At 45.9% G+C, this 72,089-nt stretch overlaps 2 long non-coding RNA genes across 2 annotated transcripts; both read right to left on the reverse strand.

Annotated features, from left to right (window-relative positions):
- Window positions 1–12,947: 12,947 nt before the first annotated feature.
- Window positions 12,948–15,821, reverse strand: LOC142740570 (uncharacterized). Its single transcript, XR_012880788.1, has 4 exons — window positions 15,771–15,821; window positions 14,401–14,467; window positions 13,520–13,584; window positions 12,948–13,073 (listed from the first exon to the last, which is right to left on the reverse strand). It is a non-coding gene; the product is annotated as an uncharacterized LOC142740570 (long non-coding RNA).
- An 18,494-nt stretch (window positions 15,822–34,315) lies between these two features.
- Window positions 34,316–35,852, reverse strand: LOC142740571 (uncharacterized). Its single transcript, XR_012880789.1, has 3 exons — window positions 35,788–35,852; window positions 35,210–35,341; window positions 34,316–34,374 (listed from the first exon to the last, which is right to left on the reverse strand). It is a non-coding gene; the product is annotated as an uncharacterized LOC142740571 (long non-coding RNA).
- Window positions 35,853–72,089: the final 36,237 nt, after the last annotated feature.

Genomic DNA, 72,089 nt, shown 5'->3' on the forward strand with positions numbered 1-72,089 from the left:
AGCTTCGATCCCCGCCATTAACCCCTTAAGTGCAGCGCTCAAACGCGATCGCTGCACTTAAGGTGTTTGCAGCTCATCGGAGCCCCAGCAATGAAATTGCCGGGGTTCCGGTGGCTGCAATGGCAACCGGAGGCCTAATACTGGCCTCCCGGTCTGCCTAGCACCGAAGCCGGTCAAGATCCGCCCGGCGGCGGAGCCTGATCGGCTTCCGTAGCTGCCGGCAAGATGGCGCCGGGTCAGGAGCTGATCCGGCGTCATCAGCGGTGGAAGTCAGCTGTACTGTACAGCTGACATCCACCTGTAACAGCAGGAACCGGAGCTAGCTCCGATCCCTGCCATTAACCCCTTCGATGCAGCAATCGAAAGCGATTGCTGCATCGTAGCGGTTACTAGCAGATCGCCAGCCCTGACAGGCAATCGGGACTGGCGACTGCTGTTATGGCAACAGGAGACACAATGGTCTCCTGCTCTGCCATTACGGAAGCCGATTTAGGCCCCGCCGGGAGGCGAAGCCTAATCGGCTTGCTGTCAGTGAATGACTGACAGATCTAATACATTGCACTACATAGGTAGTGCAATGTATTAGAAAAAAAAAAATCTGACCGTTGGACCTTCAAGTCCCCTAGTGGGACTTGAAGAAAAGTGTAAAAAAAGTATAAAAAAGTGTAAAAAAAAGTGCAAAAAATAAAAGTTTGAAAACAATAACAGTTTCAAGTAGTCAAATAAAACACAATCCCCCTTTTACTCTTATCAAGTCCTTTATTATTGAAAAATAATAATAAACCATATGTATTTGGTATCGCCACGACTGTAACGACCTGAGGTATCAAAATATTGTATTATTTATTGCACGCGGTGAACAGCGTAAAAAAAAAAGTAAAAAACGTTACCAGAGTTTCTGTTTTTTAGTCACTTTGCCCTACAAATATTAGAATAAAAAGTGATCAAAAAGTCGCACGTATCCAAAAATGGTACCTATAAAAACTATAGCTCGTCCCGCAAAAAACAAGCCCTCATACACCTCCGTCGACAAAAAAATTAAAACGTTATGGTTCTCACAACTTGGCGACAGAAAAAAAATACATTCTTTTTACAAAAGTAATTTTATTGTGAAAAAAGTTGTAAAACATAAAAAAATGCTATAAATTAGGTATCGCCGGAATCGTACTGACCCGCAGAATAAAGTTAACATGTAATTTACAACGCATCGTGAACGCTGTATAAAAAAAACGAAAAAAGCTGTGCCAGAATTGCATTTTTTTGTTTACCTGGCATCCCAAAAAATAGGATAAAAGGTGATCAAAAAGTCACATGTACCCCAAAATGGTACCAATAATAACTACAGCTCGTCCCGCAACAAACCAGCCCTCATACCGCTACGTCTATGAAAAATAAAATTAGTTATGGCTCCAATAAGTCAGGAAATAAAAAAATATGCAGTTGTGCCCGAGGGGAACATTTCTTCAGTTTGAAGAGGCGATTTATCAAGGACCTAAAATTAGGGAACCAGGAAAGGGAGGGCCCAAACATATCCGCTGGAAGCGACGGTGCCCGTATTATACCAGGACAACACTTTCCCAGCAAAATTCCTCAAACTACAAAGGTGCAGAGTGTGGACCAAAAGGGGGATAAGAAATTACACCATTTATCCGTGCGACACTGGCCTGTGCGGAAAGGATTGCTTCACAGCGTAACACACATCTATGGATTATTTTTATTTTTTTATACCACCTGACTATGCCCCTTATATACTCCGCCCCGCTTACATGTACCCCCACATTATAAAACACCAGCAATACTCAAACAAATTTAGTACCAAGCAAAATCCGCTCTCCAAATGCCAAATGGTGCTCCCTCGGCTCTGAACCCTACAGCGTGCCCAAACAGCAGTTTCCTTCAACATATATGTCATCGTCATACCCGGGAGAACCCTTTTAACAATTTTTGGGGTGTGTGTCTCCAGTGTCATAAGCTTGGCATGACATATTTGCCACTGAATGGCATATCTAGGGAAAAATATAAATTTTTAATTTGCACCATCCGCAGTGCATTCATTTATGGAAAAGACCTGTGGGGTGAAAATGCTCACTACACCTCTTAATAAATGCCTTGAGGGGTGCAGTTTCCATAATGGGGTCACTTCTCAGGGGTTTCTTTTTATTATTTCACATCTGAGCCTCTGCAGTTCTGAACCAATACATTGTAAATCGCCAAATTAGGCCTCCACTCCGCATGGTACTCTTCACTCCTGAGCCCTGTCATATGTCCAGGCAAAAGATTAGGGCCACATGTAGGGTGTTTCTAAAACCGGGAAACACCGCATAATAATTAGAGGGCTGTCTTGTTATGGTGGCACAAGCCGGGCACCACATATTGGCATATCTATGGAAGAAATCCCATTTTCACTCTGCAACATCGAGTGAACACTAATTTCTACAAAACACCTGCAGGGTTAAAATGCTTACTACACCCCTTGGTAAATGCATTGAGGGGTGTCGTTTCCAAAATGGGGTCACTTCTGGGGGGTTTCCACTGTTTTGGGCCCACAGGCGCCCAGAAACCAATCCAGCAACATCTGCACTCCAAATGGCGGTCCTTTCCTTCTGAGCCCTGCCGTTTGCCCAAACAGCAGTTTATGACCACATATGGGGTATTGCCGTACTCGGGAGAAATTGCTTTACGAATTTTGGGTTCTTTTTTTCCTTTATTTGTTGAGAAAATGAAAAAATTTGCGCTAAAGCTACGTCTTATTGAAGAAAAAGGACTGTTTTTATTTTCACTGCCTAATTCTAATAAATTCTATGAAACATCTGTGGGGTCAAAATGCTTACTACACCCCTAGATGAATTCCTCAAGAGGTGTAGTTTCCTAAATGGAGTCCCTTTTTGGGCGTTTTCATTGTTTTGTCCCCTCAGGGGCTTTGCAAATGTGTCCTGGCCTCCGCAAACCATTCCTGCTAAATGTGATCTCAAAAAGCCAAATAGTGCTCTTTCCCTTCTAAGCCCTGCCGTGTGTCCAAACAGCCGTTTATTACCACATGTGGGGTATTGTTTTACTCGGAAGAAATTGCTTTACAAATTTTGTGGTGCTTTTTCTCCTTCAGTCCTTCTGGAAATGAGAAAAAATTAGCTAAACCTAGATTTTTTTTGAAAAAAATGTAGATTATTATTTTCAGGGCCTACTTCCAATATTTTCTGCAAAAAAACTGTGGGGTCAAATCGCTCACTATACCCCTAGATAATTTCCTCAATGGGTGTAGTCTCCAAAATGGGGTCACCTGTGGGGGGTTTCCAATGTTTTGTCACCTCAGGGGCTTCGTAAATGTGACATGGCCTCCGCAAACCATTCCTGCTAAATGTGGACTCCAAAAGCCAAATGGCGCTCTTTCCCTTCTAAGCCCTGCCGTGTGTCCAAACAGCCGTTTATTACCACATGTGGGGTATTGTTTTACTCGGGAGAAATTGCTTTACAAATTTTACGGTGCTTTTTCTCCTTCAGTCCTTGTGGAAATGAGAATAAATTAGCTAAACCTACATTTTCTTTGAAAAAATTTAGATTGTCATTTTCACAGCCTACTTCCAATAATTTATGCAAAAAACCTGTGGGGTCAAAACGCTCACTATACCCCTAGATAATTTCCTCAATGGGTGTAGTTTCCGAAATGGGGTCACTTGTGGGGGGTTTCCACTGTTTTGTCTCCTCAGGGGCTTTGTAAATGTGACATGGCCTCTCAAACCATTCCTGCTAAATTTGAGCTCCAAAAGCCAAACGGCGCTCTTTCCCTTCTAAGCCCTGCCGTGTGTCCAAATATCCATTTATTACCACATGTGGGGTAGTGTTTTACTCGGGAGAAATTGCTTTACAAATTTTGCGATGCTTTTTCTCCTTTAGTCCTTGTGGAAATGAGAAAAAAAATCGCTAAACCTACATTTTCTTTGAAGAAATGTTGATTTTAATTTTCACGGCCTACTTCCAATAATTTCTGTAAAAAACCTGTGTGGTCAAAATGCTCACTACACCCCTAGATAATTTCCTTGAGGTGTCTAGTTTCCCAGATGGGGTCACTTTTGGGGGATTTTCACTGTTTTGGCACCGCAAGAGCCCTTCAAACCTGACATGATGCCTAAAATATATTCTAACAAAAATAAGGCCCCAAAATCCACTAGGTGCTCCTTTGCTTCTGTGGCCGGTGCTTCAGTCCAGTAGTACGCTACGGCCACATGTGGGATATTTCCTAAAACTGCAGAAACTGGGCAACAAATATTGAGTTGCATTTCTCTGGTAAAACCTTCTGTGTTATAAAAAAAATTGTATTCAAAATTTATTTCTACAAAAAAATATGAAATTTGTAAATTTCACCTCTACTTTGCTTTAATTCCTGTGAAATGTGTAAAGGGTTAAGACATTTTCTAAATGCTGTTTTGAATACTTTGAGGGGTGAAGTTTTTAAAATGGGGTGACTTTTTGGGGGTTTCTAATATATAAGGCCCTCAAAACCACTTCACAACTGAACTGGCCCCTGTAAAATTAGCCTTTTGAAATTTTCTTAAAAATGTGAGAAATTGCTGCTAAAGTTCTAAGCCTTGTGAGGTCATAGAAAAATAAAAGGATGTTCAAAAAACGATGCCAATCTAAAGTAGACATATGGGGGATGTTAATTAGCAACAATTTTGTGTGGTATAACTGCCTGTCTTACAAGCAGATACATTTAAATTGAGAAAAATGCTAATTTTTGCAATTTTTCACTATATTTTCGTGTTTTTCACAATTAAATACTGAATGTATCGACCAAATTTTACCACTATCTTAAAGTCCAATGTGTCACGAGAAAACAATCTCAGAATCGCCCGGATAGGTGAAAGCATTTCAACGTTATTACCACATAAAGTGAAACATGTCAGATTTGAAAAATGAGGCTCTGTCAGGAAGGTCAAAAGTGGCTAAAGAGGGAAGGGGTTAATAAAATTTGTTATTCTTTTCATATATACTTGGCTCTATACTCTGTTTCTTGTGTGTGTATAGGGTTTAAGTAGAGTATAACAGAGAGAGTTCCCAGCAATATCATTCCCTTACCCCCCTACAACATTATGAATTATATTCACTTGGGACTGGTGTTGTTTTATTAAATTTCTTTTGATTCTCTTGATTTTTTTTGCTGTTTTTGACATTCCACTATGTTCTGCATAAAGCTTAGTGTCAGCTGTACTGTGACTTCTTTATCATAACGGAGCCATACCAGGCCCTTATACACCCTCTATGCTTCCCCAATAGAATCCATAAAAAATAAAAGGGCCGAGCCGTGCTCCAGGGTCTTTTCGCAAATCACTCTAGCTAGAATCGCAAATGAAAACATTCACCATATTAACCAATTGGTAAACATTTGCGGAATCAGGAGATAACGCCTTTTCTCCTCCTCCTTCTTTTATGCTCTAGCCCCTCTTCCCCTGATCCAGATAGAACTTCTCCAAGGGGAGGAGGGAGAACATCTCCACATACTCATCCTTCCCTATTTGTTTCCTGACCTCCTGCTTAAGATGGGCACCGATCCCTCGAAGCAGACATACACAGCCAAGTTATCCCTGTTTACCTAATTAGGTGTCTCAGTCTGGACTGAGACCGCAACCGCCTCATAACTCACCGGAAGAGGGTTAACAAGGGAAAATGTTTTACAGGACCGCCCACGCGAAAACCTGGGATGGACCCGCACCCTTCACCAGGGAACTGCCCACCATGTTCAGCAGGCACACCACTGAGTCCCTCAGGCATCTGCACACGCCTCCTGCTGTGTTACCCCACAGCCCCTAGCGGCAGGGGGCAAACCTGACCTAAACAATAATGGCACCAAGCACCAATAGTGATGCTTTTGAAAAGTATCAAAAAACGTTATTAAATATAGAGGACAAATTAATAAAAAGTGTCACACAATAGATATAGATATAGATATTTCCAGAGTGAAATACACAGGGTGAACACATGCCCATAACAATACGGATACATCTTATTTATAAAGTGTATAGTGCTAAGCAATATATATGAAATAAGGATATATATACCATATATAATATAAATTTTCTTTACAATACTGCAGGATGGACAAGGACATGGACAAGAAGCTAAATACAAGTAGTGATGGTCCTAGGATAGGTGCAACACATGTTCAAAAGAGTACAGCATATGAAATAACATGCCTCAATATATACCCATCTATATGACACAACCGGGATGGCGCCAACCACGACGCACGTTTCGGCACAGCCTTCATCTGGGGGTGACATCATCTCCTAACAGGTATAATATAATAATATATATATTATATAATATATTATTATATTATATTATATAATATAAATTTAGGTATAATAATGATACAACAGTAAACTGGAGATGACCGTCCAACACTGCAAATTTAACCCCTTAATGACAATACGCCTTTTCACGGTGGTCATTAAAGGGGTTCTCTGGAAAAAACTTTATGGTCTCATGTTTACTTGATAAAGTGGTTCTGTTTCCACTAAACGCGTTGTACCTCAAAAGACCCTCTATCTCTCTTTTTTATGTATGTTTTATTATGATCTATTGTTTTAGACAATTAATTATATATATATTTTTTCTCAAAAAAGTATTGTGCCTGGATGGTGTCTCTTTTTTACAGTGGATCCCACCAGGTTCCCACTGTTTTTATCTACCTGCTCTTACTGAAGATGTCCTCAAAACTGGCTTAATGAGATGGTAGATCGGAGAGTGACTGAGGCAGTGGAGGCAAAACAGGGCGGACCTGTTGCAGGCAGCGGCTAAGGCATCTTGGCCCCCATTGGGGGACCTCTCCAGAACTCCAGTGAAGGACCTGGGCGTGTAGACGAAGCCAAGGCAGACCCAGCAGAACCGGGTTGATGGCTTTAGGCAAGACGAGGAAGTTGATCTATTCTGAGTGAAGGACTCCGATTTGTAACGTAAGTGGTTTCATGATAGCCACAATAGGATCGGGCAATGGTAGTCAATTTTCAGAAGCAACAGCAAGAGATCTCTCTAGAAGAACTGTGGGTAGATGTAGTCGGTCTTCTAAATCCTGCTGGATGAAATCTGCAGCTGCCCTGGAGTCAAAATAGGCAGAGGAGAAGTGTGATGTCTCTCCCGAGATGATGGTCACAGGAATAGATAATTTGGAAGAGGATTTGATGTTTGGCATCGTCCCACCTAGAGTTGCCTCTCTAGGAGCTGGAGTTTCCCGGCTTTTGTGGACATTGGCGCACGAAAGGGCCTTTAAGGCCGCAATACAAACACAGACCTGAAGAGCGTCAGCGCTGTTTCTCCTGCTCGGACAACTTGACTCTGTCTACCTGCATTGGTTCCTCAAGTAGAGCAACAAGAGGGGGCAGTAGTGGTCTCTGGAACGAGGGTGCTAATCTGTGAAAACGTCTCTCCACCGAACTTCCTCATCGCGTTCCTGGATCCTCATGTTGACCCGGGTAGCCAACAGGATATGGGCATCCAAGGTAGGTGGGAGGTCGCGGGCTGCCAGCTCGTCCATGGTGTGTGAGGACAGTCCATGCCATAGGTCGCCACCAATGCTTCATTGTTCCATGCCAACTCTGCTGCCAGGGTACGGAAGGAGATGGCATACTCTCCTGCTGTGGACCCCCTTGCTTGAGGGTTAGCAGAGTGGCTGCTGCTAAGGATGTTCGACCCGGCTTCTTGAACACGTCACAAAAAGTCTGTAAGAACAGGGCTAAGTCCGAAAATTTGGCCCCCTGTCATTCCAGGATCGGGTTCGCCCATGCGAGGGACTTGCCAGCGAGGAGGGAAATAATGAACGCTATGTAATGACCGGGGGGTAGGGAAACGGACAAGTGAGCCCTAATCTACCCGCCACTCTGTCCCTGCCTACTTGCAACGACCCGCCCTAGGCGACGGGGTACAACTGGGCGGCGGTCCCTGCACTCAGTAAGTGCACGACAAACATACAAGGGAATACAAGCAAGGGAAAGGGGCAGTTGCCCACGGCAACACCGTGAGCAACAAGAGTGGTGAACGAGCCGAGTCAAGCCAGGAGTGTGCGAGGTACCAAACGTAGAGCAGAAGAGTAGTCAGTAAGCCAGGGTCTGTATGGAGCAGGAACAAAAAAGAAGGAGCTGTAGCTGGGCCAGGAAACCACACGAAAAAGAATAACAAGCAAGGAGGAACAGGAAATGCAGGTATAAATAGACAGAGGGCGGGAGCTAGCTGAGTCTGGCCAGGCTGCGATAGGCTCTCCCACTCCTAAGCCTGCCAGCCTGAGTGGTTGAAGCTGGAGTCAGTCTCAGGGATGTAGATTCAGGTGCTGACTGATTAATTAAGGGAGTTAACCCCGAAGCTGTGCCTGGCAGATCCTTTACACGCTACCTTGGCCTCATCAGAGGAGAAATGGTGAGCACGCAGTCATAGCGAGGAAAAAGAGGCAGTGCAACTGTGGATCCGGAAAACAGACAGTAGGAGTATTAGGCAGTGGAACGGCAGCAGTCTCTGGGGAAGGATCAGGGAGTTGATCCAGTCGGGCGATGATGGAGTTTACAGCCACGAGGAGTTGATCCTGACGTGCATATAGATACAATATATACTATTGGGGTCCACCCCTTAGTAATTGCTGACGTGCATATAGGTCATGCATATCCGTCTGTATGACCTGAACTGTGGTCTTAGGCTGGCCAGCGGGTTCCATGGCCTGAGCGTACTGTCACAATCTAGGGAACATATGTAGCTACTTTAGCTTGACTAATAACGCATTAAATACACAGTGGAAAGATCCCTTATCTTGACCTTTTCAATGACTTCTCAATGGTTATTTTTGTTTGATATCACGCTGCAACAAGTTATTAGAGTCAAGTTAAAGATGGCTACATCCGTATGTGGACCCACTAGGCCGTGGGCTCCGGCTCAGATAGGGCTAGGTTTGGCAGGTTGCGCCAGACGAAGCGGATGGCAGCAGGAATGGTAGATGACACACAGACGTGGCAATCTAGCCGGCGGTACCACACGACTCTGATAAAAGGCAGCCACAGTTAGGAAACAGCAAGGGATACAGGAAATAGGATGCAGGGAACGGGAACTCTGGGATCAAGCAGGAAAATACTAAGGGACCCTTTGCAATACAAACATGGGAAAAGTACAAACAACGCTCAAGCAAGGAGTGGAAGGGCAGAGACCTTTTTATAATCCAGGGTGCACTGGGGTAGGATAGAAAACTTTTAGGAAGTGCGCACGCTGGCCCTTTAAGGCACTCCTCGCACACTCCAGGAAGGGAAGGCCGCGCCAGCCGTAGTCTCTGGGGATGTGGCCAGGTAGTTGCGGTCGCGGCCGTTCATCACAGGGTGAGCGACAGAGGTCCGCAGTCATAACACTGAGATTTTTTTTGGTGTTGTATATATGTACTGAGTAGTGGCGTAACTACCGCCGTAGCAGCTGTAGCGGCTGCTACGGGGCCCGCGGCATGAGGGGGCCCGTGTCGCCCGCCGACACGGGCCCCCACCATGGCCGGAGGCTCCGCTGGCAGCCGCTATGGCTGCTACAGCGGGACGCCACTGAACACTACGGCAGAGCAGGGAGGTATCTCCCCGCTCTGCCATTAACTGGTTCCCGACCGCTGGCTGTATTTTTACGGCCAGCGGTCAGGGTCCTTAAAACCCGAGCCATAGACTTTTTACGACTCCGGTTTTAACTTACTGCCCGCGCGATCGGGCTGCTGAATGTCGGGTCTCCGGCTGTCAGTGACTGCCGGGGACCCTGAGGAGAGGATAGAAGCAGCTTTCGCTGCCAGCGATCACACATGTATCCCCTATCCTGTGGATAGGGGATACATGTATTTTGTAGGACACACTGTAGGTCGCATTTTTTTGGGAGGGGGGACGCTGTATGGTGTTCCCTACAGGGGGGGGGAACGCTGTATGGCGTTCCCTACAGGGGGGCTGTATGGCGTTCCCTATAGGGGGGGCTATATGGCGTTCCCTACAGGGGGGGGGCTCTATGGCGTTCTCTACAGGGGGGGATGTATGGCATTCCCTACAGGGGGGGGCTGTATGGCGTTCTCTACAGGGGGGGCTGTATGGCGTTCTCTACAGGGGGGGCTGTATGGCGTTCTCTGCAGGGGGACTGTATGGCGTTCTCTACAGGAGGGCTGTATGGCGTTCTCTACAGGGAGGGCTGTATGGCGTTAGCACTGTCCAATAAATATACAGTAAACAGAAGAAAATACGGTCCAGCAATCCTCATGACAATGTGATGACTTTATTAGAAAAACATTTTATAAACCACACGGCATGTTGAAGTGATGATACAAGACTGCTTACGCGCTTCGAAAGCCAACTACATTCTTCGCAAATGTACGCCATCTCCTCCAAACAGTCAGTTACATCAGAAGTCCAGTTCCTTGTGCTGCATGACTCGTGGACGCCCTATCCGTGGCGATATCCGTGTCCTTTCCACTGCTTCTCACTTGAGTCCTGTAGGCACAAAAAACATTCTGCAAGTATCCATTGTCATCCGTGCCTGCAGATTCTGCTTTAATGATGCAACTCACTCAACTCCTTGTCTATTTCATCGTTTACTGATGCCTCTTTTAGATGCGACAGATGTATTTTTTTTTATACTTACCAGCCTGCTTCACATGCACCATCCCTTTTTATTGGCACCTGATCAATAAGGGGGTCCTGCTCCACCACCATAACACTGCAATACTAAACAAAATCTTCCATAGACATCACAAAAACTAGACAAGCCTTTCCTCCCTTATGTTTCCCAACATTTCCTGGGACAAGTGTGTGTAGGTAGAAATCAACAAACATGTTTCCTGGCCCCAAACTTTACCCCCTCTTTCCAGTAAAGGATTGGCTTTCGGTATCACGCCTCCTCGCTTTTACATTTTTACTTTATCCTGCGTAAACATTTTTTTCAGCATCTTAAACGTCTTGCCCATTAGCCCATCTATCCCCAACATCAGACCACTTATTATCATCTGACAGATCAGAATCAGACTCAACCAGCTACTGTTGCCTTCTTCTGCTTCTCTTTAGATCCAGATGCGCTGCTCCTGTAATTCCAAACATTGTGCCAGTACCCCGTGTTCTAAACATTTTGGCAACCCCAAGGTGTCCCTCTCCCATGTTGAGATTATGAGGCCCTACTGGGATATTGCTGCCTTCATCGACCCTGGATCCCTGCGCAAGGATCCTGGCACTTGGCCCATCATCGTGCCATGTTCCCTCAAATTTTTGCTAGAATGATACCATTGAGGATACCTGCCTTGCTTCCTTGATGCCATTTGCTCCAAACAATCCAGTACACCCCAAGTCCAGGTCCTTGTGCTGCATGACTTGTGGGGGCTCTATACGTGGCAATATCATGGCACCTTCCATTGCTTTCCGCTTGAGTGCTGTAAATATAAAAACATTCTGCCAGTGTCCATTATCACCTATGCCTGCAGATTATGACTGTGTAATGAAACTCACTTAAGTCCTTGTCTATTTCATCCAGGCCTTGACACATCGCAAATGTTCTTGGCAGACCAAAGCTGTCTAAAATCCCCCTACACTCCCTCACCCAATTACCTTACACCTACGTTCAGTCCCAAACCGAGCCATGTGGCCAGCATTTTGGACAAAGATACCCCTAACTTACATTATGCCTATTCCTACCAACTATCCAAGGTTCCCCACTGCTACGCCTTTCTTGGCATTTTGCCCGCTCATTACTTTTTCAATGTACAGAGCTACTGGTGGATACTGTATATAGTAACTAATGATGGACATACCGCATATAGATGAAATATTACTTCAGAGAGTCCCCCTGGCAGCAGGCAGCCGATCTCAAGAAATTCTGGAACAAAAAGTATAAACTGTGAAGATATTATGACGTGCGCTTAGTATGGTTCATCATATCAACAAATATATGTTCAGCCTATTGAAAACATCAGGGAGATTGTTCCCACAGTCTTGTCATGTGTCTCTATAGGAACATTCTGGATGACATCACATTATAGAATTTCTATAGGTTGTTATTTGCTATAATACTTACATATATACAGTGGATCTCCTAGCATGTCGGCTGTCACTGGTGCCACATATTCAGATGTTAGAAATGTCTGTAAATTACATAATGGGTTTAATGCACATACATAAAATAACCCCATATCTATAATGAATAATAATATATTTACTTTCACACATTTCATTTTCTATCACAGGGCGAGTCCAATGCCCCTCTGCCACACAAATAACACCAGCAGTATAATGGCATATAATAGTTGGAGGACCCTGGTATAGATTTTGTATCAGGGACCAGGAGCTTATTGTTATTCTTCTATATAATCTTATCCTTAATGGAAAACTTCTAATTTGTCTTTTGTGGAGTCTTTTGGACTGGAGTAGAGAGAGTAGAAAATGGTAAATTGGATTTCTGGATTCAACAGACAAAATAATTATTAAAGGGGTTCTCTGACAGTTTCATAAACCTTAGTCTAAGCCGCATATGGCTAAAAATAACAAATTGTCCCTACTCATTTGTTAAATTCCCTGTGGCTCCTGCGCTGGTGGTTCTGTTGTCTTTAGTTGCTAGGCCACAGCGGTCATGTCCGTGTGGATGGCATGTCACGTGGCAGCTATTGTGTCACATCCAGGGCCGGCCTTAGGTTTATTGGTGACATGTGCAGTATCTGTGACGTCCTCCCCCTTATGATGCACCATGTAGTGTCCAAATAATTTAATCATACAGTGCCCAAATAACATCACCCAGTCAATAAACTAGGGATTGTATCTTTCTGTTTTTTTATATTATAGGTTTGGGCCCTAAATGCCGGATCGGCAGTGTAAGTTGAGGGTGCCCAGGCCATCTATGGTGGTAGTGCCCTCTTCAGTATTGACCAGTAATACACACTATGTGATCATTTAGAGATGCAGTTAATAAAATACACTGACCTTGGACTCTCCTACTGAATACATCCGACTGAATGTAGAACGTTATGTGATGTGAGGTGGAGGGCTCTGCTTAATCTTTGATCTGCCCTCCTGGGACGTGTGGTTATCATTAACTCTTATGAGGAATTAATTCTAGGAGAAAGAAAGACAATGTATTAGGACAAATCTCAATCAATGGCAACATTTCTATCTAGAACAGAGTCCAGTCCCCAACCAGTGTAAAATTACCAAAGGGGTAAATAGGATGACCGGCTGGGGTCCAGGGATTTGGGGTGGCCCACAGCTCTGGGGCTCCGTACACCCCTGAAATTGGACAAACAATAACGGCGCAGGGAGGAAGCGAAATGTCTGACCCGGTTGGTCGTCTATTAGGTGAGTATAATTTTTTATTTTATAGGAGCAAAGGGGGCACTATTAATATGGGGGATAAAAGGACTGAGTCGGGGCTTAGAAAAGGGGGCTTCATTACTGTGGGGCCATTAAAAAGGGGCATTCTGACCCAGGACATACAAAAAGTGTCATTCTAACTGTGGAGGGTATTGGTGGATACTGCATATAGTAACCAATAAGAGACGCACCTTGCATAGATGAAATATTGCTTCAGTGAGTCCCCCTGGCAGCAGGCAGCCGATCTTAAGGTGTTCTGGAAAAAACAATAATTGTGTAGTTTTATTTCTCCAGACAGACGTGTGCTCAGTATAGACCACCCAACAATGAAGGAAATGTACATTAGGGCTCATGTACACAGCAACTTCATGTGGACGGACCTGTATGGTGGCGCACAGACTGCAGTACTGGTAATGTAGACACTCTGTGTGCGCTGTGTGCTCCCCCATAAGCCAAATGTGTATTAGGAAATTACATAAATAACAAGTCCCTTATATATTACTAATACCATAATATCTTCTTTATGGAGCATTTCTATAATAATAATAATATAAAGCTGCAGCAAAATTCCCAGCGTTTACTTTTGCTACATGTGGATGAGTTTTTGAGACTGTAACTATTCACCTGTAACACTTGTGAATTTTGCCGCGCAGCAAATCTGCAGCGTCTGAATTCAGCTTTATGGCGTAGAATATAGTACTCAAATACTGCAATCATACAGTGCCCAAATAACACTGCCAGACAAGTATTGTCTGTCACACTGTAATGTAATCCATTATCAAGGAATTGTATCTGCATCCTGAGCAGTGCCCTTTACTTTTTTTACATGAAGAGTGGGATTGAGTGTTCAAGCAATGGGTGCCCCAGACATCAAGACCAGTGGCATCCCATTCATTAGTGACAGGTGATGCACCCAGTGTAACCGCACAGGTCGCACACCCCTAAGACAGGCCCTGGATGAACAACATTGGGGAATTTATTCCCACAGTCTTGTCATGTGTCTCTATAGGAACATTCTGGATGACATCAGATTATAGAATTTCTATAGGTTGTCATTTGCTATAATACTTACATATATACAGTGTATGTCCTAGCATGTCGGCTGTCACTGGTGCCACATATTCAGATGTCATAAATGTCTGTAAAATACATAATGGAATAAACATAAAATAACCCCATATCTAGAATGAATAATAATATATTTACTTTCACACCTTTCATTTTCTATCACAGGACGAGTCAGACATTGAAAACATTTTGTAATCTTAGTGTAAACCTAGGGAACATAACTATAGGGGTGAAGAGGTTGCAGTCACACCCAGGCCCAGGTGTCCATGACTGACATTAGGGGGGGGTCACAATGTGGGCAATTTACAAATGCCAATCCCCAATGCCCCCATCTCCTAGAGGAATCCCGATTTTCGCTGCTAGAAATGCGGTCAGTGAGAGAAAAGCACCCGAGCGGAAAGGCAGCTGCTGAGTTGCCCGGCCGCTTCTAAAACACAAGCAGTGGAAGGGAGCCAGCGCAGCGCCCCGTTCCACCTGCTGGAGGGATGCGCCCTATGTAATGGCACAGGTCGCACACCCCTAAGGCCGGCCCTGGCTACTGCTGAGCCTTATTAGGATAATATACGGTAGCTTTTTAAGACTATTTAATTAAATTAAATTAGACATCATATTGAAAACGACTGAGAAGTCACATTCCACATTACTGACAGCTGCAATTCTCAGACAATGGTAAGGGTATGTTCACACACTTAACTAAAAAACGTCTCTAAAATACAGAGCTCTTTTCAAGGGAAAACAGCCTCTGATTTTCAGCCATTTTTTATACCACAAACATTTTTTGAGGCGTTTTTACCAACGTTCTCGGAGCTGTTTTTCTATTGAGACAATGAAAAACGGCTCCAAAAATGGCCGAAGGAGTGAAATGCACTTCTTTTTACAGGGTGTTTTTTATGCGCCGCTTTATCAAACGCCCACGTAAAATGCACCATCGGAAAAAAAAACAGTTTTTCCCATTGAAATCAATGGGCAGATGTTTGGAGGCGTCCAGCCTCCGTATTTTCGGCTGTTTTTCGGGGTGTTTACGGCCAGGAAAACGGCTGAAAATAGGCTGTGTGAACATACTCTTTTGTACTGAGTTGTAACTTTAATGAGAAAATATGAAACATTGAAATCTGAATGTAAAATGTTCAGTTGTTACTTGCATTAATAGAAACATTTTACTGGAACTTGAACTGTTTGTCTAAAAAAAAAAAACAACCCCTGACAATCACCAGAAAAAAATCCTTCTACAATCATATAGTTGTGGTGAGGTGTTGGTGTGGTTAGAAATTGCTGCAGTAATGTCCAGTGTGAATCTTATATGAGAATTCTAGAGCGTATATATTTCATGTGTCCAGTAACATGTAGAATTAATGATAAAATGCTGCATCTTACCTGTCAATCACACAGTCAATCACAGTCCCGGTCCAGACGTCATTGGCAGAAATTGTAAAAAATATGTAATCCAGCTGCACATAGAACCTAACGGCTAGTACTGTCTATGACATCATCAGTGACATCATAAGCGGCTGCAGTATCTGTTACATCATCTAATTATCTCCTACTGCCTGGATAGACTGTCTGTGCATACACTGGATATAGGCGTTACATGGGACTGCTGTTTATAAACATGGAAGAAAGATACATGTGTGGTTATAGGGGCTACGACTAAGAACATGTAATGTATGAAACGTGTAATCTGTTACTAGATGGATTTTATACTGTAAGACAGATGTAGCCATCTTTAACTTGACTCTGATAACTTGTTGCAGCGTGATACTTTCTTGATCCCGCAGCACTCCGTGTTTCAAGTTTGCGTGAGTAGGCTTCCACGCCAATGTATAAAAAATGGGAACTCAGCACTCCAAGGTATTATGCAATAAGTGATATTTGATTTCACATATAGCGAAAAGTAGTAATCCAAAAATAATGGCGCCATTACCCAACAGCGACCGAGGTCACAAGCGCCGCATATCCGTGTCTAAAGAAGGTTGAATGTATAGACCGAAACGTTAAAAACCTATTTTTGGATTACTACTTTTCGCTATATGTGAAATAAAATATCATTTGTTGCAGCGTGATATCACACAACAAAAGCCATTGAAAAAGTCAAGATAAGGGATTGTTTATTTAATGCGTTAAAAGTCAAGGTAAAGACGGCAACATCTGAACTAATAAAGGATACATTTTATTGCATTTCGTTTTAGGCTACATTCACACAACAGTAAAAAACGTCCGCTTTCAGAACAATGATGTTCTATGGGTATATTCACACGGCCTTTTTTTAACCACCCGTGAATATTGGGCGTCAAAAAATAGAACATGTCCTATTTTTGGCCGCTTTCACGGCCAGACGGCCCCCGTAGAAGTCAATGGATCAATTTTTAACGGCCGTCAATACATGTAACAGCCGTTAAAAACGGTTCTGTGATTTGGGGATTCAAGAGCCAAGGGAACTATTGGCTCCCTTGCTGGTAATCGGCGGCACAATGACACATACTCACCGATGCAGCGCCGTCCTCTACAGGTGTGGTCTCTAGTCTCATGGGTTCTGCGAAGGTGACGAGTTGACGTCCTCGCGTCGCCTTCGCAGAACCAGTGAGACTAGAGATCACTCGTGACGTAGACGGTCATGCATCGGTGAGTATGTAGGGCATTCAGTCGGACAAAAATTACGGATATTGTTGCGCTCACTACTATGGTAGCGTGGCGCTAGTACAGGGGACATTGTTGTCTACTGTAGCAAATTTTTCGGCACGGTCCTGAATTTACAGAGAGAGTCCCGGAAGATTACCACAGGGAGGGGGGGTGTGGTGCTTTCTCCGGAGAGGTGTCTGTGTCATCATCTACAGGGGGGCTGTGTGCCATCGTCTACAGGGGGCTGTGTGCCATCGTCTACAAGGGGGCTGTGTGCCATCATCTACATGGGGCGGTGTGCCATCATCTACAGGGGGGCTGTGTGCCATCATCTACAGGGGGTCTGTGTGCCATCATCTACAGGGGGTCTGTGTGCCATCATCTACAGGGGGTCTGTGTGCCATCATCTACAGGGGGTCTGTGTTTCATCATCTACAGGGGGTCTGTGTGGCATCATATACAGGGGGTCCGGTCCGTGTGCCATCATCTACAGGGGGGCTGTGTGGCATCATCTACAGGGGGGCTGTGAAACAATCATGACAATGACCTTTGTTTGGGTGTTTTCAGGGGGTTGGGACAAAAGAAGCCAGACAAATGAAATTCATCAGTTTTTTAACGGCCATGAAAAACGGATGAAAAATGGATGTCAAACGGTCATTAAAAACGGACAGAAGGACTGGAAGTGTATAAAAATTTGCAGACACAATGATGCAAAACGGCCATGAAAAACTGACAGTTGATCAGTTTTTAATGGCCATTTTTTTTCACTGTCGTGTGAATGTAGCCTAAGTTCTGGATCGTCTCCATTTTAATGGATAAAGTTACCAGACAATTATCCGCCCACCGAGAGTTTATTGGACACATGGACGGCCTGGTGAGCAGATGAACTTCTTGTTTCTTTGTTTGGAGTCATGTACAGATATAGCAATCCTTATCCTGACTCTGATAACTTGCTGCAGCGTGATAATTTATCACTTAAGTCACTTGTAAGGGGTGCACTTACCTGTCCTCTTGGAGGGGGAACCCCGCAGGAAATCATCGCTGGTCTTTGGCACAGAAGTCGGGCGGAGGAGCGTCCTGGTCGCCATGGAAACGGCCGCGGTGCCGACGGCCATCGCAGACGATTCAGCAGAGAGAGAGAAGGAAAGCAGGAGGAGGAGGGGCCGTGACGGGAGCAAGAGGGAGGACAGAGGAGGAGAGTGTGTGCGCGCGGGAAGGAGAAAGCAAGTGAGAGAGCGCGCCAGAAAGGAGGGGGCGGAGCAAGCGAGTGGCGCGAAGAAGAGGGAGGGAGAGAGCAGTAGTGAGGGGGTGAAGAAGGAGCAGTACGGAGAGGGAACAAGAGAGAAGAGGTGTACTGCGAAGTGAGAGGTGCAGGAAGGCACCGGAATAGAGAAGGCAGGAGCCTGACAGCACGTGGGCTCTCAGCTGCAGCCTCAGAATAGAGGAAGAAGGACAGCACGGGTGTCTGAGGAAATCCAGGAGGAGGACAGAGGACCGGCCAAAGCACAAGGAGTGTGTCAACAGCCACAGGTACCGTGCCCAGACCTTAAGACCCCTGACCAAGAACTAGATTCCCGCCATGACCAAAGTGCCCGTGTCCTAGTCCGTGACCGTTTCTGGCGTGACGTCCCTCGCTAACTACCACCAATTTACTCCCACCTTACTCCAAAAAGAATAGTCTCAAAAGGGACAAACAACACTTTCTGAGAAAGGCCCAAAGGCAGAGGACTTGCTATCTCATTCACCGCGTGTCACTTTTGCATGGAACTGTTATAGATAAAGCACCGCGTGTCACTCTTGCATGAAACTGTTATAGATTAAGCACCGCGTGTCACTCTTGCATGGAACTGTTATAGATAAAGCACCGCGTGTCACTCTTGCATGGAGCTGTTATAGATAAAGCACCGCATGTAACCCTTGCATGGAACTGTTATAGCTAGAGCACCGCATGTAATACTTGCATGGAACTGTTGTTTATGAATCTTTTTGGAATAGGAGCAGACAGAAGGAACGGTCGGGTTGACGGGACTTTGTTGGACTATTAGCTGGACTTCGTGTAACCCTTAGCGTCAGCCCGCCAGTTCAGTTGCATCCTAGGGGGTCCACCGTTCGGACTACCGACTGAGGAGAGAGAGGGTTGTCATGAAAGGTAGCGGATAGATCTGCAAGGACCCGTGACGGTGCTAGTAGGTACGTTAGTCGCTGGTTCCCACGACGCGATCCGTGGGCCGAGAGTGTGACTCTTACCCTAGGATAGGCTGTCAGTAGTGGGTAGCTCCCGCCGTGACTGACAGCGGCGTATACTTAGCTAAGCCGGCAACGTGGGGTCAGGCACAACCTCTCTCCGGGGGACTTCCAGCGGGATCGAAGTCCTCAACCTCAGGATTCCTGTCTGCTCCATAAAGAAGAAGTTGTTGTTATTTGCTCGCTACAGTAAAGAAGTTACCCAAAAGGCGGTGTGTCTTGTTCATTTAATTCCTATCGCGGTAGTCCCTCCTACATAAATTGGTGTAGTCGGCAGGATCCGAAACCTCGCCGCGATGGAACCATCCAGCAGCGGGACACTACCGCCGACCCCGACCGTCATGATACCAATGGGGGCCGCCCTAATGAACATTCCCAAGTTTGACAGAAAGAGTGTATCGATCGCAGACTGGACGGAACGAGTTCGTACTGCGGCCCGGTTATTCCAGGTACCTGTGACCCCACCAAGCCGACCTGGCATTTAACTCACTCGAAGGGGACGCGAGACAAGCTGTCTTGGTTCTACCGCTAGAACACCGCGACACGCTAGAAGCAATCATCAGCCGATTGGAGTCCCCTCTATGGAGACGTCACGTCAGCCGCCGATCTCCGGAACAAATTCTATACCAGGGTACAGAGGAACGGAGAATCACTCCAACAATTTGCGGTAGGATTACAAGGAATGTGGAGTCGACTCGTAAGGAAGGACCCAGCGGGGTGCGTAGCCGTAACGGAGCCGGACCGAATAGTGCGAGACCAGTTTGTGTCCGGGCAGGACAGCCGGACCCTGAGGCGCGCCGCGAGAGACCTCGTCCGGGTAACCCCCACCGCCACGATGAGTGACGTGTTACGAGAAGCGCTCGAAGTTCATCAAGGGGAGTTGGGAGAGGCTAGCATGGCCCTTCAAAACGTGGGTACCCCCGAGCCATCTCCGACAGGTATTGGACGCCCAGAAGCAGTGTTCACCGAGTTCGCCCGGGATGTCAAGGAAGCTATCCGGGAATTAAAAACAGATGTCGCCCAACTGAGCGTAATTGCCGATCGACCTGAACAGCTCCCTCGGTCACCCAGAGCAACACGAGGAGGGCCTCGACGCTGTTGGCAGTGTGATCAGCCGGGTCATTTCGCCAGAGATTGCAGGGTGAGACGCTATCCAAGACGGGAACAGCCACCTTTAAACTAAGGTACCCCGCCGCTGAGGGCCAAGCTGCGGGCATTCCATCGACGGGCCCGAAAAGAAGGGTGGAACTTTTGACAGGAAAATGCCCCATAGTTACAGCCATGATCGGGTGGGTTAACGTTCCTTGCCTTATTGACACTGGTTCGGAGGTAACCACCATGACCTATCAGTTGTTCCATGAACAGTTCCAAGGTCGACAGACTCTAGAAGCCCCTTGGATTGAACTTACGGCGGCTAATAGCCTGCCAATTATCATTGCCGGTGTTACGTGGTTAGAATTAGACGTGTTTAATCGTAATTTTCCCCGTGCTGGTATTGTGGTAGTACATAATTGTGCAAGGCCGGGTATACCTGTTATAATTGGCATGAATGTGTTGCAGGAAATACGTGGCATGATGTTCAACGAGACGAGCGGTAGCCGGTGGGAGGAGCTGGCAGCCGATCGGACCGCTCGGCAAGCTTTATTTCATGTGCATCAAATCTGCCAACGACAGGCTGACTTGAAGACGCTACAGGGGCGAGTGGGGTCGGTGAGGGACCCAGGTAAAGCGGTGCTGCGAGTGCCATCTCTACAGGAAGTCACCATTCCCCTCTCTGTAGGGACCCATCATCGCTTAAGGGATGCCGTGGTCATGGTGGAACCCATGCGAAGTCTCAAGAGTACGCCACCCTGGGTGGTGGGAAGAACGGTGTGTCGGATCACCAAAGGAATGGCGACCGTCAGAGTGCTGAATCCGACCCAAGGGGTTGTCGAGATACCGGCCGGCACGGTGCTAGCTAATGTTGAGATGGTTAGGCCCGAGGACGTGACGGACCCCGCCATGGCCGAGACTTTGCAAGAGGCATCGTCAAGAGATGAAAGGAGTGAGGCCGACGTGAACGAGCAGACTGATCGACTGTGGCGCCAACTCGAACTGGACGGAATAGCCCCGGATACCAAGTCGGAGGAGCAACTGAAGACGCTTCTGCAACGCTTCGGCTGGGTTTTCGCTCAGCATGAAGAGGACTTTGGATGCACCGCTACCATCGAACATGGGATCCACACGGGGGCGGCGCCTCCAATCCGAGAGCGATATCGCAATATACCTCCCGCTCTGTATCGGGAGGTAAAAGAGCTCCTGCAGAAGATGTTAGACGGGCAGGTGATCAGAGAAAGTCAGAGCCCATGGGCAGCCCCAATTGTCCTGGTAAGGAAGAAGGATGGATCGCTCCGGTTTTGTGTGGATTACCGCAAGTTGAACGCTTGTACGCATCGGGATGCCTACCCCCTGCCGCGAGTGGAGGAATCCTTAACAGCCATGCAGGAGGCGCGATACTATATGACGCTCGATTTAGCCAGTGGATATTGGCAGGTACCTATGAAGGAAGAGGATAAGGAAAAGACGGCGTTCATTACTCCGTCAGGTTTGTTCGAATTTAATCGGATGCCGTTCGGCCTAACTAATGCGCCCAGTACTTTCCAACGACTAATGGAGCATTGTCTGGGAGATCTAAACTACGAGTCAGTCTTGATCTACTTAGATGATATCGTTATTTTCTCAAAGACTTTCCCAGAACATTTGCGGCATCTACAGGTCGTGTTGGAGCGATTGGGAAAATATGGCCTCAAATTAAAACCCAGCAAGTGCCGACTTGGTCGCCGGCAGATCAAATACCTAGGACATGTTGTGAATGCAGCGGGAATTGCACCTGACCCAGATAAGATCAAAGCCATACAGGAGTGGGCCGTTCCGCAGAACACCACGGAAACCCGAGCCTATCTCGGATTGGTCGGTTACTATCGGAGGTACATCCGAGACTTCTCAAAAATTGCAAGTCCCCTGAATCAACTCCTCTGTGGACAACCCACCCAAAAGAAGGGGAGCCGAAGCCCCAGTATAGTGGAGCAATGGCAGGAGCCACAGCAAGCGGCATTCGAAGCGCTGAAGACACGGCTGGTGACAGCCCCCATCCTCGCGTTTGCAGACTTCACCCAGCCATTCCGGCTCTACGCTGACGCTAGTTTGAAGGGACTGGGAGCAGTCCTGGCCCAACAGCAAGGAGACGTGGAGCGCGTCATCGCCTATGGTAGCCGTAGCTTGCGGCCATCAGAACGTAACCCAACCAATTACAGCTCGTTCAGGCTCGAGTTATTGGCCATCGTATGGGCCGTGACCGAACGGTTTGCCGAATACCTGGTCGGAAGTCAAGTGGAAATTTACACGGATAACAATCCCTTGGCGTATCTTGGGACGGCAAAGCTGGGGGCGATGGAACAACGATGGATAGCCCGACTGGCCCGATTCAACTATACCATTCGGTACAAGCCCGGTAAGAACCATACCAACGCCGATACACTCTGTGAGACCCCGGTCGGAGAGGTGGACGATGAACGAGAAGAAGTAGAGATACCCCCACTACGCGTGGTTCATCCTCCAATGCAGCAGCAACGGGTAGTGACAGCAATACAAGGGATTGAGGATCTTGCTGAGATGTATGATAGAGGCGAGTGGGAGAAGCGGCAACAGCAAGACCCGGACATCCAAATAATCGCCAAATGGGTACGTCAGCAGGAAAGGCCCACGGCAGACGAACGAACCAGCTTGTCAGCACCAGCTAAAGCATTAGCTCGGCAGTTGGAACGACTAGAATACCATGATGGAGTATTGTATAGAAGGATGTGGGCACCACGGGAATCTCGCGACATATGGCAGTTGGTTTTGCCCATCGCAGATGTCAAACCCGTGTGCAAGTGGATGCACGAGAACCGAGGTCATTTTGCGGTGGAAAAGACTGTACAGATCGTCAGGAATCACTTCTATGCTCCAAACCTGGAAGAAATAATGAGAGATGTCTACAAGGAATGCACAGAGTGTGTCGTACACAAGGCGACAGAACAGTCGGAGAGGCCCATGACTATCGTAACGGGTGTGCCACTAGAACTACTGACGGTAGACTTCTTAACAATCCAAGAAGTCACCTCGGGGCACCGATATGCGTTAGTATGCTTGGATCATTTTTCTAAATTTGCCGTGGTGATTCCTACGCGGGACCAGACTGCTCCGACGACTGCGGCGGCGTTGTGGAAGCATGTGATCCGTCCGTATGGATGTCCCAGACGCATCTTGTCGGACCAAGGAGCGAATTTCGAGTCGGATCTCTTCCGGGAGCTGTGCATCTTACATGGAATCCGAAAATCCAGGACGACCCCATATCACCCACAAGGGAATGGGGCTTGTGAAAGGTTCAATCGCACCTTGCTGGGGCTATTAAAGACCATCGGAGACGAACGACAAGAACGGTGGCCTGAGTATGTGGACGACCTGGTATGGGCCTATAACAACACTGTGCATCGAGCTACCGGGTATACCCCATATCAATTGATGTTCGGCCGACCGAGCCGGGTTCCGTTGGACCTTCTGTTAGGGACGCCGGAGGTTGAAGTCCACTGATCCCCCTCCCAATGGGTCCAAGAACATCAACGGCGGTTGAGTGCAGCGAAGGGCGAAATGGAGAAAGCTCGACCCAAAGAGAGCCTACCCCCTTTGGAAGAACGACAGCGAGCATTTCATACTGGAGATCGAGTGTTGGTGCGGAATCGCAGGGCAGCGCGTGGCCATAAGCTGGAGCCCCGATGGGAGAGACACCCATATGTGGTGATCAAACGCGTCGACCCCGGGCTTCCTGTGTATGAAGTGCGACCTGAGGGTGACCAGGGACCGAGCAGAAGGCTGCATCGCAACCTGTTGCGGCCCTGTACCTTCCTGACACCTGAATTGATCACGACCTTGGGGCCCGAAGAACCGCGGGGTGCTCCACCCACGAGTACTGATGGAGATTGGTGGTTGATGGTCCCAGCAAATGACCCTGGTGTCACCTGTGAATCACGACTAACAGAGACAGAGCGCCCGACGGAGTGTGTGGAAACCCCTGCAACAGAAGTAAATCGTGGATTGCGCTATCCTCAGAGATGTAATCGCAACCGACAGCCGGCTTATTTGCAAGATTATGAAGTTTAGTGCCGAGGACTGCACTTGACAACCAGGCGGGAAGTGTAAGGGGTGCACTTACCTGTCCTCTTGGAGGGGGAACCCCGCAGGAAATCACCGCCGGTCTTTGGCACAGGAGTCGGGCGGAGGAGCGTCCTGGTCGCCATGGAAACGGCCGCGGTGCCGACGCCCATTGCAGACGCTCTAGCAGAGAGAGGGAAGGAAAGCAGGAGGAGGGGCCGTGACGGGAGCAAGAGGGAGGACAGAGGAGGAGAGTGTGTGCGCGCGGGAAGGAGAAAGCAAGCGAGAGAGTGCGCCAAAAAGGAGGGGGCGGAGCAAGCGAGTGGCGCGAAGAAGAGGGAGAGAGCAGTAGTGAGGGGGTGAAGAAGGAGCAGTACGGAGAGGGAACAAGAGAGAAGAGGTGTACTGCGAAGTGAGAGGTGCAGGAAGGCACCGGAATAGAGAAGGCAGGAGCCTGACAGCACGTGGGCTCTCAGCTGCAGCCTCAGAATAGAGGAAGAAGGACAGCACGGGTGTCTGAGGAAATCCAGGAGGAGGACAGAGGATCGGCTAAAGCACAAGGAGTGTGCCAACAGCCACAGGTACCGTGCCCAGACCTTAAGACCCCTGACCAAGAACTAGATTCCCGCCATGACCAAAGTGCCCGTGTCCTAGTCCGTGACCGTTTCTGGCGTGACGTCCCTCGCTAACTACCGCCACCTTACTCCCACCTTACTCCCAAAAGAATAGTCTCAAAAGGGACAAACAACACTTTCTGAGAAAGGCCCAAAGGCAGAGGACTTGCTATCTCATTCACCGCGTGTCACTTTTGCATGGAACTGTTAGGGTATGTTCACACGGCGGGGGTCCGTAACGGCTGAAATTACGGGGATGTTTCAGCCTGAAAACATCCCCGTAATTTCAGCCGTACCGGCATGTGCAGGCGCTTGAACGCCGCGTCAAATACGGCCGTAATTAGCGCTGCTATTCATTGGAGTCAATGAATAGCGGCTCCAATTACGGCCAAAGAAGTGACAGGTCACTTCTTCTACGCGGGCGTCTATTTACGCGCCGTCATTTGACAGCGGCGCGTAAATATACGCCTCATGTGAACAGACAAACGTCTGCCCATTGCTTTCAATGGGCAGATGTTTGTCAGCGCTATTGAGGCGCTATTTTCGGGCGTAATTCGGGGCAAAAACGCCCGATTTACGTCCGTAAATAGGCCGTGTGAACATACCCTTATAGATAAAGCACCGCGTGTCACTCTTGCATGAAACTGTTATAGATTAAGCACCGCGTGTCACTCTTGCATGGAACTGTTATAGATAAAGCACCGCGTGTCACTCTTGCATGGAACTGTTATAGATAAAGCACCGCATGTAACCCTTGCATGGAACTGTTATAGCTAGAGCACCGCATGTAATACTTGCATGGAACTGTTGTTTATGAATCTTGTTGGAATAGGAGCAGACAGAAGGAACGGTCAGGGTTGACAGGACTTTGTTGGACTAGCTGGACTTCGTGTAACCCTTAGCGTCAGCCCGCCAGTTCAGTTGCATCCTAGGTGGTCCACCGTTCGGACTACCGACTGAGGAGAGAGAGGGTTGTCATGAAAGGTAGCGGATAGCTCTGCAAGGACCCGTGACGGTGCTAGTAGGTAAGTTAGTCACTGATTCCCACGACGCGATCCGTGGGCCGAGAGTGTGACTCTTACCCTAGGATAGGCTGTCAGTAGTGGGTAGCTCCCGCCGTGACTGACAGCGGCGTATCCTTAGCCAAGCCGGCAACGTGGGGTCAGGCACAACCTCTCTCCGGGGGACTTCCAGCGGGATCGAAGTCCTCAACCTCAGGATTCCTGTCTGCTCCATAAAGAAGAAGTTGTTGTTTTTTGCTCGCTAGAGTTACCCAAAAGGCGGTGTGTCTTGTTCATTTAATTCCTATCGCGGTAGTCCCTCCTACACACTGAAAACCATTGAAAAAGTGAAATTAAAGTTTCTTGACACTGTATTCAAAGTATTTAACCCCTTCGAGCTCAGCAACGTAATATTCCGTCGCCCTGACCGCCCCGTTCGCGCTCAGCGACGGAATATTATGTCGCAGGGAAAATGCATCGCCATTTTCCACCGGCGCGTGCACGAGCTGTGACAGCTGCTGTTTCCGACACCAGGCTATCACAGCTCAATACGCCGGTACCTATTGCAATGGTCCCGCCTCCACAATCGCCACTATTGGTCAGTCAGAGAGTAAATCGAGGGTGTGGTATAAGAAGCTGGCCGTGCACATCATACAGATGGCATTGTACAATGCGTATGTGCTACGTCGATGTGAAGGCCAGAGGGGAACTTTCCTGGAATTTCAAGAGGTGATTATCAAGAACCTAATCTTTAGGACCAAGAATAGGGAGCATCCAGTACTTCCGGAAGCGAGGCCACACGCATCGTACCAGGGCAACACTTTCCAGGAGAAGTTCCCCAAACTGGCAAGGAGGGAAAAAGTCAAAAGAGGTGCAGAGTCTGCTCAAAGAGGGGGATAAGGAGGTAAACAATATACGAATGCGACACGTGTCCCGAAAAACCAGGACTCTGTATGAAAGATTGTTTTCGAATTTATCATACATCCCTTAATTTTTAATTTACCCTGATACACTCCGCACAGCTTATGCCCCTCATCTTTCCCTTCTGAGCCCTGCCGTGTGCCCAGGCAGCTAATAACACCCACATGTAGGGTATTGCCGTACCCGGGAGAACCCACATTACATCTTATGGTGTGTATATCTCCAGTGGCACATGCTGGGCACACTATATCGGGCACGGACATGCCATATATATATATAGAAAATTGCAAATCTCACTCTGCCCCATCTGCTGCGCATTATCTTTTACACAGTACCTGTGGGGTCAAAAGGCTCACTACACCTCTAGATGAATGTCTTAAGGGGTGTAGTTTTTAAAATGGGGTCACTTCTCAGGGGTTTCAACTGTACCGGTACCTCAGGGGCTTCTGCATACATGACTTAGCACCAGAAAAACTCCAGTAGGCCAAATGGTGGTCCTTTCCTTCTGAGCCCTCCCATGAGCCCAAACGGCAGTTTATCACCACAAATGGGGTATTGCCGCACCAAGGACAAATTGGGCAACAAAATGGGGTATTTTGTTTCCTGTGAAAATAAGAAATTTTGATAAAAAATGACATCTTATTGTTCTACACACAGGTATCCAGGCTACCAGGACTACTATTATGGGTAAGGCTATCTGAGTTATTAATGTTGGGAGTATTTTACTCTAGAAAACACCCTTTGGACACTTCTGTCCTTAACAAAACAGCTCACACTCAAACAACTAACGTTATATACGATAGCACACTGCCCTATTCATATGTCCTTAATATAAGGACTTTAAACACACCATACACTTGGTTTTCCTACTTACCTGTGTTCATATCATATAGAGTCTCTCCACTCATGTACCTTTTTAACATGTATGTTTTTATATGTATTTAATAAAATTTGTTATTCTTTTCATATATACTTGGCTCTATACTCTGTTTCTTGTGTGTGTATAGGGTTTAAGTAGAGTATAACAGAGAGAGTTCCCAGCATTATCATTCCCTTACCCCCCTACAACATTACGAATTATATTCACTTGGGACTGGTGTTGTTTTATTAAATTTCTTTTGATTCTCTTGATTTTTTTTGCTGTTTTTGACATTCCACTATGTTCTGCATAAAGCTTAGTGTCAGCTGTACTGTGACTTCTTTATCATAACGGAGCCATACCAGGCCCTTATACACCCTATATGCTTCCCCAATAGAATCCATAAAACATAAAAGGATAAAAGAATCGCAAATGAAAACGTTCACCATATTAACCAATTGGTAAACATTTGCGGAATCAGGAGATAACACCTTTTCTCCTCCTCCTTCTTTTATGCTCTAGCCCCTCTTCCCCTGATCCAGATAGAACTTCTCCAAGGGGAGGAGGGAGAACATCTCCACATACTCATCCTTCCCTATTTGTTTCCTGTCCTCCTGCTTAAGATGGGCACCGATCCCTCGAAGCAGACATACACAGCCAAGTTATCCCTGTTTACCTAATTAGGTGTCTCAGTCTGGACTGAGACCGCAACCATCTCATAACTCACCGGAAGAGGGTTAACAAGGGAAAATGTTTTACAGGACCGCCCACGCGAAAACCTGGGATGGACCCGCACCCTTCACCAAGGAACCGCCCACCATGTTAAGCAGGCACACCACTGAGTCCCTCAGGCATCTGCACACGCCTCCTGCTGTGTTACCCCACAGCCCCTAGCGGCAGGGGACAAACCTGACCTAAACAATAATGGCACCAAGCACCAATAGTGATGCTTTTGAAAAGTATCAAAAAACTTTATTAAATATAGAGGACAAATGAATAAAAGGTGTCACACAATAGATATAGCAACATCTCCAGAGTAAAATACACAGGGTGAACACATGCCCATAACAATACGGATACATCTTATTTATAAAGTGTATAGTGCTAAGCAATATATATGAAATATGGATATATATATACCATATATAATATAAATTGTCTTTACAATACTGCAGGATGGACAAGGACATGGACAAGAAGCTAAATACAAGTAGTGATGGTCCTAGGATAGGTGCAACACATGTTCAAAAGTACAGCATATGAAATAACATGCCTCAATATATACCCATCTATATGACACAACCGGGATGGCGCCAACCACGACGCACGTTTCGGCACAGCCTTCATCTGGGGGTGACATCATCTCCTAACAGGTATAATATAATAATATATATATTATATAATATATTATTATATTATATAATATAATATAAATTTCGGTATAATAATGATACAACAGTAAACTGGAGATGACCGTCCAACACTGCGAATTTAACCCCTTAATGACAATACGCCTTTTCACGGTGGTCATTAAAGGGGTTCTCTGGAAAAAACTTTATGGTCTCATGTTTACTTGATAAAGTGGTTCTGTTTCCACTAAACGCGTTGTACCTCAAGAGACCGTCTATCTCTCTTTTTGTATGTATGTTTTATTATGATCTATTGTTTTAGACAATTAATTATATATATATATTTTCTCAAAAAAGTATTGCACCTGTATGGTGTCTCTTTTTTACAGTGGATCCCACCTGGTTCCCACTGTTTTTATCTACCTGCTCTTACTGAAGATGTCCTCAAAACTGGCTTAATGAGATGGTAGATCGGAGAGTGACTGAGGCAGTTGAGGCAAAACAGGGCGGACCTGTTGCAGGCAGCGGCTAAGGCATCTTGGCCCCCATTGGGGGACCTCTCCAGAACTCCAGTGAAGGCCCTGGGCGTGTAGACGAAGCCAAGGCAGACCCAGCAGAAACGGGTTGATGGCTTTAGGCAGGACGAGGAAGTTGATCTGTTCTGAGTGAAGGACTCCGATTTGTAACGTAAGTGGTTTCATGATAGCCACAATAGGATCGGGCAATGGTAGTCCATTTACAGAAGCAACAGCAAGGGATCTCTCTAGAAGAACTGTGGGTAGATGTAGTCGGTCTACTAAATCCTGCTGGATGAAATCTGCAGCTGCCCTGGAGTCAAAATAGATAATTTGGAAGAGGTTTTGATGTTTGGCATCATCCCACCTAGCGTTGCCTCTCTAGGAACTGGAGTTTCCCGGCTTTTGTGGACATTGGCGCACGAAAGGGCCTTTAAGGCCGCAATACAAACACAGACCTGAAGAGCGTCAGCGCTGTTTCTCCTGCTCGGACAACTTGACTCTGTCTACCTGCATTGGTTCCTCAGGTAGAGCAACAAGAGGGGGCAGTAGTGGTCTCTGGAACGAGGGTGCTAATCTGTGAAAACGTCTCTCCACCGAACCTCCTCATCGCGTTCCTGGATCCTCATGTTGACCCGGGTAGCCAACAGGATATGGGCATCCAAGGTAGGTGGGAGGTCGCGGGCTGCCAGCTTGTCCATGGTGTGTGAGGACAGTCCATGCCATAGGTCGCCACCAATGCTTCATTGTTCCATGCCAACTCTGCTGCCAGGGTACGGAAGGAGATGGCATACTCTCCTGCTGTGGACCCCCTTGCTTGAGGGTTAGCAGAGTGGCTGCTGCTAAGGATGTTCGACCCGGCTTCTTGAACACGTCACAAAAAGTCTGTAAGAACAGGGCTAAGTCCGAAAATTTGGGCCCCTGTCATTCCAGGATGGGGTTCGCCCATGCGAGGAACTTGCCAGCGAGGAGGGAAATAATGAACGCTACCTTGGCCTCATCAGAGGAGAAATGGTGAGCACGCAGTCATAGCGAGGAAAAAGAGGCAGTGCAACTGTGGATCCGGAAAACAGACAGTAGGAGTATTAGGCAGTGGAATGGCAGGAGTCTCTGGGGAAGGAACAGGGAGTTGATCCAGTCGGGCGATGATGGAGTTTACAGCCACGAGGAGTTGATCCTGACGTGCATATAGATACAATATATACTATTGGGGTCCACCCCTTAGTAATTGCTGACGTGCATATAGGTCACGCATATCCGTCTGTATGACCTGAACTGTGGTCTTAGGCTGGCCAGCGGGTTCCATGAGCGTACTGTCACAATCTAGGGAACATATGTAGCTGACTTTAGCTTGACTAATAACGCATTAAATACACAGTGGAAAGATCCCTTATCTTGACCTTTTCAATGACTTCTCAATGGTTATTTTTGTGTGATATCACGCTGCAACAAGTTATCAGAGTCAAGTTAAAGATGGCTACATCCGTATGTGGACCCACTAGGCCGTGGGCTCCGGCTCAGATAGGGCTAGGTGTGGCAGGTTGCGCCAGACGAAGCGGATGGCACCAGGAATGGTAGATGATACACAGACGTGGCATATCCAGCCGGCGGTACCACACGACTCTGATAAAAGGCAGGCACAGTTAGGAAACAGCAAGGGATACTGGAAATAGGATGCAGGGAACGGGAACTCTGGGATCAAGCAGGAAAATACTAAGGGACCCTTTGCAATACAAACATGGGAAAAGTACAAACAACGCTCAAGCAAGGAGTGGAAGGGCAAGAGACCTTTTTATAATCCAGGGTGCACTGGGGTAGGATAGAAAACTTTTAGGAAGTGCGCACGCTGGCCCTTTAAGGCACCCCTCGCACACTCCAGGAAGGGAAGGCCGCTCCAGCCGTGGTCTCTGGGGAGGTGGCCAGGAAGTTGCGGTTGCGGCCGTTCATCACAGGGTGAGCGACAGAGGTCCGCAGTCATAACACTGAGATTTTTTTTGGTGTTGTATATATGTACTGAGCAGTGGCGTAACTACCGCCGTAGCAGCCGTAGGGGCTTCTACGGGGCCCGCGGCATGAGGGGGCCCGTGTCGCCCGCCAGCACGGGCCCCCACCATGGCCGGAGGCTCCGCTGGCAGCCGCTATGGCTGCTACAGCGGGACGCCACTGAACACTACGGCAGAGCAGGGAGGTATCTCCCCGCTTTGCCATTAACTGGTTCCCGACCGCTGGCTGTATTTTTACGGCCAGCGGTCAGGGTCCTTAAAACCCGAGCCATAGACTTTTTACGACTCCGGTTTTAACTTACTGCCTGCGCGATCGGGCTGCTGAATGTCGGGTCTCCGGCTGTCAGTGACTGCCGGGGACCCTGAGGAGAGGATAGAAGCAGCTTTCGCTGCCAGTGATCACACATGTATCCCCTATCCTGTGGATAGGGGATACATGTATTTTGTAGGACACACTGTAGGTCGCATTTTTTTGGGAGGGGGGACGCTGTATGGCGTTCCCAACAGGGGGGGAACGCAGTATGGCGTTCCCTACGGGGGGCTGTATGGCGTTCCCTACAGGGGGGGGCTGTATGGCGTTCCCTACAGGGGGGGGGGCTCTATGGCGTTCTCTACAGGGGGGGATGTATGGCGTTCCCTACAGGGGGGGCTGTATGGTGTTCTCTACAGAGGGGGCTGTATGGCGTTCTCTACAAGGGGGGGCTGTATGGCGTTCTCTGCAGGGGGACTGTATGGCGTTCTCTACAGGAGGGCTGTATGGCGCTCTCTACAGGGAGGGCTGTATGGCGTTAGCACTGTCCAATAAATATAAAGTAAACAGAAGAAAATACGGTCCAGCAATCCTCATGACAATGTGATGACTTTATTAGAAAAACATTTTATAAACCACACGGCATGTTGAAGTGATGATACAAGACTGCTTACGCGCTTCGAAAGCCAACTACATTCTTCACAAATGTACGCCATCTCCTCCAAACAGTCAATTACATCAGAAGTCCAGTTCCTTGTGCTGCATGACTCGTGGACGCCCTATCCGTGGCGATATCCGTGTCCTTTCCACTGCTTCTCACTTGAGTCCTGTAGGCACAAAAAACATTCTGCAAGTATCCATTGTCATCCGTGCCTGCAGATTCTGCTTTAATGATGCAACTCATTCAACTCCTTGTCTATTTCATCGTTTACTGATGCCTCTTTTAGATGCGACAGATGTATTTTTTTTATACTTACCAGCCTGCTTCACAGGCACCATCCCTTTTTATTGGCACCTGATCAATAAGGGGGTCCTTGCTCCACCACCATAACACTGCAATACTAAACAAAATCTTCCATAGACATCACAAAAACTAGACGAGCCTTTCCTCCCTTATGTTTCCCAACATTTCCTGGGACAAGTGTGTGTAGGTAGAAATCAACAAACATGTTTCCTGGCCCCAAACTTTACCCCCTCTTTCCAGTAAAGGATTGGCTTTCGGTATCACGCCTCCTCGCTTTTACCTTTTTACTTTATCCTGCGTAAACATTTTTTTCAGCATCTTAAACGTCTTGCCCATTAGCCCATCTATCCCCAACATCAGACCACTTATTATCATCTGACAGATCAGAATCAGACTCAACCAGCTACTGTTGCCTTCTTCTGCTTCTCTTTACATCCAGATGCGCTGCTCCTGTAATTCCAAACATTGTGCCAGTACCCCGTGTTCTAAACATTTTGGCAACCCCAAGGAGTCCCTCTCCCATGTTGAGATTATAAGGCCCTACTGGGATATTGCTGCCTTCATCGACCCTGGATCCCTGCGCAAGGATCCTGGCACTTGGCCCATCATCGTGCCATGTTCCCTCAAATTTTTGCTAGAATGATACCATTGAGGATACCTGCCTTGCTTCCTTGATGCCATTTTCTCCAAACAATCCAGTACACCCCAAGTCCAGGTCCTTGTGCTGCATGACTTGGTGGGGCTCTATACGTGGCAATATCCTGGCACCTTCCATTGCTTTCCGCTTGAGTGCTGTAAATATAAAAACATTCTGCCAGTGTCCATTATCACCTATGCCTGCAGATTATGACTGTGTAATGAAACTCACTTAAGTCCTTGTCTATTGCATCCAGGCCTTGACACATCGCAAATGTTCTTGGCAGACCAAAGCTGTCTAAAATCCCCCTACACTCCCTCACCCAATTACCTTACACCTACGTTCAGTCCCAAACCGAGCCATGTAAACTTACATTATGCCTATTCCTACCAACTATCCAAGGTTCCCCACTGCTACGCCTTTCTTGGCATTTTGCCCGCTCATTACTTTTTCAATGTACAGAGCTACTGGTGGATACTGTATATAGTAACTAATGATGGACATACCGCATATAGATGAAATATTACTTCAGAGAGTCCCCCTGGCAGCAGGCAGCCGATCTCAAGAAATTCTGGAACAAAAAGTATAAACTGTGAAGATATTATGACGTGCGCTTAGTATGGTTCATCATATCAACAAATATATGTTCAGACTATTGAAAACATCAGGGAGATTGTTCCCACAGTCTTGTCATGTGTCTCTATAGGAACATTCTGGATGACATCACATTATAGAATTTATACAGGTTGTTATTTGCTATAATACTTACATATATACAGTGGATCTCCTAGCATGTCGGCTGTCACTGGTGCCACATATTCAGATGTTATAAATGTCTGTAAAATACATAATGGGTTTAATGCACATACATAAAATAACCCCATATCTATAATGAATAATAATAATATATTTACTTTCACACATTTCATTTTCTATCACAGGGCGAGTGCAATGCCCCTCTGCCACACAAATAACACCAGCAGTATAATGGCACATAATAGTTGGAGGACCCTGGTATAGATTTTGTATCAGGGACCAGGAGCTTATTGTTATTCTTCTATATAATCTTATCCTTAATGGAAAACTTCTAATTTGTCTTTTGTGGAGTATTTTGGACTGGAGTAGAGAGAGTAGAAAATGGTAAATTGGATTTCTGGATTCAACAGACAAAATAATTATTAAAGGGGTTTTCTGACAGTTTCATAAACCTTAGTCTAAGCCGCATATGGCTAAAAATAACAAATTGTCCCTACTCATTTTTTAAATTCCCTGTGGCTCCTGCGCTGGTGGTTCTGTTGTCTTTAGTTGCTAGGCCACAGCGGTCATGTCCGTGTGGATGGCATGTCACGTGGCAGCTATTGTGTCACATCCACTGCCGGCCTTAGGTTTATTGGTGACATGTGCAGTATCTGTGACGTCCTCCCCCTTATGATGCACCATGTAGTGTCCAAATAATTTAATCATACAGTGCCCAAATAACATCACCCAGTCAATAAACTAGGGATTGTATCTTTCTGTTTTTTTATATTATAGGTTTGGGCCCTAAATGCCGGATCGGCAGTGTAAGTTGAGGGTGCCCAGGCCATCTATGGTGGTAGTGCCCTCTTCAGTATTGACCAGTAATACACACTATGTGATCATTTAGAGATGCAGTTAATAAAATACACTGACCTTGGACTCTCCTACTGAATACATCAGACTGAATGTAGAACGTTATGTGATGTGAGGTGGAGGGCTCTGCTTAATCTTTGATCTGCCCTCCTGGGACGTGTGGTCATCATTAACTCTAATGAGGAATTAATTCTAGGAGAAAGAAAGACAATGTATTAGGACAAATCTCAATCAATGGCAACATTTCTATCTAGAACAGAGTCCAGTCCCCAACCAGTGTAAAATTACCAAAGGGGTAAATAGGATGACCGGCTGGGGTCCAGGGATTTGGGGTGGCCCACAGCTCTGGGGCTCCATACGCCCCTGAAATTGGACAAACAATAACGGCGCAGGGAGGAAGCGAAATGTCTGACCCGGTTGGTCGTCTATTAGGTGAGTATAATTTTTTATTTTATAGGAGCAAAGGGGGCACTATTAATATGGGGGATAAAAGGACTGAGTCGGGGCTTAGAAAAGGGGGCTTCATTACTGTGGGGCCATACAAAAGGGGCATTCTGACCCAGGACATTCAAAAAGTGTCATTCTAACTGTGGAGGGTATTGGTGGATACTGCATATAGTAACTAATAAGAGACGCACCTTGCATAGATGAAATATTGCTTCAGAGAGTCCCCCTGGCAGCAGGCAGCCGATCTTAAGGTGTTCTGGAAAAAACAATAATTGTGTAGTTTTATTTCTCCAGACAGACGTGTGCTCAGTATAGACCACCCAACAATGAGGAAATGTACATTAGGGCTCATGTACACAGCAACTTCATGTGGACGGACCTGTATGGTGGCGCACAGACTGCAGTACTGGTAATGTAGACACTCTGTGTGCGCTGTGTGCTCCCCCATAAGCCAAATGTGTATTAGGAAATTACATAAATAACAAGTCCCTTATATATTACTAATACCATAATATCTTCTTTATGGAGCATTTCTATAATAATAATAATATAAAGCTGCAGCAAAATTCCCAGCGTTTACTTTTGCTACATGTGGATGAGTTTTTGAGACTGTAACCATTCACCTGTAACACTTGTGAATTTTGCCGTGCAGCAAATCTGCAGCGTCTGAATTCAGCTTTATGGCGTAGAATATAGTACTCAAATACTGCAATCATACAGTGCCCAAATAACACTGCCAGACAAGTATTGTCTGCCACACTGTAATGTAATCCATTATCAAGGAATTGTATCTGCATCCTGAGCAGTGCCCTTTACTTTTTTTACATGAAGAGTGGGATTGAGTGTTCAAGCAATGGGTGCCCCAGACATCAAGACCAGTGGCGCCCCATTCATTAGTGACAGGTGATGCACCCAGTGTAACCGCACAGGTCGCACACCCCTAAGACAGGCCCTGGATGAACAACATTGGGGAATTTGTTCCCACAGTCTTGTCATGTGTCTCTATAGGAACATTCTGGATGACATCAGATTATAGAATTTCTATAGGTTGTCATTTGCTATAATACTTACATATATACAGTGTATGTCCTAGCATGTCGGCTGTCACTGGTGCCACATATTCAGATGTCATAAATGTCTGTAAAATACATAATGGAATAAACATAAAATAACCCCATATCCATAATGAATAATAATATATTTACTTTCACACCTTTCATTTTCTATCACAGGACGAGTCAGACATTGAAAACATTTTGTAATGTTAGTGTAAACCCAGGGAACATAACTATAGGGCTTGCAGTCACACCCAGGCCCAGGTGTCCATGACTGACATTAGGGGGGGTCACAATGTGGGCAATTTACAAATGCCAATCCCCAATGCCCCCATCTCCTAGAGGAATCCCGATTTTCGCTGCTAGAAATGCGGTCAGTGAGAGAAGCACCCAGGCGGAAAGGCAGCTGCTGAGTTGCCCGGCCGCTTCTAAAACACAAGCAGTGGAAGGGAGCCAGCGCAGCGCCCCGTTCCACCTGCTGGAGGGATCCGCCCTATGTAATGGCACAGGTCGCACACCCCTAAGTCCAGCCCCGGCTACTGCTGAGCCTTATTAGGATAATATACGGTAGCTTTTTAAGACTATTTAATTAAATTAAATTAGACATCATATTGAAAACGACTGAGAAGTCACATTGCACATTACGGACAGCTGCAATTCTCAGACAATGGTAAGGGTATGTTCACACACTTAACTAAAAAACGTCTCTAAAATACAGAGCTCTTTTCAAGGGAAAACAGCCTCTGATTTTCAGCCATTTTTTATACCACAAACATTTTTTGAGGCGTTTTTACCAACGTTCTCGGAGCTGTTTTTCTATTGAGACAATGAAAAACGGCTCCAAAAACGGCCGAAGGAGTGAAATGCACTTCTTTTTACAGGGTGTTTTTTATCAAACGCCCACGAAAATGCACCATCGGAAAAAAAAACTGTTTTTCCCATTGAAATCAATGGGCAGATGTTTGGAGGCGTCCAGCCTCCGTATTTTCGGCTGTTTTTCGGGGTGTTTACGGCCAGGAAAACGGCTGAAAATAGGCTGTGTGAACATACTCTTTTGTACTGAGTTGTAACTTTAATGAGAAAATATGAAACCTTGAAATCTGAATGTAAAATGTTCAGTTGTTACTTGCATTAATAGAAACATTTTACTGGAACTTGAACTGTTTGTCTAAAAAAAAAAACAACCCCCGACAATCACCAGAAAAAAATCCTTCTACAATCATATAGTTGTGGTGAGGTGTTGGTGTGGTTAGAAATTGCTGCAGTAATGTCCAGTGTGAATCTGGCCTTATATGAGAATTCTAGAGCGTATATATTTCATGTGTCCAGTAACATGTAGAATTAATGATAAAATGCTGCATCTTACCTGTCAATCACACAGTCAATCACAGTCCCGGTCCAGACGTCATTGGCAGAAATTGTAAAAAATATGTAATCCAGCTGCACATAGAACCTAACGGCTAGTACTGTCTATGACATCATCAGTGACATCATAAGCGGCTGCAGTATCTGTTACATCATCTAATTATCTCCTACTGCCTGGATAGACTGTCTGTGCATACACTGGATATAGGCATTACATGGGACTGCTGTTTATAAACATGGAATAAAGATACATGTGTGGTTATAGGGGCTACGACTAAGAACATGTAATGTATGAAACGTGTAATCTGTCACTAGATGGATTTTATACTGTAATACAGATGTAGCCATCTTTAACTTGACTCTGATAACTTGTTGCAGCGTGATACTTTCTTGATCCCGCAGCACTCCGTGTTTCAAGTTTGCGTGAGTAGGCTTCCACGCCAATGTGTAAAAAATGGGAACTCAGCACTCCAAGGTATTATGCAATAAGTGATATTTGATTTCACATATAGCGAAAAGTAGAAATCCAAAAATAATGGCGCCATTACCCAACAGCGACCGAGGTCACAAGCGCCGCATATCCGTGTCTAAAGAAGGTTGAAAGTATAGACCGAAACGTTAAAAACCTATTTTTGGATTACTACTTTTCGCTATATGTGAAATAAAATATCATTTGTTGCAGCGTGATATCACACAACAAAAGCCATTGAAAAAGTCAAGATAAGGGATTGTTTATTTTACATAGTTACATAGTTTGTATGGTTGAAAAAAGACACATGTCCATCAAGTTCAACCAAGGGATGGGAAAGGGGAAGTGGGATAGGAAAGGGGAAGTGATTTAATGCGTTAAAAGTCAAGGTAAAGACGGCAACATCTGAACTAATAAAGGATACATTTTATTGAATTTCGTTTTAGGCTACATTCACACAACAGTAAAAAAACGTCCGCTTTCAGAACAATGATGTTCTATGGGTATATTCACACGGCCTTTTTTTAACCACCCGTGAATATTGGCCGTCAAAAAATAGAACATGTCCTATTTTTGGCCGCTTTCACGGCCAGACGGCCCCCGTAGAAGTCAATGGATCAATTTTTAACGGCCGTCAATACATGTAACAGCCGTTAAAAACGGTTCTGTGATTTGGGGATTCAAGAGCCAAGGGAACTATTGGCTCCCTTGCTGGTAATCGGTGGCGCAATGACACATACTCACCGATGCAGCGCCGTCCTCTACAGGTGTGGTCTCTAGTCTCATGGGTTCTGCGAAGGTGACGAGATGACGTCCTCGTGTCACCTTCGCAGAACCAGTGAGACTAGAGATCACTCGTGACGTAGACGGTCATGCATCGGTGAGTATGTAGGGCATTCAGGCGGACAAAAATTACGGATATTGTTGCCCTCACTACTATAGTAGCATGGCGCTAGTACAGGGGAGCAAATTTTTCGGCACGGTCCTGAATTTACAGAGAGAGTCCCGGAAGATTACCACAGGGAGGGGGGGTGTGGTGCTTTCTCCGGAGAGGTGTCTGTGTCATCATCTACAGGGGGGCTGTGTGCCATCGTCTACAGGGGGCTGTGTGCCATCGTCTACAAGGGGGCTGTGTGCCATCATCTACATGGGGCGGTGTGCCATCATCTACAGGGGGGCTGTGTGCCATCATCCACAGGGGGCCTGTGTGCCATCATCTACAGGGGGGCTGTGTGACATCATCTACAGGGAGGCTGTGAGCCATCATCTACAGGGGGTCTGTGTGCCATCATCTACAGGGGGTCTGTGTGCCATCATCTACAGGGGGTCTGTGTTTCATCATCTACAGGGGGGCTGTGTGGCATCATATACAGGGGTTCCGTGTGCCATCATCTACAGGGGGGCTGTGTGGCATCATCTACAGGGGGTCTTTGTTTCATCATCTACAGGGGGGCTGTGTGGCATCATATACAGGGGTTCCGTGTGCCATCATCTACAGGGGGGCTGTGAAACAATCATGACAATGACCTTTGTTTGGGTGTTTTCAGGGGGTTGGGACAAAAGAAGCCAGACAAATGAAATTCATCAGTTTTTTTAACGGCCATGAAAAACGGATGCAAAATGGATGTCAAACGGCCATTAAAAACGGACAGACGGACTGGAAGTGTATAAAAATTTGCAGACACAATGATGCAAAACGGCCATGAAAAACTGACAGTTGATCAGTTTTTAATGGCCATTTTTTTTCACTGTCGTGTGAATGTAGCCTAAGTTCTGGATCGTCTCCATTTTAATGGATAAATTTACCGGACAATTATCCGCCCACCGAGAGTTTATTGGACACATGGACGGCCTGGTGAGCAGATGAACTTCTTGTTTCTTTGTTTGGAGTCATGTACAGATATAGCAATCCTTATCCTGACTCTGATAACTTGCTGCAGCGTGATAATTTATCACTTAAGTCACTGAAAACCATTGAAAAAGTGAAATTAAAGTTTCTTGACACTGTGTATTCAATGTATTTAACCCCTTCGAGCTCAGCAACGTAATATTCCGTCGCGCTGACCGTCCCATTCGCGCTCAGCGACGGAATATTATGTCGCAGGGAAAATGCATCGCCATTTACCACCGGCGCGTGCACGAGCTGTGACAGCTGCTGTTTGCGACAGCAGGCTATCACAGCTCAATACGCCGGGACCTATTGCGATGGTCCGCCTCCACAATCGCCACTATTGGTCAGTCAGTGAGTAACTGTCCAATAGTGGCGATTGGTCTCTTCACTTCCTCTCCCTGACATCACATCCTGCCGCACACGCCCTGAGATGGAGATAGCGAGGCGTTCAGAGCGGTTGTGAGTAGAGGGAGAGAAGAAAAAGAGTGAAAAAAAGTGAAAAAAAGACAACTTTTTTCTGCTTCCCACCTCCCCAATCCACTACCCAGTCCTTTACCCTTCCTCCTTGTGTTCCCCCCACATTTTTTGTCAGTGATCTCCTATCACTGACCACTTCTTAGTCTTCAGGACCAATTTCTTGGTCCCTGGGGATTATTTTTTTCTTTATAAAACATATAAAATAAAAAAATATATAAAAAAAAAAAAACGAAAAAAAAACCTGTTAATTTTGACAATTTATCTAGTTAGTTTAGTATTAGTGTTAGTTAGTGTCAGGGAACCGTCAAAAAGCATAGTTAGGTATAGCGTCAGGAATCCATCACCATAGTTAGATCTAGCGTTAGGGGTCCATCACAGTAGTTAGGTTTAGCGTCAGGGAAGCTCGGAATAATCTAGATAGGTTTAGTGTCAGGCACCCGTCACCGTAGTTAGGTTTAGTGTTAGGGAAGCTCAGAATAATCTAGTTAGGTTTAGTGTCAGAGAATAGTCGCCGTAGTTAGATTTAGTCTCAGGGAAGTTCAAATAAAATCTAGTTAGGTTTAGTGTTAGGAACCCTCGCCCTTGTTAGGTTTAGTCTCAGGGAAGCCCACTCGTTCTATAAAAACACCAATTTTTTGAGCTGGTTTAGGTAACAGCCTATTGCTCCTAGTTAGGAAAGCAATCAAACATGTCCCAACGGACATTTAGTGCCGAAGAGGCATATTAATTTCTTGCCTCCGACACAGAGTCGTCGGATGGTGAGACTCTGTTTTATTTATCCACCTCCTCATCCAGTGATGAAGAAGAGGAACCTCCTAGGAGATGCCCCTTGACCACCAGTGCAGTTGAAGCACCCGAGCGAAATGACCCCGCCGCAGTTCAAGCCCCCATTTGGACCCCCACATCAGACATTTATGAGCCCAAAATCCCAGAGTTAAAATTTAATACGGCAGGGCTCAGTGAAATGGGCTTTTTCAACTTCTTCACTGATGACTTTATAGATCTTATGGTCTCCCAGACAAATTTATATGTCCAACAGTATATTACTAAGAACCCTACATCATTTTATGCCCAATCCTAAAGGTGGACCCCTGTAGATGTAGCAGAGTTGGGCAAGTTCTGGGGACTTCACTTTAACATGGGGCTTCTGAAAAAGCCATCCATTAGGACCTACTGGAGCATGGACATCTTATACCATACCCCAAATGTATCTTATGGCCATGTCCAGGATGCATTATGAGGCAATATTTAGCTTCTTAAATTATAAGGATAATGAGCAGTGCCCACCCCGAGATGACCCCATGTCACGAAGCGGGTTAGTGGACCCACTAGGCCGTACCGCCGCAGCGGGGAGGCAGCTGGCCAAACAGGACACCCCAGAAATACAATGTCCCACACAAGGGTACCTGAATAGTCCAGATGGTGGCCGCAGCTCTGTCACAGATGAGATGGGTGCAGCAGATGGCGCCAAACGTGGCGGATGACACAGGAGCCGCAAGTTCCTCCAGACGTGGCGGATTCCTCCAGACGTGGCAGACTCCTCCAGACGTGGCAGATGACACAGGACGTGGCGGATTCCTCCAGACGTGGCAGATTCCTCTGGACGTGGCAGATGACACAGGATGTGGCAGATTCCTCTGTACGTGGCAGATGACACAGGACATGGCAGATTCCTCTGGACGTGGCAGATGACACAGGACGTGGCAGATTCCTCTGGACGTGGCAGATGACACAGGATGTGGCAGATTCCTCTGTACGTGGCAGATGACACAGGACATGGCAGATTCCTCTGGACGTGGCAGATGACACAGGACGTGGCAGATTCCTCTGGACGTGGCACGACTAGATACTAGGGCAAAGCACGGGAAACAGGAACGGGGAACAAGGTACGGGTAACAACAGGAACGGGAAACACTAAGGGACCATTTGCAAGACAGACTGGGAAAACTAACAACGCTCAGGCATTGAACTAGGGGGCTGGACCCCTCTTATAGCCCAGGGTACTCACGGGTCAAAGGTCGTTCAAGATGTCCGGTGCGCGCGCTGCCCCTTTAAGAGCAGGGGCGAGCGTGCGCGCGCACCCTGCGGGTTCCGGCGAAGGTGAGTGGATGCAAACGCTGGCGTCTCCTGAGGAGGAGGCTGGGGCCAGCCTTTGCCGACTCGTGGCTGCGGCTGTCAGCGGGAGGCTGGAGCTGACAGCCCGCAGCCACGGACGTTACAGTATCCCCCCTCTTACGCCCCCTCTTCTTGTGACCGGAGCGAGAGAGAAACTTCTTTAGAAGAGTAGGGGCATTGAGGTTCTCCTCTGGCTCCCAGGACCTCTCTTCGGGACCAAACCCCCTCCAATCCACCAAATACAAGGTCTTTCCTCTCACTCTCTTGGTGTCCAAGATCTCCTTTACCTCAAAGATGTCCGAGGAGCCGCTGGGAGCAACCGCAGGGCTGGGAATCTTGGAATAGCGGTTTAGGATCACAGGCTTCAGGAGTAAGACGTGGAAGGAGTTGGGAATCCTGAGGGTAGGAGGCAGCCGAAGCTTGTAGGCGACAGGATTGATCTTCTGCAGGACCTCGAATGGTCCAAGGAACCTGGGAGCGAATTTGTATGAAGGTACCTTCAAGCGAATGTTCCGAGAGGACAGCCAGACTTTAGTCCCCGGAAGATACTGAGGCGGCTCTTTTCTCTTAATATCTGCCTTTCGCTTCATGCGATCTACTGCCAGCAAAATAGAGGACCGGGTCTGTTGCCAGATTTGCAGGAAGTCCCCATATGCAGAGTCAGCAGCGAGAACCTGAGATGAAGTCAACACAGGGAGAGGAACTCTGGGATGTTGACTGTACACGATGTGAAACGGAGTGGAAGTGGTAGACTCACTTGTGTAGTTGTTGTAAGAAAATTCGGCCCATGGTAGAAGCTGTACCCAGTTATCGTGCTGTGAAGAGATGAAATGGCGGAGATAATTTTCCATGATCTGGTTGATCCTCTCAACTTGCCCATTGGATTGGGGGTGATAGGCAGAGGAAAAGTCCAATCTCACATCCAGGAGTTTACAGAGGGCTCTCCAGAACTTGGAGGTAAACTGAACCCCCCGGTCGGACACAATGTGAAGAGGCAAGCCATGCAAGCGGAAGACGTGCTGAATGAAGAGACTTGCCAGACGAGGAGCAGAAGGTAGGCCGGTCAGCGGGATAAAATTAGCCATCTTAGAGAACCGGTCCACCACCACCCAGACAGTGTTACATTCTGCTGAGGGGGGAAGGTCAGTGACGAAGTCCATCGCAATGTGCTGCCAGGGGGCATTGGGTACAGGCAGAGGTTGAAGCAGGCTGGCAGGCTTGGAGTGAGTCACTTTGTTAGAGGCACAGACCGTGCAAGCAGAGACAAAGTCCAGAACATCCTTAGGCAGCGTGGACCACCAAAAGTGACGAGCAATTAGGTCTCGGGTTTTACGGACACCGGTGTGCCCAGCAAGTTTAGAACTATGTCCCCAGCGGAGAATTCTACTCCTGTCCACCAACCGAACAAAAGTCCTCCCAGGAGGGATGTCTCTAACCTGCAGAGGATTAGCAGAGATGATGCAGGACAGGTCTATGATGGTCTGGAGGGACTCCACCGTGTCTTCCGTCTCAAACGATCTGGACAGGGCATCGGCCCTCACATTCTTGTCCGTGGGACGGTAGTGGAGCGCAAACAGAAAACGGGTGAAGAACAGCGACCACCTGGCTTGACGAGGATTAAGTCTTTGAGCGGACTGAAGGTAAGTGAGGTTCTTGTGGTCGGTGAAGATCAGGATGGGGTGAGCAGCACTCTCCAGAAGATGTCTCCACTCCTCCAGAGCCAATTTGATGGCCAGCAGCTCCCGATCTCCAATGGAGCAATTGCGCTCAGCAGAGGAAAACAGTCTAGAGTAGTAGCCACAGACTACAGCCTTTCCTTTGGAGCTCCTCTGGAACAGAAGTGCGCCTGCACCAACAGAGGAAGCGTCCACTTCCAGTGAGAACTGCCAAGATACGTCAGGATGATGGAAGATCGAGGCTGAAGTGAAGGCACTCTTCAGGCTATTAAATGCAGACTCTGCCTCTGGAGTCCACACTTTGGCGTTCACACCCTTCTTGGTAAGGGTCGAGATGGGAGACGTCAGAGAAGAGAAGTTAGGAATAAACTGCCGGTAGAAATTGGCGAATCCCAGGAACCGCTGTATGGCCCTTAAGCCTTGGGGACGTGGCCACTCCAGGACAGCCTTCACTTTCTCAGGATCCATCTTGAGGCCTTGATCCGAGATGATGTAGCCCAGGAAGGGCAGAGAACTCTTCTCAAAGACGCACTTCTCCAGCTTGGCGTATAAATGATTCTCCCTCAATCGTAGTAGAACCTGACGAACATGCCTCCGATGAGTCGTTTGATCTGGGGAGAAAATTAAAATATCATTGAGATAAACAACAACACAGACATAGAGTAGATCTCGGAAGATGTCGTTAACAAACTCCTGAAACACTGCGGGAGCGTTACACAGTCCGAAGGGCATCACCAGGTATTCGTAGTGCCCGTCCCGGGTGTTAAATGCCGTCTTCCATTCGTCACCCCGGCGAATCCGGACTAGATTGTAAGCCCCACGCAGGTCTAGCTTAGAAAAAATTTTGGCCCCTCGTATGCGATCAAATAGCTCAGAGATTAGTGGCAACGGGTATTTGTTCTTGACTGTGATCAGGTTGAGGCCCCTGTAGTCAATGCAGGGACGAAGGGATCCATCCTTCTTTTTAACGAAGAAGAATCCAGCCCCGGCCGGGGAGGAAGATTTTCGTATAAAACCCCTCTCCAGATTCTCCTTTATATAGGCCGACATGGATAGAGACTCAGGCAGGGAGAGAGGATATACCCGTCCACGGGGAAGAGAGGCATTAGGAACCAGTTCAATGGGCAGTCATAGGTGCGATGTGGAGGCAGCGTCTCAGCCTCCTTTTTGCTGAAAACATCTGCATACTGAGCAAAATGGGAAGGCAGTCCCGACAGCGACTGAGGCAGAGAAGGCTTGACAGGATGGATCAGCAGCAGACAACGACCATGGCACTTGGAGCCCCATTGGAGAACATCTCCAGAATTCCAGTCCAGGACTGGGGCATGTAGTCGAAGCCAAGGCAGGCCCAGCAGAACAGGATTGATGGCTTTGGGCAAAACAAGGAACAAAATAAATTCAGAATGAAGTACTCCAACCTGGAGCTTCAACGGCTTGGTTCTAGAGGTAATGGGATCAGGCAGAGGCAGTCCATTAACTGAGGCAACAGCCAAAGATGTCTCCAGGGGAACTGTGGGCAGCTGAAGATGATCCACAAGCTATTTCTGGATGAAATTTGCAGCAGAGCCAGAGTCAAGATATGCAGAGACTTGATGCGTCCTGTCGCCGGATACCAGGGTCACAGGAATAGTCAGTTTGGAAGCGAATCCTCTGTTAGATTCTGTTCCACCTAGTGTTGTCTCTCCAACCAATCCCAGGCAATGGGGTCTCTCCGGCCTCTGGGGGCACAGACGCACAACATGGCCTCCATGGCCGCAATCCAAACAAAGTCCAGAAGTGTGTCTGCGTTGTCTCTCCTGGGTAGACAATTTAACATAATTACTCTGCATCGGGTCCTCTGGTGGGACGACTGAGGAGGATTGCGGGACAGCAGAATCCAGCCTGGGAATTTCTCTCCCCCGGAGAACCTCTTGGGAACGTTCCCGGATCCTCATGTCGACACGTGAGGCGAGTAGGATAAGATCGTCCAGGGTAGATGGCAGATCGCGAGCAGCCAGCTCGTCCTTGATCCCTGAAGACAGTCCCTGTCAGAATGTAGCCACCAAAGCCTAGTTGTTCCAGGTCAATTCAGCAGCCAGGATACGGAACTGAATGGCATACTCGCCCACGGAGAGGTCTCCCTGGTGTAGGGTCAGCAAGGATGCAGCAGCCGAAGAAACTCTCCCAGGTTCCTCAAAGATCGAGCGGAAGGTCTGTAAGAAGCACTGCAAGTCCCGGGTCTCTGGTCCCTGATGTTCCCACAGAGGATTGGCCCATGCCAGGGCTTTGCCGGTAAGGAGAGAGATGATAAAGGCGATCCTGACGTTATCCGAACAGAAGGACCTGGCATGTAGTCTGAAATGGATCAGGCACTGATTCAAAAATCCCCTGCAGGACCTCGGATCTCCGTCATAGCGTGGAGGTAGCGGCAAGAAACACACGGGGTTGGTACCGGTACAGACAGGAAGTGTAGCAGACAGAACCGCAGGAACGGGTGCGGTGATGACTGTGGACGGAGCAAGCAGCCGATGGGCTATGGCGTTCACCGACAGGAGGAGCTGGTCTTGTCGTGACGAGATCCTCCATCTCAACCAGCATGGCTTGTGTAGACAACGTCGCAGCGGGGTCCATGGCCTGAGCGTACTGTCACGAAGCGGGTAGGCAGCTGGCCAAACAGGACACCCCAGAAATACAATGTCCCGCACAAGGGTACCTGAATAGTCCAGATGATGGCCGCAGCTCTGGCACAGATGAGATGGGTGCAGCAGATGGCGCCAAACGTGGCGGATGACACAGGAGCCGCAAGTTCCTCCACACGTGGCGGATTCCTCCAGACGTGGCAGACTCCTCCAGACGTGGCAGATGACACAGGACGTGGCAGATTCCTCCAGACGTGGCAGATTCCTCTGGACGTGGCAGATGACACAGGACGTGGCAGATTCCTCTGGACGTGGCAGATGACACAGGACGTGGCAGATTCCTCTGGACGTGGCAGATGACACAGGACGTGGCAGCTTCCTCTGGACGTGGCACGACTAGATACTAGGGCAAAGCACGGGAAACAGGAACGGGGAACAAGGTACGGGTAACAACAGGAACGGGAAACACTAAGGGACCATTTGCAAGACAGACTGGGAAAACTAACAACGCTCAGGCATCGAACTAGGGGGCTGGACCCCTCTTATAGCCCAGGGTACTTACGGGTCAAAGGTCATTCAAGATGTCCGGTGCGCGCGCTGCCCCTTTAAGAGCGGGGACGAGCGTGTGCGCGCACCCTGCGGGTTCCGGCGAAGGTGAGTGGATGCAAGCGCTGGCGTCTCCTGAGGAGGAGGCTGGGGCCAGCGCTTGCCGACTCGTGGCTGCGGCTGTCAGCGGGAGGCTGGAGCTGACAGCCCGCAGCCACGGACGTTACACCCCAGTTTTGACCGTTTGTACAAACTGAGACCCCTATTAGACCATTTCAGTGCTCGGTTTGCCCAAGCATACACCCCCGAGAAGTGTATTTCTATTGATGAGTCGCTGGTACATTTTAAAGGGAGGCTTCAATTCCGCCAGTACCTACCGAGTAAGAGGGCAAGGTATGGCGTAAAGATGTATAAGCTGTGCGAGAGTGCATCAGGGTATACCTACAAATTTAGGATGTATGAAGGGAAGGACAGCAGTATTCAGCCCCCAGAATGCCCCCCCTTACTGGGAATTAATGCAAAAATTGTGTGGGATTTGGTGCACCCACTGCTGGACCAGGGTTACCACCTCTACTTGGATAATTTTTATACCAGCGTCCCACTCTTCAAGTGCCTCGCTTCCAGAAGTCCTGCGGCATGCGGCACTGCTAGAAAAAATCTGAGAGGCCTCCCTAAGATTCTGCTTGGACAAACACTCAGAAGGGGTGAGAGCAGGGCACAATCTAGCAGCAACATATTGTGTGTCAAGTACAAGGACAAGAGAGATGTCCTTGTATTAACAACAATACATGGCCACACCAGTACCCATGTACCTGTACGAGGTACCAGTATAGAGACCCCCAAACCAGACTGCATCCTGGACTACAATAGGTACATGGGAGGGGTTGACTTGTCAGATCAAGTCCTGAAGCCCTACAGCGCCATGCGTAAATCGAGGGTGTGGTATAAGAAACTGCCCGTGCACATCATACAGATGGCATTGTACAATGCGTATGTGCTACGTCGATGTGCAGGCCAGAGGGGAACTTTCCTGGAATTTCAAGAGGTGATTATCAAGAACCTAATCTTTAGGACCAAGAATAGGGAGCATCCAGTACTTCCGGAAGCGAGGCCACACGCATCGTACCAGGGCAACACTTTCCAGGAGAAGTTCCCCAAACTGGCAAGAAGGGAAAAAGTCAAAAGAGGTGCAGAGTCTGCTCAAAGAGGGGGATAAGGAGGTAAACAATATACGAATGCGACACGTGTCCCGAAAAACCAGGGCTCTGTATGAGAGATTGTTTTCGAATTTATCATACATCCCTTAATTTTTAATTTACCCTGATACACTCCGCACAGCTTATGCCCCTCATCTCTCCCTTCTGAGCCCTGCCGTGTGCCCAGGCAGCTAATAACAGCCACATGTAGGGTATTGCCGTACCCGGGAGAACCCACATTACATCTTATGGTGTGTATATCTCCAGTGGCACATGCTGGGCACACTATATCGGGCACGGACATGCCATATATATATAGAAAATTGCAAATCTCACTCTGCCCCATCTGCTGCGCATTATCTTTTACAAAGTACCTGTGGGGTCAAAAGGCTCACTACACCTCTAGATGAATGTCTTAAGGGGTGTAGTTTTTAAAATGGGGTCACTTCTCAGGGGTTTCAACTGTACTGGTACCTCAGGGGCTTCTGCATACATGACTTAGCACCAGAAAAACTCCAGTAGGCCAAATGGTGGTCCTTTCCTTCTGAGCCCTCCCATGGGCCCAAACGGCAGTTTATCACCACAAATGGGGCACCAAGGACAAATTGGGCAACAAAATGGGGTATTTTGTTTCCTGTGAAAATAAGACATTTTGATAAAAAATGACATCTTATTGTTTTACACAAAGGTATCCAGGCTACCAGGACTACTATTATGGGTAAGGCTATCTGAGTTATTAATGTTGGGAGTATTTTACTCTAGAAAACACCCTTTGGACACTTCTGTCCTTAACAAAACAGCTCACACTCAAACAACTAACGTTATATACGATAGCACACTGCCCTATTCATATGTCCTTAATATAAGGACTTTAAACACACCATACACTTGGTTTTCCTACTTACCTGTGTTCATATCATATAGAGTCTCTCCACTCATGTACCTTTTTAACATGTATGTTTTTATATGTATTTAATAAAATTTGTTATTCTTTTCATATATACTTGGCTCTATACTCTGTTTCTTGTGTGTGTATAGGGTTTAAGTAGAGTATAACAGAGAGAGTTCCCAGCATTATCATTCCCTTACCCCCCTACAACATTACGAATTATATTCACTTGGGACTGGTGTTGTTTTATTAAATTTCTTTTGATTCTCTTGATTTTTTTTGCTGTTTTTGACATTCCACTATGTTCTGCATAAAGCTTAGTGTCAGCTGTACTGTGACTTCTTTATCATAACGGAGCCATACCAGGCCCTTATACACCCTATATGCTTCTCCAATAGAATCCATAAAACATAAAAGGGCCGAGCAGTGCTCCGGGGTCTTTTCGCAAATCACTCTAGCTAGAATCGCAAATGAAAACGTTCACCATATTAACCAATTGGTAAACATTTGCGGAATCAGGAGATAACGCCTTTTCTCCTCCTCCTTCTTTTATGCTCTAGCCCCTCTTCCCCTGATCCAGATAGAACTTCTCCAAGGGGAGGAGGGAGAACATCTCCACATACTCATCCTTCCCTATTTGTTTCCTGACCTCCTGCTTAAGATGGGCACCGATCCCTCGAAGCAGACATACACAGCCAAGTTATCCCTGTTTACCTAATTAGGTGTCTCAGTCTGGACTGAGACCGCAACCGCCTCATAACTCACCGGAAGAGGGTTAACAAGGGAAAATGTTTACAGGACCACCCACGCGAAAACCTGGGATGGACCCGCACCCTTCACCAGGGAACCGCCCACCATGTTCAGCAGGCACACCACTGAGTCCCTCAGGCATCTGCACACGCCTCCTGCTGTGTTACCCCACAGCCCCTAGCAGCAGGGGGCAAACCTGAACTAAAACAATAATGGCACCAAGCACCAATAGTGATGCTTTTGAAAAGTATCAAAAAACTTTATTAAATATAGAGGACAAATTAATAAAAAGTGTCACACAATAGATATAGCAACATCTCCAGAGTGAAATACACAGGGTGAACACATGCCCATAACAATACGGATACATCTTATTTATAAAGTGTATAGTGCTAAGCAATATATATGAAATAAGGATATATATACCATATATAATATAAATTGTCTTTACAATACTGCAGGATGGACAAGGACATGGACAAGAAGCTAAATACAAGTAGTGATGGTCCTAGGATAGGTGCAACACATGTTCAAAAGAGTACAGCATATGAAATAACATGCCTCAATATATACCCATCTATATGACACAACCGGGATGGCGCCAACCACGACGCACGTTTCGGCACAGCCTTCATCCGGGGGTGACATCATCTCCTAACAGGTATAATATAATAATATATATATTATATAATATATTATTATATTATATAATATAATATACATTTCGGTATAATAATGATACAACAGTAAACTGGAGATGACCGTCCAACACTGCGAATTTAACCCCTTAATGACAATACGCCTTTTCACGGTGGTCATTAAAGGGGTTCTCTGGAAAAAACTTTATGGTCTCATGTTTACTTGATAAAGTGGTTCTGTTTCCACTAAACGCGTTGTACCTCAAGAGACCCTCTATCTCTCTTTTTTATGTATGTTTTATTATGATCTATTGTTTTAGACAATTAATTATATATATATATTTTTTCTCAAAAAAGTATTGCGCCTGGATGGTGTCTCTTTTTTACAGTGGATCCCACCTGGTTCCCACTGTTTTTATCTACCTGCTCTTACTGAAGATGTCCTCAAAACTGGCTTAATGAGATGGTAGATCAGAGAGTGACTGAGGCAGTGGAGGCAAAACAGGGCGGACCTGTTGCAGGCAGCGGCTAAGGCATCTTGGCCCCCATTGGGGGACCTCTCCAGAACTCCAGTGAAGGCCCTGGGCGTGTAGACGAAGCCAATGCAGACCCAGCAGAACCGGGATGATGGCTTTAGGCAGGACGAGGAAGTTGATCTGTTCTGAGTGAAGGACTCCGATTTGTAACGTAAGTGGTTTCATGATAGCCACAATAGGATCGGGCAAAGGTAGTCCATTTACAGAAGCAACAGCAAGGGATCTCTCTAGAAGAACTGTGGGTAGATGTAGTCGGTCTACTAAATCCTGCTGGATGAAATCTGCAGCTGCCCTGGAGTCAAAATAGGCAGAGGAGAAGTGTGATGTCTCACCCGAGATGATGGTCACAGGAATAGATAATTTGGAAGAGGTTTTGATGTTTGGCATCATCCCACCTAGAGTTGCCTCTCTAGGAACTGGAGTTTCCCGGCTTTTGTGGACATTGGCGCACGAAAGGGCCTTTAAGGCCGCAATACAAACACAGACCTGAAGAGCGTCAGTGCTGTTTCTCCTGCTCGGACAACTTGACTCTGTCTACCTGCATTGGTTTCTCAGGTAGAGCAACAAGAGGGGGCAGTAGTGGTCTCTGGAACGAGGGTGCTAATCTGTGAAAACGTCTCTCCACCGAACTTCCTCATCGCGTTCCTGGATCCTCATGTTGACCCGGGTAGCCAACAGGATATGGGCATCCAAGGTAGGTGGGAGGTCGCGGGCTGCCAGCTCGTCCATGGTGTGTGAGGACAGTCCATGCCATAGGTCGCCAACAATGCTTCATTGTTCCATGCCAACTCTGCTGCCAGGGTACGGAAGGATATGGCATACTCTCCTGCTGTGGACCCCGTTGCTTGAGGGTTAGCAGAGTGGCTGCTGCTAAGGATGTTCGACCCGGCTTCTTGAACACGTCACAAAAAGTCTGTAAGAACAGGTCTAAGTCCGAAAATTTGGGCCCCTGTCATTCCAGGATGGGGTTTGCCCATGCGAGGGACTTGCCAGCGAGGAGGGAAATAATGAACGCTACCTTGGCCTCATCAGAGGAGAAATGGTGAGCACGCAGTCATAGCGAGGAAAAAGAGGCAGTGCAACTGTGGATCCAGAAAACAGACAGTAGGAGTATTAGGCAGTGGAACGGCAGCAGTCTCTGGGGAAGGAACAGGGAGTTGATCCAGTCGGGCGATGATGGAGTTTACAGCCACGAGGAGTTGATCCTGACGTGCATATAGATACAATATATACTATTGGGGTCCACCCCTTAGTAATTGCTGACGTGCATATAGGTCACGCATATCCGTCTGTATGACCTGAACTGTGGTCTTAGGCTGGCCAGCGGGTTCCATGAGCGTACTGTCACAATCTAGGGAACATATGTAGCTGACTTTAGCTTGACTAATAACTCATTAAATACACAGTGGAAAGATCCCTTATCTTGACCTTTTCAATGACTTCTCAATGGTTATTTTTGTGTGATATCACGCTACAACAAGTTATCAGAGTCAAGTTAAAGATGGCTACATCCGTATGTGGACCCACTAGGCCGTGGGCTCCGGCTCAGATAGGGCTAGGTGCGGCAGGTTGCGCCAGACGAAGCGGATGGCACCAGGAATGGTAGATGACACACAGACGTGGCATATCCAGCCGGCGGTACCACACGACTCTGATAAAAGGCAGGCACAGTTAGGAAACAGCAAGGGATACAGGAAATAGGATGCAGAGAACGGGAACTCTGGGATCAAGCAGGAAAATACTAAGGGACCCTTTGCAATACAAACATGGGAAAAGTACAAACAACGCTCAAGCAAGGAGTGGAAGGGCAGAGACCTTTTTAAAATCCAGGGTGCACTGGGGTAGGATAGAAAACTTTTAGAAAGTGCGCACGCTGGCCCTTTAACCCCTTCCCTCTTTAGCCACTTTTGACCTTCCTGACAGAGCCTCATTTTTCAAATCTGACATGTGTCACTTTATGTGGTAATAACTCCGGAATGCTTTCACCTATCCAAGCGATTCTGAGATTGTTTTCTCGTGACACATTGGACTTTATGTTACTGGCAAAATTTGCTCGATATGTTCAGTATTTAATTGTGAAAAACACCAAAAATTAGCGAAAAATTGCAAAAATTTGCATTTTTCTCAATTTAAATGTATCTGCTTGTAAGACAGGCAGTTATACCACACAAAATTGTTGCTAATTAACATCACCCATATGTCTACTTTAGATTGGCATCGTTTTTTGAACATCCTTTTATTTTTCTATGACATCACAAGGCTTAGAACTTTAGCAGCAATTTCTCACATTTTCAAGAAAATTTCAAAAGGCTATTTTTACAGGGGCCAGTTCAGTTGTGAAGTGGTTTTGAGGGCCTTATATATTAGAAACCCCAAAAAAGTCACCCCATTTTAAAAACTTCACCCCTCAAAGTATTCAAAACAGCATTTAGAAAATGTCTTAACCCTTTACACATTTCACAGGAATTAAAGCAAAGTAGAGGTGAAATTTACAAATGTCATATTTTTCTGCAGAAATAAATTTTTAATACAATTTTTTTTATAAAACAGAAGGTTTTACCAGAGAAATGCAACTCAATATTTGTTGCCCAGTTTCTGCAGTTTTAGGAAATATCCCACATGTGGCCGTAGCGTGCTACTGGACTGAAGCACCGGCCTCAGAAGCAAAGGAGCACCTAGTGGATTTTGGGGCCTTATTTTTGTTAGAATATATTTTAGGCACCATGTCAGGTTTGAAGGGCTCTTGCGGTGCCAAAACAGTCAAAATCAACCAAAAGTGACCCCATCTGGGAAACTAGACACCTCAAGGAAATTATCTAGGGGTGTAGTGAGCATTTTGACCGCACTGGTTTTTTACAGAAATTATTGGAAGTAGGCCGTGAAAATTAAAATCAACATTTCTTCAAAGAAAATGTACGTTTAGCGATTTTTTTTCTCATTTCCACAAGGACTAAAGGAGAAAAAGCACCGCAAAATTTGTAAAGCAATTTCTCCCGAGTAAAACAATACCTCACATGTGGTAATAAACGGTTGTTTGGAGACACGGCGTGGCTGAGAAGGGAAAGAGCGCTATTTGGCTTTTGGAGTTCACATTTAGCAGGAATGGTTTGCGGAGGCCATGTCACATTTACAAAGCCCCTGAGGGGATAAAACAGTGGAAACCCCCCACAAGTGACCCCATTTTGGAAACTACACCAATTGAGGAAATTATCTAGTGGTATAGTGAGCGATTTGACACCACAGTTTTTTTGCAGAAATTATTGGAAGTAGGCCCTGAAAATAATAATCTACATTTTTTCAAAGAAAATGTAGGTTTAGCTAATTTTTTCTCATTTCCAGAAGGACTGAAGGAGAAAAAGCACCACAAAATTTGTAAAGCAATTTCTCCCGAGTAAAACAATACCCCACATGTGGTAATAAACGGCTGTTTAGACACACGGCAGGGCTTAGAAGGGAAATAGCACTATTTGGCTTTTTGAGATCACATTTAGCAGGAATGATTTGCGGAGGCCAGGTCACATTTGCAAAGCCCCTGAGGGGACAAAACAATGAAAACGCCCAAAAAGGGACTCCATTTAGGAAACTACACCTCTTGAGGAATGCATCTAGGGGTGTAGTGAGCATTTTGACCCCACAGATGTTTCATAGAATTTATTAGAATTAGGCAGTGAAAATAAAAACAGTCCTTTTTCTTCAATAAGACGTAGCTTTAGCGCAAATTTTTTCATTTTCTCAACAAATAAAGGAAAAAAAGAACCCAACATTTGTAAAGCTATTTCTCCCGAGTACGGCAATACCCCATATGTGTTCATAAACTGCTGTTTGGGCAAACCGCAGGGCTCAGATGGGAAGGACCGCCATTTGGAGTGCAGATGTTGCTGGATTGGTTTCTGGGCACCTGTGGGCCCAAAACAGTGGAAACCCCCCAGAAGTGACCCCATTTTGGAAACTACACCCCTCAATGCATTTACCAAGGGGTGTAGTAAGCATTTTAACCCTGCAGGTGTTTTGTAGAAATTAGTGTGCGCTCAATGTTGCAGAGTGAAAATGGGATTTTTTTCCATAGATATGCCAATATGTGGTGCCCGGCTTGTGCCACCATAACAAGACAGCTCTCTAATTATTATGCTGTGTATCCCGGTTTTAGAAACACCCTACATGGGGCACTAATCTTTTGTCTGGACATATGACAGGGCTCAGAAGTGAGGAGTACCATGCGGAGTGGAGGCCTAATTTGGCGATTTACAAAGTATTGGTTCACAACTGCAGACGCTCAGATGTGAAATAATAAAAAGAAACCCCTGATAAGTGACCCCCACTATGGAACTGCACCCCTCAAGGCATTTATTAAGGGGTGTAGTGAGCATTTTCAACCCACAGGTCTTTTCCATAAATGAATGCGCTGTGGATGGTGCAAATTAAAAATTTATATTTTTCCCTAGATATGCCATTCAGTGGCAAATATGTCATGCCCAGCTTATGACGCTGGAGACACACACCCCAAAAATTGTTAAAAGGGTTCTCCCGGGTATGACGATGCCATATATGTTGAAGGAAACTGCTGTTTGGGGACGCTGCAGGGTTCAGGGCAGAGGGAGCACCATTTGGCTTTTGGAGAGCGGATTTTGCTTGGTACCATATTTGTTTGAGTATTGCTGGTGTTTTATAATGTGGGGGTACATGTAAGCGGGGCGGAGTATATAAGGGGCATAGTCAGGTGGTATAAAAAAATAAAAATAATCCATAGATGTGTGTTACGCTGTGAAGCAATCCTTTTTGCACAGGCCGGTGTCGCACTGATAAATGGTGTCATTTCTTATCCCCCTTTTGGTCCACACTCCGCGCCTTTGTAGTTTGGGGAATTTTGCTGGGAAAGTATTATCCTGGTATAATACGGGCACCGTCGCTTCCAGCGGATATGTTTGGGCCCTCCCCTTCCTGGTTCCCTAATTTTAGGTCCTTGATAAATCGCCTCTTGAAACTGAAGAAATGTTCCCCTCGGGCACAACTGCATATTTTTTTATTTCCTGACTTATTGGAGCCATAACTAATTTTATTTTTCATAGACGTAGCGGTATGAGGGCTGGTTTGTTGCGGGACGAGCTGTAGTTATTATTGGTACCATTTTGGGGTACATGCGACTTTTTGATCACCTTTTATCCTATTTTTTGGGATGCCAGGTAAACAAAAAAACGCAATTCTGGCACAGCTTTTTTTTTTTTTTTTATACAGCGTTCACCACGCATTATAAACTACATGTTAACTTTATTCTGCGGGTCAGTACGATTCCGGCGATACCAAATTTATAGCACTTTTTTATGTTTTACAACTTTTTGCACAATAAAATTACTTTTGTAAAAAGAATGTATTTTTTCTGTCGCCAAGTTGTGAGAACCATAACTTTTTAATTTTTTTGTCGACGGAGGTGTATGAGGGCTTGTTTTTTGCGGGACGAGCTGTAGTTTTTATAGGTACCATTTTTGGATACGTGCGACTTTTTGATCACTTTTTATTGTAATATTTGTAGGGCAAAGTGACCAAAAAACAGAAACTCTGGTAACGTTTTTTACGGGTTTTTTTTACGCTGTTCACCGCGTGCAATAAATAATATAATATTTTGATACCTCCGGTCGTTACGGTCGTGGCGATACCAAATACATATGGTTTATTATTATTTTTCAATAATAAAGGACTTGATAAGAGTAAAAGGGGGATTGTGTTTTATTTGATTACTTGAAACTTTTATTGTTTTCAAACTTTTATTTTTTGCACTTTTTTTTACACTTTTTTATACTTTTTTTTACACTTTTTCTCAAGTCCCACTAGGGGACTTGAAGGTCCAACGGTCAGATTTATTTTTTTCTAATACATTGCACTACCTATGTAGTGCAATGTATTAGATCTGTCAGTCATTCACTGACAGCAAGCCGTTTAGGCTTCGCCTCCCGGCGGGGCCTAAATCGGCTTCCGTAATGGCAGAGCAGGAGACCATTGTGTCTCCTGTTGCCATAACAGTAGTCGCCAGTCCCGATTGCCTGTCAGGGCTGGCGATCTGCTAGTAACCGCTACGATGCAGCAATCGCTTTCGATTGCTGCATCGAAGGGGTTAATGGCAGGGATCGGAGCTAGCTCCGGGTCCTGCCGTTACAGGTGGATGTCAGCTGTACAGTACAGCTGACCTCCACCGCTGATGACGCCGGATCAGCTCCTGACCCGGCGCCATCTTGCCGGCAGCTACGGAAGCCGATCAGGCTCCGCCGCCGGGTGGATCTTGACTGGCTTCGGTGCTAGGCAGACCGGGAGGCCAGTATTAGGCCTCCGGTTGCCATTGCAGCCAACGGAACCCCGGCAATTTCATTGCTGGGGCGCCAATGAGCTGCAAACACCTTAAGTGCAGCGATCGCGTTTGAGCGCTGCACTTAAGGGGTTAATGGCGGGGATCGAAGCTAATTTCGGTCCCCGCAGTTACAGTCGGATGTCAGCTGTAAGATACAGCTGAGATCCGACGATGATGGCACCGACTCAGCTTCTGAGCCGGTGCCAAACGTTTGACGTACATGTACGGCATTTTGCGGGAAGTCAATGCTTTCCATGACGTACATGTACGTCAAATGTCGGGAAGGGGTTAAGGCACTCCTCGCACACTCCAGGAAGGGAAGGCCGCGCCAGCCGTGGTCTCTGGGGAGGTGGCCAGGAAGTTGCGGTCGCGGCCGTTCATCACAGGGTGAGCGACAGAGGTCCGCAGTCATAACACTGAGATTTTTTTTGGTGTTGTATATATGTACTGAGCAGTGGCGTAACTACCGCCGTAGCAGCCGTAGCGGCTGCTACGGGGCCCGCGGCGTGAGGGGGCCTGTGTCGCCCGCCGGCACGGGCCCCCACCATGGCCGGAGGCTCCACTGGCAGCCGCTATGGCTGCTACAGCGGGACGCCACTGAACACTACGGCAGAGCAGGGAGGTATCTCCCCGCTCTGCCATTAACTGGTTCCCGACCTCTGGCTGTATTTTAACGGCCAGCGGTCAGGGTCCTTAACCCCCTTCCCTCTTTGGCCGCTTTTGACCTTCCTGACAGAGCCTCATTTTTCAAATCTGACATGTTTCACTTTATATGGTAATAACTCCGGAATGCTTTTACCTATCCAAGTGATTCTGAGATTGTTTTCTCGTGACACATTGAACTTTATGTTACTGGCAAAATTTGCCCGATACATTCAGTATTTAATTGTGAAAAACACCAAAATTTAGCGAAAAATTGCAAAAATTTGCATTTTTCTCAATTTAAATGTATCTGCTTGTAAGACAGGCAGTTATACCACACAAAAATGTTGCTAACTAACATCCCCCATATGTCTACATTAGATTGGCATCGTTTTTTGAACATCATTTTATTTTTCTAGGACGTTATAAGGCTTAGAACTTTAGCAACAATTTCTCACATTTTCAAGAAAATTTAAAAATGCTATTTTTACAGGGGCCAGTTCAGTTGTGAAGTGGGTTTGAGGTCCTTAGATATTAGAAACTCCCAATAAGTCACCCCATTTTAAAAAATGCACCCCTCAAAGTATTCAAAACAGCATTTAGAAAGTTTCTTAACCCTTTAGACATTGCGCAGGAATTAAGGCAAATTAGAGGTGAAATTTACAAAGTTCATTATTTTTTTCCAGAAATTCATTTTGAATCCATTTTTTTTGTACCACAGAATGTTTTACCCAAGAAATGCAACTCAATATTTATTGCCCAGGTTCTGCAGTTTTAGGAAATATCCCACATGTGGCCCTAGTGTGCTACTGGACTGAAGCACCGGCCTCAGAAGCAAAGAAGCACCTGGTGGATTTTGGGTCTCCTTTTTATTAGAATATATTTTAGGCACCATGTCAGCTTTGAACAGGTCTTGTGGAACTAAAACAGTGGAAACCCCCCAAAAGTGACCCCATTTGGGAAACTACACCCCTCGAGGAATTTATCTAGGGGTGTAGCAAGCATTTTAACCGGCCAGTTTTTTTGCAAAAATGTTTGGAACCAGGCCATGAAAATGAAAATCTAAATTTTTTCAAATAAAATGTAGGTTTAGCTAATTTTTTTTCATTTCCAAAAGAACTAAAGTAGATAAAGCACAACAACATTTGTAGAGCAATTTCTCCCGAGTAAAACAATACCCCACATGTGGTAATAAACGGCTGTTTGGACACACAGCAGGGCTTAGAATGGAAAGAGCGCCATTTGGCTCTTGGAGCTCAAATTTAGCAGGAATGGTTTGCGGAGGCCATGTCGCATTTGCAAAGCCCCCTATGGGACAAAACAGTGGAAACCCCCAACAAGTGACCCCATTTTGGAAACTATACCCCTCGAGGAATTTATCTAGGGGTGTAGCAAGCATTTTGACCGGCCAGTTTTTTTGCAAAAATTTTTGGAACTAGGCCATGAAAATGAAAATCTACATTTTTTCAAATAAAATGTAGGTTTAGCTAATTTTTTTTCATTTCCACAAAGACTAAAGGATAAAAAGCACCATAAAATTTGTAAAGAAATTTCTCCCGAGTAAAACAATACCCCACATGTGGTAATAAACGGCTGTTTGGACACACGGCGAGGTTGAGAAGGGAAAGAGCGCCATTTGGCTTTTGGAACTCAAATTTAGCAGGAATGGTTTGCGGAGGCCAGGTCACATTTACAAAGCGCCTGAGGGGACAAAACAGTGGTAAACCCCCAACAAGTGACCCCATTTTGGAAACTACACCCCATGAGGAAATTATCTAGGGGTACAGTGAGCAGTTTGACCCCACAGGTGTTTTACAGAACTTATTGGAAGTAGGCCGTAAAAATGAAAATCTAAATTTTTTTAAATAAAATGTAGGTTTAGGTTTTTTTTTTCATTTCCACAAGGACTGAAGGAAAAAAAAGCACCATAAAATTAGTAAAGCAACTTCTCCCGAGTAAAACAATACCCCACATGTGGTCATAAACGGCTGTTTGGACACACGGTAGGGCTCAGAATGGAACTAGCACCATTTGGATTTTGGATAGTGTCTGGGCGCCATGTCATATTTGCTGAGCCCCTGTAGTACTAGTACAGTGGAAACACCCCAAAATTGACTCCATTTGGGAAACTGCACCCCTGAGGAATCATCTAGGGGTATAGTGAAAATTTTGATCCCAAAGGTTTTTTGCTGAATTAATTAGAATTAAGATATGAAAATGAAAAATATTTTTTTTTTTCCAACAAGATGTAGTTTTAGATACACATTTTTATTTTTACAAGGAATAGAGAAGAAAAAGCACCACAACATTTGTAAAGTAATTTCTCCCGAGTACGGTAACACCCCATATGTGGTTATAATCAGCTGTTTACGTATATGGGAGCATTCAGAAGAAAAGGAGTGGTATTTGACTTTTGGAGCGTAGATTTTTCTGGAATGGTTCGCAGACGCCATGTTGCATTTTCAAAACCACTGATATACCAAACAAAAGTGACCCCGTTTTAGAAACTACACCCCTGAAGGCATTTATCAAGGGGTGTAGTGAGAATTTAGACTCCACAGGTGTTTTTCAGAAATGAATACGCAGTGGATGGTGCAAAGTGAAAATTGCAATTTTTCCACTGATCTGCCCATTCACCGCACAAGATGTTGTGCCCCTGGAGAATGTTACCCCATAAATTGTTAAGCGGGTTCTCCCGGGTATGGTAATGCCTTACTTGTGGCCATAAATTGCTGTTTGGGCACGCTGTAGGGCTAAGAAGGAATAGACCGCCATTTTGAGCATTGATTTTGCTTGGTAATAGTTCTGTTTGGGGTTTTGCTGGTATTTCAGTTTATAATGTGGTGGCATATGTAAGCTGTGCGGAGTACATCAGGATATATGTAATCTGTGCGGAGTACATCAGGGCATAATAAGAGGGTATAATAATGGGGTAAATAATACAATTATCCATAGATGTGTGTTACGCTGTGAAGCGATCCGTTATGCACAGGCCGGTGTCACACTGATAAACGGTTTTCTTTCTCACTCCCCTTCTGTAACGCTCTGCACCTTTTGGGGACTTTTTCTCCTTCGTAGTTTGGGAAATATTGCTGGGAAAGTTTTGCGCTGGTATAATACGGGCGCCCTCGCTTCCAGCGGATGTGCTATGTCCCTTCCCTTTCCTAGTTCCTCAATACTAGGGCCCTGAAACTGAAGGAATGTTCCCCTCCGGCCTGCGTATTGAGATGTTTTTCATCACCGCATTACTAGTGCCATAACTTTTTATTTTTCAGTTGATTGAGTGGTGTGCGGGCACGTTTTTTGCGAGACGGGCTGTAGATTTTATTGGTACCATTTTGGAACACCTACGACTTTTTGATCACTTTTTATTTCATTTTTTGGTAAAGGAAATTACCAAAAACAAGCAATTCTGGAATAGTTTTTTATTGTTTGTTTTTTTCGGCATCCACGGTGCGCCCTAAATTACATGTTAGCTTTATTCTGCGGGTCGATACGATTACGGCGATACCAAATTTATATAGTTTTTTTTTATATATTGCAGCTTTTGCACAACAAAATCACTTTTTTTATAAAATCATTTGTTTTCCGTGTCGCCATATTCTAAGACCCATACGTTATTATTTTTGCGTGCACAAAGCGGTGTCAGGGATTATTTTTTACGGGACGGATTGCCGTTTTTATTGATACTATTTTGGAGTAAATGTGACTTTTTGATCACTTTTTCTAGCATTTTTTGGAAGGAGATGTGACCTAAAAACAAAGATTCTGGCGTTGTTTTTCATGTTTTTTTTTTACGGCGTTCACCGTGCGGGATAAATTACATAATAGTTTTGTAGTTTGGGTCGTTACGGACGCGGCGATACCAATTATGTATAGTTTTTTTAATTTTTACGGTTTTTCCCATAATAAAAGACTTACTATGGGAAAAAAGTCAGTTTAGCTTTATTTTTATTTGAAATGTGTGTGTTTTTATTGTTTTACCACATTTTTATTAACTTTTTTTTACTTTTCTGACTTGTCCCACTAGGGGACATGAGGGCCTGATGCCCCGATCGCTACTCTAATACACTGCACTACATACGTAGTGCAGTGTATTAGCGCTGTCAGTTATTCACTGACAGCAAGCCTATGAGGACACGCCGAAGGCTCCCGTACAAGGCAGTCTCGGACGCCATTTTCTGGCGTCCGATTGCCACAGCAACCCAGCGATTGCATCACTGGGTTGCCGATCGGGTGAAAACCTATCAGATGCTGCGCAGCATCTGAGGGGTTAATCTGCCGGATCGGAGAGTAGCTCCGGTCCTGGCAGTTACAGGAGGGTGCCAGCTGTATAATACAGCTGTCACCCCGCGGTGATGGTGCCGGCTCTGCTTCTGAGCCCGCACAATCACTGCACCGTACATGTACGGCGCTTTGCGGGAAGCACCTCCCGACAGCGCCGTACATGTACGGCGCATGTCGGGAAGGGGTTAAAACCCGAGCCATAGACTTTTTACGACTCCGGTTTTAACTTACTGCCCGCGCGATCGGGCTGCTGAATGTCGGGTCTCCGGCTGTCAGTGACTGCCGGGGACCCTGAGGAGAGGATAGAAGCAGCTTTCGCTGCCAGCGATCACACATGTATCCCCTATCCTGTGGATAGGGGATACATGTATTTTGTAGGACACACTGTAGGTCGCATTTTTTTGGGAGGGGGGACGCTGTATGGCGTTCCCTACAGGGGGGGAACGCTGTATGGCGTTCCCTACAGGGGGGGCAGTATGACGTTCCCTACAAGGGGGGCTGTATGGCATTCCCTACGGGGGGCTCTATGGCGTTCTCTACAGGGGGGGATGTATGGCGTTCCCTACAGGGGGGGCTGTATGGCGTTCTCTACAGGGGGGGCTGTATGGCGTTCTCTGCAGGGGGACTGTATGGCGTTCTCTACAGGAGGGCTGTATGGCGTTCTCTACAGGGAGGGCTGTATGGCGTTAGCACTGTCAAATAAATATACAGTAAACAGAAGAAAATACGGTCCAGCAATCCTCATGACAATGTGATGACTTTATTAGAAAAACATTTTATAAACCACACGGCATGTTGAAGTGATGATACAAGACTGCTTACGCGCTTCGAAAGCCAACTACATTCTTCGCAAATGTACGCCATCTCCTCCAAACAGTCAATTACATCGGAAGTCCAGTTGCTTGTGCTGCATGACTCGTGGACGCCCTATCCGTGGCGATATCCGTGTCCTTTCCACTGCTTCTCACTTGAGTCCTGTAGGCACAAAAAACATTCTGCAAGTATCCATTGTCATCCATGCCTGCAGATTCTGCTTTAATGATGCAACTCACTCAACTCCTTGTCTATTTCATCGTTTACTGATGCCTCTTTTAGATGCGACAGATGTATTTTTTTTATACTTACCAGCCTGCTTCACAGGCACCATCCCTTTTTATTGGCACCTGATCAATAAGGGGGTCCTTGCTCCACCACCATAACACTGCAATACTAAACAAAATCTTCCATAGACATCACAAAAACTAGACAAGCCTTTTCTTCCTTATGTTTCCCAACATTTCCTGGGACAAGTGTGTGTAGGTAGAAATCAACAAACATGTTTCCTGGCCCCAAACTTTACCCCCTCTTTCCAGTAAAGGATTGGCTTTCGGTATCACGCCTCCTCGCTTTTACCTTTTTACTTTATCCTGCGTAAACATTTTTTTCAGCATCTTAAACGTCTTGCCCATTAGCCCATCTATCCCCAACATCAGACCACTTATTATCATCTGACAGATCAGAATCAGACTCAACCAGCTACTGTTGCCTTCTTCTGCTTCTCTTTACATCCAGATGCGCTGCTCCTGTAATTCCAAACATTGTGCCAGTACCCCGTGTTCTAAACATTTTGGCAACCCCAAGGTGTCCCTCTCCCATGTTGAGATTATGAGGCCCTATTGGGATATTGCTGCCTTCATCGACCCTGGATCCCTGCGCAAGGATCCTGGCACTTGGCCCATCATCGTGCTATGTTCCCTCAAATTTTTGCTAGAATGATACCATTGAGGATACCTGCCTTGCTTCCTTGATGCCATTTGCTCCAAACAATCCAGTACACCCCAAGTCCAGGTCCTTGTGCTGCATGACTTGTGGGGGCTCTATACGTGACAATATCCTGGCACCTTCCATTGCTTTCCGCTTGAGTGCTGTAAATATAAAAACATTCTGCCAGTGTCCATTATCACCTATGCCTGCAGATTATGACTGTGTAATGAAACTCACTTAAGTCCTTGTCTATTGCATCCAGGCCTTGACACATCGCAAATGTTCTTGGCAGACCAAAGCTGTCTAAAATCCCCCTACACTCCCTCACCCAATTACCTTACACCTACGTTCAGTCCCAAACCGAGCCATGTGGCCAGCATTTTGGACAAAGATACCCCTAACTTACATTATGCCTATTCCTACCAACTATCCAAGGTTCCCCACTGCTACGCCTTTCTTGGCATTTTGCCCGCTCATTACTTTTTAAATGTACAGAGCTACTGGTGGATACTGTATATAGTAACTAATGATGGACATACCGCATATAGATGAAATATTACTTCAGAGAGTCCCCCTGGCAGCAGGCAGCCGATCTCAAGAAATTCTGGAACAAAAAGTATAAACTGTGAAGATATTATGACGTGCGCTTAGTATGGTTCATCATATCAACAAATATATGTTCAGCCTATTGAAAACATCAGGGAGATTGTTCCCACAATCTTGTCCTGTGTCTATAGGAACATTCTGGATGACATCACATTATAGAATTTCTATAGGTTGTTATTTGCTATAATACTTACATATGGATCTCCTAGCATGTCGGCTGTCACTGGTGCCACATATTCAGATGTTATAAATGTCTGTAAAATACATAATGGGTTTAATGCACATACATAAAATAACCCCATATCTATAATGAATAATAATATATTTATTTCACACATTTCATTTTCTATCACAGGGCGAGTCCAATGCCCCTCTGCCACACAAATAACACCAGCAGTATAATGGCACATAATAGTTGGAGGACCCTGGTATAGATTTTGTATCAGGGACCAGGAGCTTATTGTTATTCTTCTATATAATCTTATCCTTAATGGAAAACTTCTAATTTGGTTTTGTGGAGTCTTTTGGACTGGAGTAGAGAGAGTAGAAAATGGTAAATTGGATTTCTGGATTCAACAGACAAAATAATTATTAAAGGGGTTTTCTGACAGTTTCATAAACCTTAGTCTAAGCCGCATATGGCTAAAAATAACAAATTGTCCCTACTCATTTTTTAAATTCCCTGTGGCTCCTGCGCTGGTGGTTCTGTTGTCTTTAGTTACTAGGCCACAGCGGTCATGTCCGTGTGGATGGCATGTCACGTGGCAGCTATTGTGTCACATCCAGGGCCGGCCTTAGGTTTATTGGTGACATGTGCAGTATCTGTGACGTCCTCCCCCTTATGATGCACCATGTAGTGTCCAAATAATTTAATCATACAGTGCCCAAATAACATCACCCAGTCAATAAACTAGGGATTGTATCTTTCTGTTTTTTTATATTATAGGTTTGGGCCCTAAATGCCGGATCGGGAGTGTAAGTTGAGGGTGCCCAGGCCATCTATGGTGGTAGTGCCCTCTTCAGTATTGACCAGTAATACACACTATGTGATCATTTAGAGATGCAGTTAATAAAATACACTGACCTTGGACTCTCCTACTGAATACATCCGACTGAATGTAGAACGTTATGTGATGTGAGGTGGAGGGCTCTGCCTAATCTTTGATCTGCCCTCCTGGGACGTGTGGTTATCATTAACTCTTATGAGGAATTAATTCTAGGAGAAAGAAAGACAATGTATTAGGACAAATCTCAATCAATGGAAACATTTCTATCTAGAACAGAGTCCAGTCCCCAACCAGTGTAAAATTACCAAAGGGGTAAATAGGATGACTGGCTGGGGTCCAGGGATTTGGGGTAGCCCACAGCTCTGGGGCTCCATATGCCCCTGAAATTGGACAAATAATAACGGCGCAGGGAGGAAGCAAAATGTCTGACCCGGTTGGTCGTCTATTAGGTGAGTATAATTTTTTATTTTATAGGAGCAAAGGGGGCACTATTAATATGGGGGATAAAAGGACTGAGTCGGGGCTTAGAAAAGGGGGCTTCATTACTGTGGGGCTATACAAAAGGGGCATTCTGACCCAGGACATACAAAAAGTGTCATTCTAACTGTGGAGGGTATTGGTGGATACTGCATATAGTAACTAATAAGAGACGCACCTTGCATAGATGAAATATTGCTTCAGAGAGTCCCCCTGGCAGCAGGCAGCCGATCTTAAGGTGTTCTGGAAAAAACAATAATTGTGTCGTTTTATTTCTCCAGACAGACGGGTGCTCAGTATAGACCACCCAACAATGAAGGAAATGTACATTAGGGCTCATGTACACAGCAACTTCATGTGGACGGACCTGTATGGTGGCGCACAGACTGCAGTACTGGTAATGTAGACACTCTGTGTGCGCTGTGTGCTCCCCCATAAGCCAAATGTGTATTAGGAAATGACATAAATAACAAGTCCCTTATATATTACTAATACCATAATATCTTCTTTATGGAGCATTTCTATAATAATAATAATAATAATAATAATAATATAAAGCTGCAGCAAAATTCCCAGCGTTTACTTTTGCTACATGTGGATGAGTTTTTGAGACTGTAACTATTCACCTGTAACACTTGTGAATTGTGCCAGGCATCTGCAGCGTCTGAATTCAGCTTTATGGCGTAGAATATAGTACTCAAATACTGCAATCATACAGTGCCCAAATAACACTGCCAGACAAGTATTGTCTGCCACACTGTAATGTCATCCATTATCAAGGAATTGTATCTGCATCCTGAGCAGTGCCCTTTACTTTTTTTACATGAAGAGTGGGATTGAGTGTTCAAGCAAAGGGTGCCCCAGACATCAAGACCAGTGGCATTCATTAGTGACAGGTGATGCACCCAGTGTAACCGCACAGGTCACACACCCCTAAGACAGGCCCTGGATAATCAACATTGGGGAATTTGTTCCCACAGTCTTGTCATGTGTCTCTATAGGAACATTCTGGATGACATAAGATTATAGAATTTCTATAGGTTGTCATTTGCTATAATACTTACATATATACAGTGTATGTCCTAGCATGTCGGCTGTCACTGGTGCCACATATTCAGATGTCATAAATGTCTGTAAAATACATAATGGAATAAACATAAAATAACCCCATATCTAGAATGAATAATAATATATTTACTTTCACACCTTTCATTTTCTATCACAGGACGAGTCAGACATTGAAAACATTTTGAAATGTTAGTGTAAACCCAGGGAACATAACTATAGGGGTGAAGAGGTTGCAGTCACACCCAGGCTCAGGTGTCCATGACTGACATTAGGGGGGGTCACAATGTGGGCAATTTACAAATGCCAATCCCCAATGCCCCCATCTCCTAGAGGAATCCCGATTTTCGCTGCTAGAAACGCGATGTCAGTGAGAGAAGCACCCAGGCGGAAAGGCAGCTGCTGAGTTGCCCGGCCGATTCTAAAACACAAGCAGTGGAAGGGAGCCAGCGCAGCGCCCCGTTCCACCTGCTGGAGGGATGCGCCCTATGTAATGGCACAGGTCGCACACCCCTAAGTCCGGCCCTGGCTACTGCTGAGCCTTATTAGGATAATATACGGTAGCTTTTTAAGACTGTTTAATTAAATTAAATTAGACATCATATTGAAAAGTCACATTCCACATTACTGACAGCTGCAATTCTCAGACAATGGTAAGTGTATGTTCACACACTTAACTAAAAAACGTCTCTAAAATACAGAGCTCTTTTCAAGGGAAAACAGCCTCTGATTTTCAGCCATTTTTTAAACCACAAAAATTTTTTGAGGCGTTTTTACCAACGTTCTTGGAGCTGTTTTTCTATTGAGACAATGAAAAACGGCTTCAAAAACGGCTGAAGGATTGAAATGCACTTCTTTTTACAGGGTGTTTTTTATGCGCCGCTTTATCAAACGCCCACGTAAAATGCACCATCGGAAAAAAACAGTTTTTCCCATTGAAATCAATGGGCAGATGTTTGGAGGCGTCCAGCCTCCGTATTTTCGGCTGTTTTTCGGGGTGTTTACGACCAGGAAAACGGCTGAAAATAGGCTGTGTGAACATACTCTGTTGTACTGAGTTGTAACTTTAATGAGAAAATATGAAACATTGAAATCTGAATGTAAAATGTTCAGTTGTTACTTGCATTAATAGAAACATTTTACTGGAACTTGAACTGTTTGTCTAAAAAAAAAAAACAACCCCCGACTATCACCAGAAAAAAATCCTTCTACAATCATATAGTTGTGGTGAGGTGTTGGTGTGGTTAGAAATTGCTGCAGTAATGTCCAGTGTGAATCTGGCCTTATATGAGAATTCTAGAGCGTATATATTTCATGTGTCCAGTAACATGTAGAATTAATGATAAAATGCTGCATCTTACCTGTCAATCACACAGTCAATCACAGTCCCGGTCCAGACGTCATTGGCAGAAATTGTAAAAAATATGTAATCCAGCTGCACATAGAACCTAACGGCTAGTACTGTCTATGACATCATCAGTGACATCATAAGCGGCTGCAGTATCTGTTACATCATCTAATTATCTCCTACTGCCTGGATAGACTGTCTGTGCATACACTGGATATAGGCGTTACATGGGACTGCTGTTTATAAACATGGAAGAAAGATACATGTGTGGTTATAGGGGCTACGACTAAGAACATGTAATGTATGAAACGTGTAATCTGTTACTAGATGGATTTTATACTGTAATACAGATGTAGCCATCTTTAACTTGACTCTGATAACTTGTTGCAGCGTGATACTTTCTTGATCCCGCAGCACTCCGTGTTTCAAGTGTGCGTGAGTAGGCTTCCACGCCAATGTGTAAAAAATGGGAACTCAGCACTCCAAGGTATTATGCAATAAGTGATATTTGATTTCACATATAGCGAAAAGTAGTAATCCAAAAATAATGGCGCCATTACCCAACAGCGACCGAGGTCACAAGCGCCGCATATCCGTGTCTAAAGAAGGTTGAATGTATAGACCGAAACGTTAAAAACCGATTTTTGGATTACTACTTTTCGCTATATGTGAAATAAAATATCATTTGTTGCAGCGTGATATCACACAACAAAAGCCATTGAAAAAGTCAAGATAAGGGATTGTTTATTTAATGCGTTAAAAGTCAAGGTAAAGACGTTAACATCTGAACTAATAAAGGATACATTTTATTGAATTTAGTTTTAGGCTACATTCACACAACAGTAAAAGACGTCCGCTTTCAGAACAATGATGTTCTATGGGAATATTCACACGGCCTTTTTTTAACCACCCGTGACTATTGGCCGTCAAAAAATAGAACATGTCCTATTTTTGGCCGCTTTCACGGCCAGACGGCCCCCATAGAAGTCAATGGATCAATTTTTAACGGCCGTCAATACATGTAACAGCCGTTAAAAACGGTTCTGTGATTTGGGGATTAAAGAGCCAAGGCAACTATTGGCTCCCTTGCTGGTAATCGGCGGCGCAATGACACATACTCACCGATGCAGCGCCGTCCTCTACAGGTGTGGTCTCTAGTCTCATGGGTTCTGCGAAGGTGACGAGATGACGTCCTCGCGTCGCCTTCGCAGAACCAGTGAGACTAGAGATCACTCGTGACGTAGACGGTCATGCATCGGTGAGTATGTAGGGCATTCAGGCGGACAAAAATTATGGATATTGTTGCGCTCACTACTATGGTAGCATGGCGCTAGTACAGGGGACATTGTTGTCTACTGTAGCAAATTTTTCGGCACGGTCCTGAATTTACAGAGAGAGTCCCGGAAGATTACCACAGGGAGGGGGGGGTGTGGTGCTTTCTCCGGAGAGGTGTCTGTGTCATCATCTACAGGGGGGCTGTGTGCCATCGTCTACAGGGCGCTGTGTGCCATCATCTACATGGGGCGGTGTGCCATCATCTACAGGGGGGCTGTGTGCCATCATCTACAGGGGGGCTGTGTGCCATCATCTACAGGGGGGCTGTGTGACATCATCTACAGGGAGGCTGTGAGCCATCATCTACAGGGGGTCTGTGTGCCATCATCTACAGGGGGTCTGTGTGCCATCATCTACAGGGGGTCTGTGTTTCATCATCTACAGGGGGTCTGTGTGGCATCATATACAGGGGGTCCATGTGCCATCATCTACAGGGGGGCTGTGTGGCATCATCTACAGGGGGGCTGTGAAACAGTCATGACAATGACCTTTGTTTGGGTGTTTTCAGGGGGTTGGGACAAAAGAAGCCAGACAAATGAAACTCATCAGTTTTTTTTAACGGCCATGAGAAACGGATGCAAAATGGATGTCAAACGGCCATTAAAAACGGACAGACGGACTGGAAGTGTATAAAAATTTGCAGACACAATGATGCAAAACGGCCATGAAAAACTGACAGTTGATCAGTTTTTAATGGCCATTTTTTTTCACTGTCGTGTGAATGTAGCCTAAGTTCTGGATCGTCTCCATTTTAATGGATAAAGTTACCGGACAATTATGTGCCCACCGAGAGTTTATTGGACACATGGACAGCCTGGTGAGCAGATGAACTTCTTGTTTCTTTGTTTGGAGTCATGTACAGATATAGCAATCCTTATCCTGACTCTGATAACTTGCTGCAGCGTGATAATTTATCACTTAAGTCACTGAAAACCATTGAAAAAGTGAAATTAAAGTTTCTTGACACTGTGTATTCAATGTATTTAACCCCTTCGAGCTCAGCAACGTAATATTCCGTCACGTTGACCGCCCCGTTCGCGCTCAGCGACGGAATATTATGTCGCAGGGAAAATGCATCGCCATTTTTTCACCGGCGCGTGCACGAGCTGTGTCAGCTGCTGTTTCCGACAGCAGGCTATCACAGCTCAATACGCCGGGACCTATTGCGATGGTCCCGCCTCCACAATCGCCACTATTGGTCAGTCAGTGAGTAACTGTCCAATAGTGGCGATCGGTCTCTTCACTTCCTCTCCCTGACATCACATCCTGCCGCACCCGCCCTGAGATGGAGATAGCGAGGCGTTCAGAGCGGTTGTGGGTAGAGGGAGAGAAGAAAAAGAGTGAAAAAAAGTGAAAAAAAGACAACTTTTTTCTGCTTCCCACCTCCCCAATCCACTACCCAGTCCTTTACCCTTCCTTCTTGTG

Source organism: Rhinoderma darwinii, chromosome 2, assembly GCF_050947455.1.
Source record: "Rhinoderma darwinii isolate aRhiDar2 chromosome 2, aRhiDar2.hap1, whole genome shotgun sequence".
NCBI classification, from domain to species: domain Eukaryota; kingdom Metazoa; phylum Chordata; class Amphibia; order Anura; family Rhinodermatidae; genus Rhinoderma; species Rhinoderma darwinii.